The 72,089-nt window shown below is 33.8% G+C and overlaps 1 protein-coding gene and 1 pseudogene across 2 annotated transcripts in view; one reads left to right on the forward strand and one right to left on the reverse strand.

Annotated features, from left to right (window-relative positions):
* Positions 1 to 465: 465 nt before the first annotated feature.
* LOC141706734 (cell differentiation protein rcd1-like) lies at positions 466 to 34,781 on the reverse strand (annotated as a pseudogene).
* Positions 34,782 to 65,329: 30,548 nt separating this feature from the next.
* Positions 65,330 to 72,089, forward strand: part of LOC141659773 (ABC transporter F family member 3) — a 9,373-nt gene continuing 2,613 nt past the window's right edge. The window contains exons 1-14 of one of the 2 annotated variants that reach the window (XM_074466700.1): positions 65,330 to 65,636; positions 66,602 to 66,817; positions 67,020 to 67,212; positions 67,983 to 68,191; positions 68,285 to 68,443; positions 68,738 to 68,866; positions 69,002 to 69,103; positions 69,205 to 69,351; positions 69,977 to 70,039; positions 70,313 to 70,359; positions 70,460 to 70,519; positions 70,718 to 70,800; positions 71,604 to 71,698; positions 71,938 to 72,024. In XM_074466700.1, the coding sequence (XP_074322801.1) occupies positions 65,433 to 65,636; positions 66,602 to 66,817; positions 67,020 to 67,212; positions 67,983 to 68,191; positions 68,285 to 68,443; positions 68,738 to 68,866; positions 69,002 to 69,103; positions 69,205 to 69,351; positions 69,977 to 70,039; positions 70,313 to 70,359; positions 70,460 to 70,519; positions 70,718 to 70,800; positions 71,604 to 71,698; positions 71,938 to 72,024 (1,794 nt within the window). In that variant the 5' untranslated portion in view covers positions 65,330 to 65,432. The remainder of the gene's footprint in view (positions 65,637 to 66,601; positions 66,818 to 67,019; positions 67,213 to 67,982; positions 68,192 to 68,284; positions 68,444 to 68,737; positions 68,867 to 69,001; positions 69,104 to 69,204; positions 69,352 to 69,976; positions 70,040 to 70,312; positions 70,360 to 70,459; positions 70,520 to 70,717; positions 70,801 to 71,603; positions 71,699 to 71,937; positions 72,025 to 72,089) is intronic. The other variant, XM_074466701.1, reaches the window with a different exon arrangement.

Here is a 72,089-nt window from a genome sequence, read left to right on the forward strand (position 1 = left end):
CAAATTGTCAACACATTGATCCGTAAAACTATACGACTAAAACTAACACATTTAAACCTAACTAAATATCAGCCCATACTTATTACTTTTAGAAATGGGACGAATAAATTCTTCCATCAACTTGCCCCGCACTGTTTCCAGACCAAAGTCATCTACAACTGCACCATATGCATTCATTGTGTTTTGTCGCATAATCTGAATTTTTTATCCGGACCCAACGCTCAAAATGCTCTACCTATGCAATCAGAACCTGATGAGAAAACATAAAACTAAACTACAAAGCAACTGAGGAGCATATCAGTGTTTGAACAACTATGAAATATACTAGCACTCACCCACTTTATATACTAGCAATCACCAACTTCATTAACTATCAACTCTATTGCCATCTTTTCAACTCCACAAGCCAATAATCGGTGACCAAGCTGCTCTCAAAAACTTTAGATGTCAACCCCCACAAAATTATCAGCTGTAAAGAAAACTATCCAATGACCAGAAGACGTAAACAATAAACATCTCGTCAGCTAAATTAAATTTCGACTGTAGTCAACTCAAACAAATGCAAACAGCAAAAATACAAATTCAAAATCTTGCAGAACATAGATCACATGATTGAATCCCTTTTAAAATATGCGTAATTCATATCAAAAACCAGTCAAGAATGTATAATACGTAAGCCATTATTGGCCGAGAAACTAACAAAGGAAAAACTTGTTCCGACCAAAGATAATGCCAGAGCCGTATAAAAACAGTAGCAAGGCGAAAGAACAAAATTTATACGTCAAAAGCAAAATCACTAAGCAAACAACTACTGATTCGTTGATAGACCTAGAAATGGAGTTTAAAAGCTGCTGGCACTTCTCAAAATGGTTGTTTAATTCGTTGACCTTTCCCATTTAACCAAATAATTCACAATTCAAATACAATTACGTAACCAAAAAAACAGCATTTCGATATCCGCAAAACACAAACCAGAGCAACGGAATGCTGATCGCGAGTCCCGTTCTCAATCGCATCACCTAAACTCTCCACCAACTACACATACACATCAAACACTCAATAATAACCAACATGCAAATTCCTAAGTTCTCAAAATCTTGCATTTGGTGGGCCAGGTAAAGTTTTCTCTAATATATTTGGACACCATCACTGATTACACATGAACCATTACAAGAATTTCTTTGACAATAACAGCTTCTGAAAAGTACTTACCCTCAGGTAGCTGCTAAATGAGGAATCTCTCAGCATATTTGGCAGGCAACTTCTCAAAGCATCACAAGCCCGCACGACAGATAATAAGATATAGACATCTGTAAATTGTGAATGTTGCAACACGAGAAGCCCAATGGAGGTTAAGAAAGTGGATAACATACGATTTACCTTAGTGTTATTTCTAGAGAACTAACAATGAGATTTACAGAAGGGGGGTTGAATGTAAATCTCAAAACTTTTTCAAGTTTTGAGCAGTTTATAAAGACTGTGTGTTCAAGATGAACAAGTGTGTGAATTGCTTTAAGCTGATACAGACAGATATATATTCAAACACAAATGTAAAGAACACAATAAACCTTTAAAAACTTTTCTGGTGGATTTGTTGTTCCACCAGAGATGGTATTTCAGAAATTCTGTGATCTAAGAATTTGATCACAGCTGCATCCTAGTACAAACTAGATAATTTTTCTCTCAAAATTTTTCTAAACAGCTCTGGAAAAATTCTCTTCTAATTACTAGCTACTACTTGGTTTATATATTACCAAGTTTACAAGTGAAGACTAGGATATATAAAATAATAAAGTAAGATCTCCACTTGTTTCTTCTCCAGTTCACTCCAGTACTTTGTTGACTTAATGTCTCTTTATACTAGAGTAGAACGGCTGCTTTTTCTGATGTTCCTGAAATTAGGCTGCCACATTTCAGTTATCTCTGTTCACCCACGTGCCTCTGTTTGTAGGTACAACTACCACTTATCAACGGTTAATCAACAGAACATCCGTTGAAGCTTTCATCCGTTAATGCACTCATCCGTTGAAGGATGTTATCCGTTGAAGCTTTAGAGACATCCGTTGAAGCTTAGCTTCTCATCCGTTGAAGGTCTTTAAGTCATCCGTTGATACCACTTCATTTATACAAAATTACAAGGCATGAAATATTTACAATTGGCCTTCCTATCTGCATATCTTCTAGTAGTCAACATGACTCATAGTTTCTCTCAACTTCTAAGAATTACATCTTAAATACAGAGACTGAAATATGCTACAACACTAGACTTATTTCTAAGTAAAGCTACACCATCAACGGATAGCCAAAGTGGTCTTATCCGTTGAGGCTACAGACACTGAATTTCTACTTAAGTGTTTTGTTAAACATATCATCAAACTAATGCACATATATTCCTAACAATCTCCCCCTATTTATGTCTATAAGAATTGTAGGCATAAATTCAGGGTTAACTTGATGATAACAAAACACTTAACAGATATATGAATTAAAACTAAGTAGAAATTTGAAAATGCTGCAAAAATGTATGTACTAGGAGGAAATTGAAGATTTACAGTATTTCCAAGGATACTCCTTTAGCCTGAGCAAATCATCTTTTTCTTCTTTGTTCCCTGGTTTTCTTTCCTAGCCCTTTGTCATTTTCCTCAATTTGGAGTTGGAGTTGTCTGAAGAATTCAGCTTCATCTTCAACACTGATATCCAACTTAGATTGCATTTCCTTGAGAGTTTCATTGCTGGCAATCTTGAGTTGGTCTTCAAGTCTGAAAAATCTTCTGACTCCTTTATCATCTCTAAATTCCATCAACCAATGAGGTGATTTGTGAATTGTAATTCCCCTTTCTTGAATGAGTAAAGTCCTGGGTAAAGCATTGGGCTCCCTCCAAGTTTTCCTTATATTGGCAATCTTGTTGAGAATTTCAGTCTTGGCAGTTCTGGTAAAGCCAGAATCCTTTTGTATAGCTGAAAAGACTCTAATCAAGGTAGAGTAGCCTTCATTCAGAATCCTGTGGAGAGGCCATGTTCTTTCCCCAGCTCCTTTGTATCTGAACACTAATCTCTCTGGTAGCTGTCTGTAAGCAGCTATTCCTCTTACATCCTCCAGCTCATCCAGATAGAGTTCAATGTCTGAAATTTCTTTTATGTCACAGATGTGAACATAATCATCTTTAGAAATGGATGGCTTAGGCTTAGGCTTTTGTTTTTGAGTGAATTTCTTAGAGGTTATGGGAGGTGTAGATTTGGGTTTTCTTTTCTGTTTCTTTGGTAGTGGAAGAGTGGTTAGAAAGGTAGGCAATTTGATGGTGTCCCAATCAATAGGTTCCTCTTTTGGAATGATTGGTTCACCATGGATGTTTATAGTGGGATTAGCAACAAGAGGTTCAGGTATGGAAGGTAGTGGTTTAGATATAGATTTGGTTACTTCAGTATTATCTTCACTCCTTCTATGTGCCTTGGCCTTTCTTCTGTTTCCCTTCTGCCATTCCTCTCTTTCTTCCATACTCTCACCAAATATACTCCCAAAAACCTCATCTAGGTTTGCAATCTTGTCTTCACCCCTGACTTCAATTCCTTTCTCTTCTTCAACTTGACTTGACTTTAGCTGTTGTTCAAGCTTTGCTTGTGCTCTTTTGTCAGCCTTTAGTTGCTTGACTTCTTCCTTCTTGGCTATTGAGAATTTGGGATGTCCTTGCATCACACATATGCTCTTTTCCTCTCTAGAGATAATAGCCCTATTTCTCCTTACAGCCTCATCCATGGTCTCTTTGAGATAAGCAATACTCCTACCTAAAAGCTTGTTCTCATCAGCTTTTGGAGGAGGAAAGTCCACTTCTTTTAAAGGATTCTTTGTAGAGTCCTTATTGGATCTTTTATTGGGCTTGAGAATTATAGCTTGTAGTTCTTTGGAAGAAGCTTCTCCATCCTTATGTCTCCCTACTGGCTTGAGCTCCATGTTGATTGGTTCAATCTTTGTGCTATATTTCACAGATGTTGATTTATCTTGTGTAGAACCAAACAACAGTTGCAACCTTTCATCAATTCTCCTCCTTTGCTCTTTCACTTGAATTTCAGCTGCTGCTAGCTGAATCAAATCAATTCCATCAGGCTTTCCTTTGATTTGAATGATTGGAGAAGTAGTGATGGCAGGAACTAGCACTTTAGATATTTTGATTTTTGTAGATGGCTCTCCTTCCCCTTCCCTTTTACTCTCCCCCTTTTTGTTATCATCAAGGAGAGGGGTCAAGCCTTGTGCTTTTGCCAGCTGCATTAGGAGACTGGTTTGAGATTGTTGGTTGTGAAGAATGGTGGCCACAGAATCTTCAATAACTTGAACTCTGTCTTCCAACTTGGCCAGCCTTTTCTCAGTAACTGATTCCTTTTTCAATCTCAAAACCAAGTCCTGCAATGTACCATAGGGCATGACTGAATCCAATTTTTCAGAACTGTAGGATTTCAAGTCAGCAATATCCTTCCTGAGATCATCCATACTCAGATTCTGCTTTACTTGCTGCAACTTCATGAGATGCAGTGAGTCCAGGTGAGCTTGAAGGATAGCCTTGATACTTGCATGTGAAGTGTTCTGAATGGCCTGTTGAATAGTGTTGATTTGTTTGACTAAGGAGACATTGAATTCCCCTGATCTATACTCCTTTGTCAAAGCCCATTCAGGTAGATTTGGAATTGAACTAGGGCCTTCATCTCCCCCTAAGTTCATGCTTCCATCAAAAGAAACAGAGTCATCATCATCAGAATTTACTCCAAATTCCTCAGATGGCTCACCAGCTGTAGAAGGCATCTTGTTAATAGCAGCTTTATCCCTCTGAAGAGATTCTGTTGTGTGTACTAGATGTAGTGTCTTTTCTGCCTCCTCATTGCCCTGAGCAGCCAACATTTGATAGGCTGACACAGGATGAGTAAAAGTGTCAGCATCCAAGGAAATGTTATCAATTACAGCTTTGTAATGTTGCTGAAATTGTCTTTCCTTTTCAGCATCATCCACAATCATTGACTCACTAGCAATGGCTGGTTCCACCCTTATATCTACTGTACCTGCCTTTCTCTCTTTTTCTCTATTTTCTTGCATCAGGGGCTCCCCCTGGCTCACACAACTCACTCCCTCACCTTCACCTACTAAGGTGGTACTCCTCTCACTTACTTTTGCCATGCTGGAAGAAATAGCATGCATTTTTGAGCTCTCAATCTCTCCTTTTGCCTGGGAGCAACCCAGCCTCTCACTCAAATTTTCACTCCCTTCCCTCAATCCTAAGAGTGATTGCACAGTATTCATGTCTTCTACACTTGGAATTGATTCAGTTATGTGTGGAGAGACTATCAACGGATGTGGAATATCCGTTGAAGGTGAAACTGATGTTATCAACGGATAACTGCTGTTAAGCTTATCCGTTGAAGAGCAACCACTTGTCAACGGATGAGTGATATCCGTTGAAGAAGGAAAAGAAGTTGAAATTGAAAGTGATATAACTGTTGAATCTGTGTAGATTGATTTGAGATGTGGTGACACAGATCCTTCAATTATATCTGAAAGAATTTGCGGGTGATCCAACAAATCATCTAAGAGATGATGATCACCTGTATTTGAGTGGGGCTCCTCCCTGAGTTGTAAAGAGGGAGAATCAGGAATTGATGGGAATAACATATCCACATCCAGAGATGGTGATGAAGTGTTTGGTGATTGATGTGTGATTATTGTGAGAGAATGGGGCTGTGACTCCACATTTATTGGAGCCACATCAAACTGAGTTTGAGAAGGCATAGATACAGATAGATGTATCTGTGCAGTGTGTGCACCCTGTGTAGAAGATTGGGTTCTAGCCTTCTTTCTTCTAATAAAAGCTTTTGTTGGTGAGTGTTTGGCTTCAGTGTCCCTCCCTCGTTTGTTCTGTGTTCCTGGTTGGGAACTATTTTCAATAGTAACATCCTTTTGGGAGGATGCAACTAGGGATGTGCTAGATACCTTTTCAACCACCACAGCTTTTTGAGAAACTGTGGCTTGGCTAGCTTGGGAAGCACTTAACTCTCCTTCCTTATCCTGGGGGTTTCTTTGATGTTCACCCCTCCCCTCACCACTCACACCCTGTTCACTCCCCTCAGGGTTAATGGTTGGTGTTACAACTGTTGTCTTTTGAGAAACAACAGAGGTGGTTTTCTTTGTCTTTGATTTTGAAAGTTTAGTTTTGGTGACCTTGGTAGAAATCTGTTGGGGCATTGTCACAGATTTCATGGCCACACTAGAAGATAAAGAAATAGAGGGATTGGAAGAAGTAGGAGTTGTAGAAGCAATTACCTCACCTACCTGAGGTGCATTCATGATTGGTAAATATACCAATGGCACACTGCTGTTGAGATCCATTCTCAATAAATCTGCAAGAACTCTTTTCTCTTGTGCCCAGCACTTGAGTTTATTATTCTCATTGATTATGACCAAACCTTCAGCAACATGGTTAGCCAATAACATAAAGAATCTAGCATAATAGATGTTATTAGGTCTATTAGCTTTGTTACCTAATCTAGTACCCAATTCTAGCATCACATAGTTGCTAAGGTTAAAATACCTATCAGAAACAAGCATATAGAGCATATTAACAAGAGATGAAGTTATGGCATCAAAATTACTAATTTTCCCAGAGAAAACCTTTATAAAGGCATCCCCAAGAAAACTCCATTCTTTCCTAAGGCCTTTTCTTCTAATACTCCCTAAACTAGCAGAGTTAAGAGAATAACCTATGGAATCTAACATGCTGGATACATCATTATCAGTGTGTGGTGTCATGGCATTGTTCTCAGGTAATTTAAAATATGCTTGTAAATCATCACAGTTAATACAGTGATTTTTACCTTTGAGAGTGAAGGAGATAGTCATATCTATGGAGTTGAACTCAGCAGTTGTCCAAATCTCCTCAACTACTTCACAGTAAATCGTTGGGGCTTCCAGCATTGCATAGCTAAGTTTACAGTTTTTGATGAAGTCCATCATTTTGTGATAGTCTGAATGGGCTTCATTCTTCTCTACCAAAGCTATGAAATTGTTCTTCTCATAGATGAACCCAGATTGAGACATAATTTTCACGACTGGTGCCATTGTTGTGAGTAGAAATTGTAGAGAATAACTTGAAGGTTTTGCAGAGAGAAAATGGTAAATGCTTGAAATTTTAAGAAAGCGTAAAGTAAAAATGAAAAATCAGAAGGGCTTATATGCTTTCAAAAAAAAAATTAGTAAAAGATTAATCAATAAGTATATGTTAGTGAATTTCAGCCGTTTAAGAATAAACTGTAAGTATTCTAACAACTACCTTTAAAACCAATACATACAGATGTATGTATGAGTATCAACGGTTAAGAAATTAGAATCAACGGCTGTGAAACACCTGAATCGACTGATGTGACATTTCAACGGATAAGGCAAATTGTCATCCGTTGAAAGGTACATCAGTTTTATCCGTTGACGGATAAAAATTCCAGAAATGTATTTGTCTTTCAACGGATAATGAATATCCGTTGATAGAGCAATTTTGACTTTCAACGGATAGGAAACATCCGTTGATGGAATAAACTTTGTTAAAAGTCAAATTTGTTCTAGCAACTAATATATTTCAGGCTTCAATTCAAATTGCAATAAGGACATGAATTCTAAGAGTAATTAAGCATACCTAGCTCACTTACTAATCTTGTGAATGTTGATTCATCAAGTGGCTTGGTAAATATGTCTGCAATTTGTTGTTCACTTGGAACAAAATGTAGTTCCACTGTACCATTCATGACATGCTCCCTAATGAAGTGGTACTTGATATCAATGTGCTTGGTTCTTGAGTGCTGTACAGGATTCTCTGTTATGGCTATGGCACTTGTGTTGTCACAAAAGATAGGAATTCTATCAACATGAAGTCCATAGTCAAGGAGTTGATTTCTCATCCATAACACTTGAGAGCAGCAACTTCCAGCAGCAATGTATTCAGCCTCAGCTGTAGAAGTAGAGACTGAATTTTGCTTTTTGCTAAACCATGATACAAGCTTGTTTCCCAGGAATTGGCAGGAGCCTGTTGTACTTTTCCTGTCTATTTTGCAACCTGCATAGTCTGCATCTGAATAACCAATTAGATCAAAACCAGATTCTCTAGGATACCAAATACCTAAATTCGGTGTACCCTTGAGATATCTGAAAATCCTTTTGATAGCTATTAAGTGAGACTCCCTAGGATCAGCTTGAAATCTAGCACACAGACATGTAGCAAACATTATATCTGGTCTGCTAGCAGTTAAATATAAAAGTGAACCAACCATGCCTCTATAACTTGTAATGTCCACAGACCTTTCAGTCTTATTTAATTCAAGTTTGGTGGCAGTGGCCATGGGAGTTTTGCAGATGAACATTCCATTAAGTCAAACTTCTTTAAAAGATCATGAATATATTTAGTTTGACTAATGAAAATTCCATTACTAACTTGTTTAATTTGTAAACCAAGAAAATAGGTTAGTTCTCCCATAAGGCTCATTTCATAATTACTTTGCATTAGCTTAGCAAACTTTTTACAAAGTTTATCATCTTTAGAACCAAATATTATGTCGTCTACATAAATTTGAACAAGTATACTAGAGCCATTAACATTCCTAAAGAAGAGAGTTTTATCAACAGTACCTCTAGTGAAGTGATTCTCCAAAAGAAATTTTGATAAGGTTTCATACCAGGCTCTAGGTGCTTGCTTCAGTCCATAGAGTGCTTTCAACAGATAATATACATAGTCTGGAAAATTTGGATCTTCAAATCCTGGAGGTTGACTTACATAGACTTCTTCCTCTAATTTCCCATTTAGAAATGCACTCTTGACATCCATTTGATAGACTTTGAAATTGGCATGAGCTGCATAGGCTAGAAAAATTCTGATGGCTTCAAGTCTTGCAACAGGAGCATATGTCTCATCAAAATCTATTCCCTCTTGCTGAGAATAGCCTTTAGCAACCAATCTGGCTTTATTCCTTATGATAATGCCATTTTCATCCATCTTGTCTCTGAATACCCATTTTGTGTCAATAGGACTCTTGTTCTTTGGTTTGGGTACCAGCTTCCAAACTTGGTTTCTCTCAAATTGGTTTAGCTCTTCCTGCATAGCTAATATCCAATCTGGATCCAATAAGGCTTCTTCCACTTTCTTAGGTTCCTCCTGAGATAGAAAACTACTATACAGACATTCATCTTGAGTAGCTCTTCTTGTTTGCACTTTAGATGATGCATCACCAATGATTAGTTCAAAGGGATGATTCTTGGTCCATTTCCTTTGAAGTGGAAGATGTGCTCTAGATGAGGTGGCCTCAGTATTGTCATGATGTGAGACAGAGTGTTGACTAGTTGAAACTCCCCCTGAGTTGTTGGTCCTTTGCAGGGAACTTGGAGTTCTATCAACTGATGATGTAAATCGATTATCCGTTGATAAACTATGATCACCGGATGCTTCATTTAGTACTTCAACGGATGATACACCATGTCTTTCAACGGATACTGCATTGCCTCTATCAACGGATGCAGAATTTTGTGCATTATCCAAGGGCATGTTTTGAATCCCTTTTGAAGTGTTATCTCCATCAGTCTCCTCTTCACTATCATCACAATATATCTCAATGTTGTCAAATTTGAGTCTCTCATATTGTCCCTCATCTGTTAGTCCATCAATCTTTTTATCATCAAACACAACATGCACAGATTCCATAACAATGTTGGTTCTTAGATTGTAGACTCTATAAGATTTTCCAGCTGAATAACCAACAAATATCCCTTCATCAGCCTTTGCATCAAACTTCCCTTTATGGTAAGATTGATTCCTTAGTATAAAGCATTTACATCCAAAGACATGAAGAAAGTTTAGAGTTGGTTTTCTTCTCTTGAACAACTGATAAGGAGTCATGCCTTTAGCTTGATTGATCAAAGAGATATTTTGAGTGAAACAGGCACAATTAACAGCTTCAGCCCAGAAATATGTTGGTAACTTTGATTCTTCAAGCATTGTTCTGGCAGCCTCAATTAAAGATATGTTCTTTCTTTCAACTACCCCATTTTGCTGAGGTGTTCTTGGAGCTGAGAACTCATGCATGATTCCATTTTCTTCACAGAACAGCCTCATTGATAAATTCTTGAACTCAGTTCCATTGTCACTCCTGATATTCCTAACCTTCAGGTCAGGATGATTATTGACTTGCCTGATGTGATTGATAATGATTTCACTTGCTTCATTCTTTGATCCAAGAAAATAGACCCATGAAAACTTTGAGAAATCATCTACAATCACTAAGCAATATCTTTTTCTTGCAATTGACAATACATTGACTGGTCCAAACAAATCCATATGTAGCAGCTGTAATGGTTCATCAATTGTTGTTTCAAGCTTCTTTTTGAATGATGTTTTCCTTTGTTTGCCTTTCTGACAAGCATCACACAAACCATCCCTTGAGAATTCAACAAGAGGAATTCCTCTTACTAGGTCCTTTTTGACTAGATCATTCATTGTCTTGAAATTCAAATGGGATAGCTTCTTGTGCCATAGCCAACTCTCAACTGAACTTGCTTTGCTGAAGAGACAAGTAATAGATTCTGCATTTGCAGAGTTGAAGTCAGCTAAGTACACATTTCCTTTTCTAACTCCAGTTAGAACCACTTTGTTGTCTTTCTTACTAGTGACAACACAGGCTTCAGAATTGAAGGAAACTGTATTCCCTTTATCACATAGTTGACTGATGCTCAGTAAGTTATGTTTGAGACCATCAACTAATGCAACTTCATCAATGATGACATTCCTTATTGAAATCAAGCCATATCCCATAGTAAACCCTTTGCTGTCATCTCCAAAGGTTATGCTAGGGCCAGCTCTTTCCTTAAACTCTGTGAGCAGGGAGAAATCTCCTGTCATGTGTCTTGAACAGCCACTGTCCAAGTACCATAGATTTCTTCTATTTCCCTGCACACCATAAAATCAATCAATTTGATTTTGGTACCCAAGTTTCCTTGGGTCCATTCTTGTTAGCCTTTCTCCTAGACTTCATTCCTCCTGCATCTCTAGACTTAGGTAACTTTGAGTCAACCTTGGTCTTGGATGTAGTTGGTTGAGGTGTAGGGTTAGTCACAGAATCATTTAGCACATTTGGAATATGATAAGGCATGGATTGTGCATACATGTTATTCCACATAGGCATATTGTATGGCATTTGAGGCATACTAAATGCAGCAAGATAAGGATTGTTAAAATATGGCATGTTTGCAAAATATGCATAAGGATTCTGTTGAGACATAGTAGGCATAGCATGTAGAGATGATGCAGACATGTTAGGCATGGAAGAGGGTACAGTTATGGGGGTTTTCTTAATAGATTTGCAATTAGCAGATAGATGATTAACACTACTACAATGCACACAGCTTTTTCTAGGAGCATACCTATCAGGTGTGTAATTGTTATGTTTGTTAACACCTACCTTCCCATTTCTGTTAGATTTTCTTTTAGTTTCCTTTTTATCCTCAACCATCTTGAGCCTATTATTTAACTGTTCTAAGGTCATGTGCCCTATATTCACCTTACTGACATCTTTGGATGTGCTTGCTTCTTCTTTAACAAAGTTCTTGGAAGTTGAACCAAACTTTTTGTTGAGTTTCTTTAGATTTTCACTATTAGAAACATCTGCCTGTTTTAATTGAGGAACCTTCAACGGATGCTCATTTTCTTCCTTCAACGGATAACCTTCATCATCCGTTGATTCCACATCCGTTGACAGCCCATCAATTAATTCCAGTTTCTTTTTGTTTTTATCCCAGGCAGTTTCACAGAATGATTCAATTCCTTGGACCTTGGCAATTTGAGCACTAACATCCCTAGATGTTTTCCAGGCTTTAATCACCTCTTGCTCTCTCTTTAATTGATTAGAAAGTATTTCTACTTTCTTAATAGATTCAGCTAGTTCATTCTCAACAGATATACAATGCAGCTTGGTTTTCTCTAGGTCAATCAACTTATCTTCTAACATAGCATTTCTATTACTTAAAAACAGATTATTCTCTTTAATCCTACTATTTTCTTTAGCAAGAGATTTAAGAGACACACGTAAATGATACAATTCAGTAGACATGTCATTAAAAGCATCATTGCACTCTTCTTTAGTAAGTTGTGTTACATCAGTAGTGATTACCTGAGTTGTTACCTGATTGCTTGATGAACTAACTTCATTTTCCTCAGAATCAGCCATGAGAGCTAAGTTGACATACTCCACATCTTCATTCTCTTCCTCTCCATCAGCTGCCCAATCTTTTTCTTGAGTAATGAAAGCCCTTTCCTTTTGCTTGAGCAGATCAAAATATTTCTTCTTGTAATCTACTTGGTCAAATTTCTTCTTTTCAGAAGTTGGCTTTCTGCACTCACTTGCAAAGTGTCCACTTATACCACAATTGAAACACTTGAACTTTGATTTGTCCACCATGTTCTTATGAGGTTTAGTGGCTCTAGTGTTTTTCTTAAACTTCATCTTTGCAAATCTCCTGGACAGAAATGCAAGATGCTCATCAACACTATCAGAGTCATCTTGACTGGAGTTGTCTTCATTCTCAGCAACTTGCTCTTTTCCTTTGCTTGATTCCTGATATCTTGTACCATCTTTGGAGTTTGATGTAGATCTCACAGTTTCTTGTCTGCATTCCCTCTCATTTTCAGCTACCAATGCAACTGAACTTCCTTTCTTTCTCCCCTTCTCCAATACCTCATCCTGTTCCAACTCTAGTTCATAAGTCTTCAAGATTCCATATAATCTTTCAAGAGTGAAGTCCTTATAATCCTGAGAGTTTCTTAAGGAGACAGTCATGGGTTTCCATTCCTTTGGCAAGGATCTTAAGAATTTAAGATTTGAATCCTTCACCTGGTACACTCTACCATACAGCTTCAATCCATTCAACAGCTTTTGGAATCTGTTAAATGTGTCATTTAAAGATTCATTTTCTTCAAAATGAAAATACTCATACTGTTGAATGAGAAGCTGCATCTTGTTCTCTTTTACTTGTTCTGTACCTTCACACAGCAGCTGAACTGTGTCCCAAACCTCTTTGGCAGTTGAGCAATTTATCACATTATCAAACATATCCTTGTCAAGACCATTAAACAAAATGTTCATAGCCTTCTTATCCTTGTGGACTTCTTCTGTGTCTTCCATTGTCCATTCTGCTCTAGGTTTTGGAATGGATTGACCAACAGCAATTGTGGCCGTAGCAACTGTGGCTACTTTGTGGGGAATGTGAGGACCATTCTCAATACAGTTTACATAACCTTCATCTTGGGAGAGTAGATGAAGGTGCATTTTCACCTTCCAGTGGTGATAACTGTCTCTGTCAAGAACTGGGATTTTTACTCCAATATCTTTCTTACTCATCTTTGTTAGATTCCAAGATCTTTAAACTCTTTGTTTGTCAAGAGCCTGCTCTGATACCAATTGTTATTTCTAGAGAACTAACAATGAGATTTACAGAAGGGGGGTTGAATGTAAATCTCAAAACTTTTTCAAGTTTTGAGCAGTTTATAAAGACTGTGTGTTCAAGATGAACAAGTGTGTGAATTGCTTTAAGCTGATACAGACAGATATATATTCAAACACAAATGTAAAGAACACAAATTCTGGTGGATTTGTTGTTCCACCAGAGATGGTATTTCAGAAATTCTGTGATCTAAGAATTTGATCACAGCTGCATCCTAGTACAAACTAGATAATTTTTCTCTCAAGATTTTTCTAAACAGCTCTGGAAAAATTCTCTTCTAATTACTAGCTACTACTTGGTTTATATATTACCAAGTTTACAAGTGAAGACTAGGATATATAAAATAATAAAGTAAGATCTCCACTTGTTTCTTCTCCAGTTCACTCCAGTACTTTGTTGACTTAATGTCTCTTTATACTAGAGTAGAACGGCTGCTTTTTCTGATGTTCCTGAAATTAGGCTGCCACATTTCAGTTATCTCTGTTCACCCACGTGCCTCTGTTTGTAGGTACAACTACCACTTATCAACGGTTAATCAACAGAACATCCGTTGAAGCTTTCATCCGTTGATGCACTCATCCGTTGAAGGATGTTATCCGTTGAAGCTTTAGAGACATCCGTTGAAGCTTAGCTTCTCATCCGTTGAAGGTCTTTAAGTCATCCGTTGATACCACTTCATTTATACAAAATTACAAGGCATGAAATATTTACAATTGGCCTTCCTATCTGTATATCTTCTAGTAGTCAACATGACTCATAGTTTCTCTCAACTTCTAAGAATTACATCTTAAATACAGAGACTGAAATATGCTACAACACTAGACTTATTTCTAAGTAAAGCTACACCATCAACGGATAGCCAAAGTGGTCTTATCCGTTGAGGCTACAGACACTGAATTTCTACTTAAGTGTTTTGTTAAACATATCATCAAACTAATGCACATATATTCCTAACACTTAGATTATCTGATAAGCGCAAGTAGCAGCGAATAATATGCTTCAACAGCCGTGATGATGGTTGTGCAGCAAGAGCACCAACCATGTTTGCCAGAACGTGACCCACAGCAAAAAATCATTCTGCAGTTGTAATGTACAGATGTAATCCAAGCCAATATCATCTAATAAGATTCTTTGCACTATGAATATGGCCACCTGACATTGACATATATCTGTCAAATATATATATAGCATTCAGGATAGACTCAACTGTTTTAGATAATTCACTCCCCATTTTCATCGTACGCAAGCACATCGGAATAATTTCAGTGGATAGCAGGAAACTTATAACTTCAGTATCATCCACCTGAATAAAATGTTTATGATTCAAGTTGAACATAGTGGACGTGTGTGTTGTGCAAATGTAAAGAAAAATATATTACCTTCACCAGGGTACCGATCACCCCCACACTAGTAAGCATTAGGTATTTAAATGGCCTTGATTTGCTAGTAGCATTGAGAAAATGATACAGATATAGAGGAATATGAGCTGCAAACGAGTAAATGTTTGTTAGTCATGCACAGAACATGCAGATGTTATTAAGCTAATTATGTCATCATTTGAACATAGCCTGATAGAAACATAAAGACTCTACATATCTTCTGGTTGTTGTGGACCAATTATTCACTTTTGCATAAGAAGCAAGCAGCACTCTGCCAAAATTTAGGCTTAACCACAAACAATTTTGCAAGAATCAATTTTTGCAGAAGCAGATAAAAAATAATAAATTAGAAATTATTATGATTACTGCTTTTATTTTTTTCTATTCCATAATTGATATTTCATTTTCTTTTGTCTCTTGGTTTTCTAAAATGATCTTTTGACTTTGAGCTATGGAAATATTCACACTGATCTAGTCACTACTGTAATAAGATCCAGAATCCAGCTCCTAAACCTACTAAGATACACACAAACACACATATATGTGTGATGTGTGTGTGTAAAGCTAATATGAGCAGGCATATAACTATAGATAGTTTGACCATTGTTGAAGGAAACATTGAGAGACCGTAGCTTATATATAGCAATAACATATACAAGTTGTCTCTCTTATTTTCGAAACATTCATAAGATGTCAACATCTGCTACACATTAGAAATGAATTAAAAAAATATATTTATAGAGTATAATCGAATTAGAAAATCATAAGACACTACGGAGTCTGCAACTACAGGAAGTGACTTATGTCACTGAACAATAGTTTGTAATTGTATCAAAATGGAAACAGCTAGAACAAAATAAATATATCTCTTCTATATATAATAGCACAACAAGGGGATAATATTTTGAGATTAAAAAGTCTCATTGAAAAGACTAAACTACCCCTATTTTTAATATTTATATAAAAGTTGTGTTTTGTGGGAATCAAACTCGGGTTGCTTCATTCTTTTATACAACCTCGTACCACCACACCATATTGCCATATGTGCTTTTTATCATATATTTTATTTAACTTTAAAGATATCTACTTGAATTCCGCAAAAAAAATGATAGTTACTTGAATATGTGTACAATTAATTTTAAAGAACTAAATTCTAAATATAAAGTTAGGAAAAATACATAAATGGATTATTATTTTATTTATTATTATTATTTAGTTTGAAAATAAATCTCATATATTTTTAGCAATTTTTTATTATAAAAAGCAAATAAAATGTATATATATAATTTTTAAAGAAAATATTGAAAATAGAATCGCCTATATATAAATAATCTAGATTGGTATTAAATATTTAGATAAGTTCGAATTATAATGAGTCAATGAATTTTTGTTTATTTTGAATTTGAAATCAGAATTTGGCCCATTATTAAAAAAATACTCGAAATTTGACTACATGACTAGCCGAAAAACATTATCACATTCTACGTTTAGTAAATTTAAATTACAAGTTTGACGAAAATATCTGTTAGTCCCTTAACAATATAGCAAGAATTACAGAAGGGGGGTTGAATGGAATTCTTGAACCTTTTTCTCGAAATAAAAATGTTCAACTCGAATATAGATATAAGTGTTTTGATTAGCACAATGCGGAATTGAAACTTAATTGAATCAAAACATAAGTAATTAAAAACAAGAGTCTTTAAAAACTTTCTGGTGGATTTGAACAATTTCACCAGAGATATATATTATATATCGAGAGGACTCTGTGTGCAAGAATGCTCACAGCTGCTTACAAATTGAACTGCTGAGAATACAGGGAAATGCTAGTGATTCTGCTTACAGAGATTTCTCTGTTTTTCTTTCTCAACTTCTTATTTTTCTATTTTCTACGTTCTTGGTTTATATATTACCAAGATTACAAAGTCAAAAAGACTGAATACATATAAAAACTATCAGTCTTAAGCTTTGCTGCTTTTCATTCTCTATTACCCAGTTAATGGGCTTCCACGGTAGATTTGTATACATCTCGACGGTTGTGCTCAGCTTTCACTGTTCAACTGCTGTTTAAATTCTTTATATGATCATCCGTTGGATTCTATGAACATCCGTTGGATATATGATCATCCGTCGACTTTCTGAACATTCGTTGATGGCTTCATTGATCATCCGTCGACTGCTATTTTAAATATCCGTTGATAGTCATTTGATCATCCGTCGATGGCTTTGTTAATCATCCGTTGGTAGCTATTTTGGCACTTGACTTCATTTCACTTATGCAGAATTACAAGACATCATATATATACAATTAATCAACCTACTATGCATATCTAGTTAAAGTCAACATGACTTATAGGCTACTACAGAATCTATACAAAGATGTATACAGAACTGTGCTACAGACTTATTATTACATAAGCTACTCACTCGATGGATAATTAGTTAACATCCGTTGGGACTTTAATGAGTTATCCGTCGGGACTATCATTCTTACCCGTCGAGTGCTACATTATTTCACTAAGTAAAATCTACTTAGATGTTTTGTTTATGAAATCATCAAGTACACAACATATGCACAACAATCTCCCCCAATTTATGTCTACTGGAATTGTAGCCATAAATTAAGAGATACCTGATGATAACAAAACATCTTAAATATACAGCTTTAAAGATAAGCAGATAATACTGAAAGTGGTTCAAATAATCAAAATGTATAAGGTTTGGCTCACAGTCATTTTCAAAATGCTCCTCTAGCCTGAGCAGATTTTTCTAGTTTCTTGAAGGTCTGGATCTTCTTCCAAGCTTTCTGTTGTTTTCATCAATCTGATTTTGGAGTTGCCTGTGGAATTCCAGTTCATCAGATTCTGATAGATCTAGCTTTTCTTGCATTTCCAAGAGAGTCTCATTGCTAGAGATACTCAGTTGGTCTTCTAACCTGAAGAATCTTCTCACACCTTTGTCATCTATGAACTCCATCAGCCAGTAGGGCCTTAGATGCACTCTTCTCCCTGTGTATGGGATGATTAGAGTCTTTGGGAGTGCATCTTTAGCTCTAATACTCCTTAGTTCTTCAATCTTCTTCAATACTAGTCTTCTTGCAGTTACATTGAACCCAAAGTTCTTCTTGAAGGATGAATAAACTTTAATCAGTACAACTTGGCTTTCTTGAAGAATCCTGTGAAGTGGCCACTGAATCTCCCTTCCTCCTTTGTACTTAAACACTAACCTTTCAGGTAGGTTCCTGTATGCATCAATTCCCCTCACTTCATCCAGTTCATCTAGATAAAGATTTAGATCTGAAAATTCTTTGATGTCACACAAGTACAAGTAGTCTCCCCTGTTGACTTTGGGTTGAGCTTTAATAACTGATTTGGATTTGAGAGGTGATAACTTCACTTTCTTGACTGCCCTTGACTTTGTCCTTTTTGGCTTGCTAAGGATTGGTAAGCTGAAGTTAGGAATTGGTATGTTATCCCACTCTATTGGCTCATCCTTTGGCACAATAGGTTCACCATGAATATTCCTGTAGGGATCCACCACCCTTATGTCTTCAAATACCACAGAGGGCTTTGATGCTTGAGTTGTAGCTGGTGTGGGTTCCTTAGGAAATTGATCTTCCAATTCCTTGTCAACAATATTCAGTTTCCTTTTTGTTCTTCTAGCCAATTTTTTCTTCCTTGGGGATTTCTTATGTTCTTCAATTTGCTTCTTTGATTCAGCAGCTTCAGATGGTTGAGAGGGAATTTGTTGAGATGAATTCACAGCCTGCAGCTTGGCCAAGATAACAATCTGCTCTTTCTTTTGTTTAGTCTTCTTTGCATCTAGAGCAGCTTGCTTCTTTGCATGCTTCAATCTGGCTTTTTCTTCTCTCTTTTCTTGAGCAAATTGTGGATGTCCAGCTACCACACAAATTTTCTTTCCATTTCTAAATATCTTAGCAATTCTCCTTTTTGAAGCTGAATCAACTGGATCTTTATAGAAGATAATTGATCTTGACAGAAGCTTCTTCTCATCAGGCTTGGGTGTCTCATACACAGTGTCCAAGGGGTTCTTCAAAGATGATTTTGGATAATTTTCCCTTGGTTTAAGAATTGTTTCAGCCTTTGGAGACTTGATGTAGGAAGATTGTCCTCTTTCCAGATAATTCATGTTCATCTCATTCACACTTATTTGCTTGACTTGAGAGTGATGGATGGCTGACTTAACTGGCTCCTTGACAAGTTCAAACTTTTTCTGTATCTCCTCATCAATCTTCTCCCAGTTGATCAAACTCAACTTTCCTTTTTCAGCAACCTTTAAGTTTGTTGCTGCTGCTTCAATTAGATCTATACCATCTGCAATTGGTGGCTTGGAGACAGTAATTGAAGGTACAATTACTTTGTTGATTTGTACTTGAAGTTTCTCCCCCTCACTTGGTCCTTTCTCCCCCTTACTTGATTCTCTCTCCCCCTTTTTGTTATCATCAAGTTAGGCCTTGTGCTTTAGCTAGTTGCATTAGAAGGTTTGTCTGAGACTGTTAATTTTGAAGAATGGTGGCCACAGACTTTTCAATAACTTGAACTCTATCTTCCAACTTGGCCAGCTTCTTTTCAGAATCTGATTTTCTTCTCAGTCTCGGTAATAGATCCTGCATGGTACCATATGGCATAACTGAATCCAGCTTCTCAGAGTTGTAAGTCTTCAAGTCAGCTATATCCATTTTTAGTTCATCCACACTCAGATTCTGTCTTAATTGCTGGATCTTCATGAGATGTAGAGAGTCTAGGTGAGCTTGAAGAATAGCCTTAATACCAGCATCTGAAGTTTCCTGAAGGGCCTTTTGAATAGCCATAACTTGCTTAACCAAAGATACACCAAATTGTCCTGGTGTAGATTCCTTTGTCCATGCCCATTCAGGTAAATTTGAAATAGAACTTTGGCCTTCATCTCCCCTAAGTTCATGATTCCATCCAAAAAAACAGAGTCATCATCATTAGAATTTACTTCAAATTCTTCAGATGGCTCACCAGCTTGAGAAGGCATCATATTGATAACAGCTTTATCTCTTTGAAGAGATTCTGAGGTGTGTACTAAGTTCAAAGTCTGTTCTGCCTCCACATTGCCCTGAGCAGCCAAGAGTAGATAGGCTGACACAGGGTGAGTAAAAGTGTCAGCATCCAAGGAAATGTTATCAATTACAGCTTTGTAATGTTGCTGAAATTGTCTTTCCTTTTGCCTGGGAGCAACCCAGCATCTCACTCAATACACTTTCCTCTCTCAGTCCTAAGAGTGACTGTATAACCACTAAATCTTCTGCACTTGAAATAATTGAAGTTTGAAGTTGTGCAGAGATACTCGACGGATAAGTGATATCCGTCGAGTGAGTGGTAATGGTATCCGACGGATAACTGATGTTAGGCTTATCCGTCGGGATACAATCACTACTCGACGGATGAGCAATATTCATCGAGAGAGTAGAAATGAATGAGGTGGGAAGAGAAACTATTGTTGACTCTGTGTTGATTGAAGATATTTGGGGCACAGATGTCACAATAGAATCTGAAAGAATTGGCAAGTGAGCCAACAAATCATCTAAAAGATGATGCTCACTTGCACTAGATTTTGGCTTCCCCAACAGAGTTAAAGAAGGGGAATCAGGAATTGAAGTGTTTATCATATCCACTTCCAGAGAGTTTGTTGATGAGTATGGTGTTTCAGATGCTTCTATTATTAGAGATTTTGGCTGTGACTTCACATTTATTGGAGCCACATCAAACTGAATTTGAGAGAGTGCAGGGATTGTGTCTTTAGCACCAGTTTGCATTGTGTGTGTGCCCTGTGCATCCCCAAAGGTTTTAGATTTCTTCTTTCTTGTGTAGGTTTGGGGGTCATCTTGTGTCCCTAACCCTTTTGGCCTGTGCTCTTGGCTGAGAGCTTTGTTCAATAACTGCATCCTTTTGGGAGGATGCAGCTAGAAGTGAGTTTTTATCCTTTTTAAACACTGCAGTTTGTTAGGAAACTGCAGTGTGGCTAGGTTGGGATTCACTCAACTCTCCAACCTTATTCTTGGGGTTTCTTTGATGTTCACCCCTTCCCTCACCTAACTTACCCTCCTTCACACTTCCCTCTTTGGCTTTGGTGGATTTTTCAATTGGTACCTTTTGAGAGATACTAGAGGGGGTTTTCTTTGATTTGGATTTAGAAATAGTAGTAGTTTTGGCAGCTTTGGTAGGCAACTGTTTGGTCATTGTCACAGTTGCCATAGCTACTCCTGAACTCAAAGAAATTGAGGAGGTTGGAACAGTTGTAGGGATGGATGGACTTACCTCACTTACCTGAGGTGCCTACATTACAGGAAAATAGAACATTGGCACATCCCTGTGATGGTTGGCTTTGTTCAAATCTACAATGAGTCTTCTCTCTTGAACCTAACAAGCCAGTTTGTTGTTTGGGTTCTCAAGTACAATCTCTTGACATAGATGGTTAGCTAATAACATGAAAAATCTAGCATAATACACATTCTTTCCTCTTTTAGCTAACTCACCTAGTTTAAAACCTAACTCAATCAAGACAAGGTCACTGAAATTATAAAATTTATATGTAACTAGCATGTATAGCATGTTAAGCATGGAAATGTTCACAGAATCAAAATTACTGACTTTTCCAGAAAAAACCTTAGTAACTACATCACACATGAAACTCCACTCCTTCCTAAGACCCATTCTTCTAATATCACTCAGTTTAGAAGTAGGAAGTGCATAATGCATGGAATTTAGCATATTGATAATATCAGTGTCAGTGTGTGGTGAGGTCACATTATTATCAGGAATTTTGAAACATGCTTTTAACACATCACTATTGATACAGAATTCATTACCTTTGATGGTTAGAGTGATGGTCTTGTCCGTAGAGTTGTAGATTGCAGTGGTCCACATCTCTTCAACAACTTCACAGAAGATTGTGGGTGATTCCAGCATGGCGTAATTGAACTTGCAGTTCTTCACAAAGTCCATCATCTTGTGATAGTCCTCTGATTGCTGAATACCCTTATTGACCAAAGCAGTGAAGTTGTTCTTCTCATAAATGAACCCAGTTTGAGACATAATCTTTACTACAGGTGCCATTGTTAGAGAGTGAAAGCTTGGAGAGAAAGAGAATATTTGCTTGAGAGAGAATGAAATAAAAGCAGTTGAATTTGAGAATGATAAAAGAAAACAATTGGAATGAAATAAGCTTTTATACTATCTCAAAAATAACTGATAAAAATAATAAAGAAAAGTAAATTAACCAATAGAAATTGCCTAAAATAGTCGTTTAAAAGTAAACTGTAAAAATTCCACCCATTATCCGTCGTGTAATGCTTACAAACTATAAGTATACTCGATGGATAATGTTCAGGGAATTAACGGCTGAGATTTAGACAATTCGACGGATGAGGATAAACTGATATCCGTCGAGTCATAAAGTATTCCAGAAAAATAATTGACTTTTATTAGCAAGTAGTATATCGACGGATGACTAAACTCGATGGATAAGGATCATCCGTCGAGATGCAAATTTTGACTTGTCCAAAATTTCATCCAAGACTTAAAAATCAACTAAATTTCTGGCTACATTACAACTTGCAAAATAACTCAGATAAATTTAAGAGTAATTAAGCATACATAACTCACTTACCAACCTTGAAAAGGTGGATTCATCCAGTGGCTTGGTAAAGATATCTGCAAGTTGCTTCTCACTTGGAACAAAATGTAATTCCACAGTACCATTCATCACATGTTCCCATATGAAATGGTACTTGATGTCTATGTGCTTTGTCCTTGAATGTTGCACTGGATTTTCAGTGATGGCAATTGCACTTGTGTTATCACAGAAAATAGGAATCCTCTCAACTTGCAAACCATAGTCTAGCAATTGATTTTTCATCCATAAAATCTGTGCACAGCAACTGCCAGCAGCAATATATTCAGCTTCAACTGTAGAAGTAGAAACTGAATTTTGCTTTTTACTGAACCAGGACACAAGCTTCTTTCCTAGAAATTGACAGGTTCCTGTTGTGCTCCTTCTGTCAATTCTACAACCTGCATAATCTGCATCTGAATAATCAGTTAGATCAAAACCAGAATCTCTAGGGTACCAAATGCCAAGTTTTGGTGTTCTCTTGAGATATCTGAAAATCCTCTTAATAGCTATCAAGTAAGATTCTCTAGGATCAGCCTGAAATCTAGCACACAAACATGTAGCAAACATTATATCTGGCCTACTAGCTGTTAAGTACAGAAGTGAGCCAACCATGCCTCTATAACTTGAAATATCCACAGACTTTTCAGTAGTGTTTAATTCAAGCTCAGTTGCAGTGGTCATGGGAGTTTTTGCAGATGTGCAATCCATTAGATCAAACTTCTTTAAAAGATCAAAAATATATTTAGTTTGACTAATGAATATTCCATCACTAACTTGCTTAACTTGTAAACCAAGAAAGTAAGTTAGTTCTCCCATCATACTCATTTCATACTTACTTTGCATCAATTTGGCAAACTTTTTACAAAGTTTCTCATCTGTAGAGCCAAAAATAATATCATCTACATAAATTTGAACAAGTATGCTAGAGCCATTAACATTTTTGAAAAATAAAGTTTTATCTACAGTACCTCTTGTGAAGTGATTTTCCAAAAGGAACTTTGATAAAGTGTCATACTAGGCTCTAGGTGCTTGCTTCAGTCCATAAAGTGCTTTCAGAAGATAATAGACATATTCTGGAAAATTTGGATCCTCAAAACCAGGAGGTTGACTGGCATATACTTCTTCCTCCAAATCTCCATTCAGAAAGGCACTTTTGACATCCATTTGATAGACCTTGAAATTGGCATGGACTGCATAGGCTAAGAAGATTCTGATGGCTTCAAGTCTTGCAACAGGAGCAAAAGTTTCATCAAAAGCTATTTCTTCTTGCTGACAATAACCCTTAGCAACCAATATAGCTTTATTCCTGATTATTATGCCATTTTCATCCATCTTGATTCTGAATACCCACTTGATGTCTATTGGATTCTTTCCTTTAGGCTTGGGTACCAACTTCCATACTTTATTCCTTTCAAATTGGTTTAGCTCCTCCTGCATAGCTAAAATCCAATCAGGATCTAACAAAGCTTCTTCTACCTTCTTTGGTTCTTCCTTTGATAGAAAGCTGATGTATAGACATTTTTCCTGAGTTGCTCTTCTTGTTTGAACTCTAGAAGAAACATCACCAATGATAAGCTCAAAGGGGTGATCTTTTGTCCATTTCCTTTGCTGAGGTAGATTAGCTCTAGATGAAGAGGCCTCATTATTGTCTTGATGTGTGATTGAGTTTTGATTGCTAGAAACTCCCCCTGAGTTTGTGGATCTTTGATTTGAGAAAGGAGAATTTTCTGTAGGTGATCTGTCTTGACCTCCCGCTCCTTTTGATTACCCGACGGATGGTGAATTTTGAGTACCGACGGATGAGGCGGGTTGTCTTCCGACGGATAACACAGATTGCCTTCCGACGGATGAAGCATTATGCAACTCGACGGATGTTGAGTTTTGTGCTTCATTGGTGGTAGATTTGTCTGCATTATCCTTAGAAATTGTTTCTTGATCACTCTCATCATCACTTTCATCACTAACCATCTCAACATTGTCGAATTTGAGGCTCTCATGGTAATCTCCATCTTCCAGTCCTTCAATCTTTTTATCATCAAACACAACATGTATAGATTCCACAACAATGTTGGTTCTTAGATTGTAGACTCTATATGCTTTACCAACAACATATCCAACAAAAATTCCTTCATCTGCTTTAGCATCAAACTTCCCGTTTTGATCAGTTTGATTTCTCAGGATATAGCATTTGCAGCCAAAGACATGAATAAAGTTTAGAGTTGGCTTCTTGTTCTTGAACAATTGATAGGGAGTCATGCATCTTGCTTGATTAATCAGAGAAATATTCTGAGTGTAGCATACAGTATTTACAGCTTCAGCCCAGAAATATGTTGGTAGTTTAGATTCTTCAAGCATTGTCCTTGCAGCTTCAATAAGTGATCTGTTCTTCCTTTCCACTACTCCATTCTGTTGTGGAGTCCTTGCTGCTGAAAACTCATGCAAGATCCCATTTTCCTCACAAAATTCTCTCATGATGTAGTTCTTGAACTCAGTTCCATTGTCACTCCTGATTCTTCTAACTTTGAAATTAGGATGATTGTTAACTTGCCTTATGTGATTGATGATGATTTCACTAGCCTCATCTTTAGACTTTAGGAAATATGTCCAAGAGAAGTTTGAGAAATCATCCACAATTACTAGGCAAAATCTCTTCCTTGAAATTGACAATACATTGACTGGTCCAAACAAATCCATGTGAAGCAGTTGCAAAGGCTCTTCAATTGCTGAATCAAGTTTCTTCCTGAATGATGCTTTAATCTGCTTCCCTTTTTGGCAGGTATCACACAGTCCATCCTTTGTAAACTCCACTAGAGGAATGCCTCTGACTAGTTCTTTCTTTACCAGCTCATTCATGGTCTTGAAGTTTAAATGAGATAGCTTCTTGTGCCATAGCCAACTTTCATCTTGACTTGCTTTAATGAGAAGACAAGTTACAGATTCTGCTTTAGTTGAGTTGAAATCAGCTAGGTACACATTTCCTCTTCTCACACCAGTGAGAACTACTTTGTTGCTTTGATTATTAGTCACAACACATGCTTCTTTGTTGAAGGTTACTGAATTTCCTTTGTCACAAAGCTGGCTGATACTCAACAAATTATGTTTGAGACCATCCACTAAGGCAACCTCCTCAATGATGACATTGTCCTTTGAAATGAAGCCATATCCCACAGTATAACCCTTGCTGTCATCTCCAAAAGTAAAACTTGGGCCATCTCTCTCCTTAAACTCTGTGAGCAGGGTAGAATCACCAGTCATGTGTCTTGAACAACCACTATCCAAGTACCAAAGATTCCTTCTATTTCCCTGCACACATCAAAATCAAATCAAGTTGATTTTGGTACCCAAGTTTCCTTGGGTCCTGCCTTGTTAGCTTTCTTCTTCTGTTTCTTAAGTCTTAACTCATTTGACTTAGGAATTTCAGATTCTTCCTTAGTCATTTGGGTTGGGCCTTTGAAACCATTTAATGCAACAAAATTATCATGCATATTATGGCTACCGGGAAATGGCATGCTTGATGTAAACATGTTATTCCAGTAAGGCATGCTAAATGGCATTTGAGGCATACTATATGCAGCATAATATGGATTAGGTGCAAATGGCATATTAGCAAACTGTGCATTCATATTCTGTGTAGGCATAGCATTAACAGGCATGGGAGGTATGGCATTCATGTTAGGAAATTGAGACTGAACAGACATGGGAGTAGGCATGGCAGATTTGTAATTAACAGACAAATGATTCACACTACCACACTTGACACAGATTTTTCTAGGAGCATATTTATCAGGTGTGTAGTTATTGTGTTTGTTAATCCCTACTTTACCATTCCTATTGTTTTTCCTTTTAGTCTCTGTTTTTACCTCAATTTTCTCAAGTCTGTCACTTAACTGTTTGACAGTCATGTGACCAACATTAGCCTTTTTCCCTTTCTTAACTTGACTTGACTCTCCTGAAACAAAGTTCTTGGAAACAGACCCATACTTCTCATTTAGCTTCATTAGTTTGGCTTTGCTAATGGGCTTGCTTACAGCCGACGGATGAGGATTTTCATCTTTCGACGGATAAAACTTTTTGTTATCCGACGGATAGTCCTCATCATCCGTCGAGTCTACATCTGTCAGCAAACCATCTACCAAATTAGGTTCTAGTTTCTCTTTATTCTTTTTCCAGGCTTCATCAGAAAAAGACTCAATTCCTTGAACTTTGGTGATTTGAGTATGGACATACCTGGATGTTTTCCATGCTTTAATCACCTCCTGTTCACGCTCGAGCTGCTTCTTTAAAATCTCTTCCTTTTTCAAGGACTCAGTTAATTCCTCCTTGGCAATCTTACACTCAATCCTTAGTTTCTCAAAATCAATAAACTGAGACTCAAGCACATTATTCCTCTCACTTAAAAACAAGTTGTTTTCTTTGATTTTAGCATTTTCTTTAGTAAGAGACTTAAGTGTAACACGCAAATGATATAATTCTGTAGACATGTCATTTATGTCATCATTACACTCAACTTTAGATAAATGTGCAAGGTTTGTAGTGATTACCTGATTGCTTGAGGAACTTGTCTCTGTTTCATCAGACTTGGCCATTAGGGCTAGATTGACATAGCTGACATCTTCATCTTCATCCAAACCATATGCTGCCCAGTCATTCTCTTGTGTAATAAAAGCCCTTTCCTTTTGTTTGAGTAGATCAAAGTATTTTTGCTTATAATCCACAGGCTCAAACCTTTTCTTACTGGAATCTGACTTTCAACACTCATTTGCAAAATGCCCTGCCAAGCCACATTTGAAACATTTGAATTTTGACTTATCCACCATGTTTCTATTTGGCTTGGCTGCTCCAAAGTTCTTCTTGAACTTAAGCTTGGCAAATCTCCTGGAAAGAAATGCTAGGTGCTCATCAATGTCCTCTATGTCATCTTGGCTCAATGAATCTTCACTTTCTACTGCAAGCCCCTTGCCCTTATTTTCACAGACCTTAGAAGTTGACTCAACAGCTTCCATCTCCACTTCCTTCTCCTTTTCCAAATCAGCAACTAGTGCAACGGATCCTCCTTTCTTCTCTCCTCTCCCCATCCTTTCATCCTGCTCTATCTCAAGCTCATAGGTCTTCAGGATGCCATACAGTCTCTCCAAAGTAAACTCTTTATAATCTTGTGAGTTTCTTAAGGAGACTATCATTGGTTTCCATTCCTTTGGAAGAGATCTAAGGAATTTCAGATTAGAGTCTTTAGTCTGATAGACTCTTCCATGCAACTTAAGAGCATTTAGTAGTTTTTGGAACCTACTAAAAATGTCAGTAAGTGACTCACTTTCCTCATTGTGAAAATGCTCATATTGCTGAATCAAGAGCTGCATTTTATTTTCTCTAACTTGCTCAGTGCCATCACAGATTATCTGTATAGTATCCCAGACTTCCTTGGTAGTTTTGCAGTTTATAATGTTGTCAAACATGTCTGCATCAACTCCATTGAACAGAATATTCATGGCCTTTTTATCCTTCCTAACTTGTTCAATGTCAGGATCAGACCATTCATGCCTTGGTTTGGGAACAGATGGCTCGTTTCCTGTTGCAGCTCTCATTGGAACATGAGGACCTCTTTCTATGCAATCCACATAGGCCTCATCTTGAGAAAACATATGAAGATGCATCTTTACCTTCCAATGATGGTAATTATCTTTATCAAGTAAAGGAATCTTGACTCCAACGTCTTTCTTGTTCATCTTGCTGAATTGTTTTGATCTTTAAACTCTTTATAGATTAAGAGCTTGCTCTGATACCAATTGTTAGTCCCTTAACAATATAGCAAGAATTATAGAAGGGGGGTTGAATGGAATTCTTGAACCTTTTTCTCGAAATAAAAATGTTCAACTCGAATATAGATATAAGTGTTTTGATTAGCACAATGCGGAATTGAAACTTAATTGAATCAAAACATAAGTAATTAAAAACAAGAGTCTTTAAAAACTTTCTGGTGGATTTGAACAATTCCACCAGAGATATATATTATATATCGAGAGGACTCTGTGTGCAAGAATGCTCACAGCTGCTTACAAATTGAACTGCTGAGAATACATGGAAATGTTAATGATTCTGCTTACAAAGATTTCTTTGTTTTTGTTTCTCAACTTCTTGTTTTTTTATTTTCTACGTTCTTGGTTTATATATTACCAAGATTACAAAGTCAAAAAGACTGAATAAATATACAAACTATCAGTCTTAAACTTTGTTGCTTTTCGTCTTCTATTACCCAGTTAATGGGCTTCCACAGTAGATTTGTATACATCTCGACGGCTGTGCTCAGCTTTCACTGTTCAACTGCTGTTTTAATTCTTTAAATGATCATCCGTTGGATTCTATGAACATCTGTTGGATATATGATCATCCGTCGACTTTCTGAACATCCGTTGATGGCTTCATTGATCATCCGTCGACTGCTATTTTAAACATCCGTTGATATTCATTTGATCATCCGTCGATGGCTTTGTTAATCATCCGTTGGTAGCTATTTTGGCACTTGACTTGATTTCACTTATGCAGAATTACAAGACATCATCTATATACAATTAATCAACCTACTCTGCATATCTAGTTAAAGTCAACATGACTTATAGGCTACTACAGAATCTATACAAAGATGTATACAGAACTGTGCTACAGACTTATTATTACATAAGCTACTCACTCGATGGATAATTAGTTAACATCCGTCGGGACTATAATGAGTTATCCGTTGGGACTATCATTCTTATCTGTCGAGTGCTACATTATTTCACTAAGTAAAATCTACTTAGATGTTTTGTTTATGAAATCATCAACTACACAACATATGCACAACAATATCTTACCAATAATGTGAAATTTTTGATATCTTATATTAATATAAATTAATGTGTTTGAGGTATTTATAGGATCAAGTCAATTGATTATTTGTATTAAAATTACTAACTTCACTTATAGCGCAATAGTGTTTTGGGATTTGTCCTGATTTTAAAAATATTTGAAATTTGATATGAGATCTCACGAGATTTGTTAAAACTACGATGATATATTAAATCTATTTATTTTTCATTTTTCACTTTAAAAAAACTAGCATTTTAAAAAGAATTTTTTTAGATAAACAATATTTATTGATCAAGATAATATTATACAAATATTTTGAATTATTTTAATATTTTAAATTATTTTAATATTTTAAATTATTCAAATAAAAGTTATATCTATACTATATTGTAGTATTTGATTCAATACATTTTATACTATTTAAAAAATATATATTGTTCAATAATTTGAAAGAATTAACCAGTTCAACTAATATTTATAAAACTTTATCGAATTGAAAAATATTTAATTTTAGGAAAATAGCATACAATATTATCAAATTATTATATGAAGAAATATTAGAGTTGTAATGAAAGAAACTTAAAAATAATTTAAATAACATTATAATTTCAATTTTTCCTTCAAATTCTTGAAAAAAATCATGAACATCAATAATAAGTCTTACAATATATAATTTATATTTATGTTACATGATTGATACTCGATCGCGTAAAAAATATATATGGATTATTTGTCAGTGATAATGTGAATAACATATATAAATTATTGCAATTTATTTATTACGTAATTTTAATTTTTGAATAATTATAAATACATGTTATTTAAGTAATCAATTGCCTCACTGGATATTAATAATGATTATACATGAACATAAATCAGATATTTAGCATATAAATAATTGAAACCATCGTAATTTTCTAAGAAATGTAACATACGATAATTCACATGCTAACATAGACACGTATAACTTAATCTTATTTTGTTAAGAGTAGTGTAAAAACTAACATTTTTCCAAACATACATACGTTAAATTTCAAAAACTAACATTTTTCATTAAAATCGATTTGTATATTAACAGTAGTGTAAATTTTATATTTTTTATATTATGATTGCAAGTAATTCTGAATTCAGTTATTTTTTTTTTTTTAAATTGAGTAAGTTAACTGTAAGTTAGTAGAGAACTCAGTAATAATATAGACCAATTATATAGTTTATTTAAATGAAATTCAAAATTTTTGGTCAACTCTCTATTCAACATATATGTTAATTTTTAACTTTTTCTTTGTAAACATATCAACGACATTCTACATATTAAGTTTATTTGTTTCATTTTAAACGTACCTTGACTACCCTGTTTATATTCATTCATAAAATACAATTATACAACACAAACAAGAATACATATATTTTTCTTAATAAACTATATTGGAAACGTTGTGTAATTTAGTAATGTCTTGTATGAAAATGATATACAGATAAATACGTTAGACATTATACAACATTTACAAATAAGAATATAACTAAAAATATTATGGTTTCAAAAAAACTAAAAACATTATAATTGCATACATAAAAAAACTCTAGAAAATGACCCGTGCCTCGCACGAGTTATTATGCTAGTCTATATATAATAGGAGAACAAGGGTATAATTTCATGAGATTAAAAAGTCTCATTGAAAAGACTAAATTACCCCTGTTTTTAATATTAATATAAAAGATGTGATTTGTGGGAATCGAACTCAAGTTATTTCATTCATATACAACCTCTTACCACTACACCATATTATCACATGTGCTTTTTATCATACACATAATATATAAGTGTGCTAAATGAATATTTTATTTGACTTTAAAGATACTTACTTGAATTCCGCAAAAAAAAGGATAATTAATTGAATATTTGTACAGTTAATTTTAAAAATTGAATTACAAATATAAAATTAGGCATAGTACATAAATGGATTATTATCTTATTTATTAATTATTTTTTAGTTTGAAAATATATCTCATATATTTTTAACATATTTTTTATTATAAAAAGTAATTAAAATGTACATATATAATTTTTTTTTAAATATTGAAAATAGAATCTCTTATATGTAAATAATCTATATTGGTATTACATATTTAGATAATTTCGAATTATAATGAGTCAATGCATTTTAAAACTTGGCTCATTGTTAAAAAAATACTCGAAATTTGACTACATGACCTGACCGAAAAACATCGTCACATTCTACGTTTAGTAAATTTAAATTAAAAGCTCGGCGAGAATATCTTACTAATAATGTGAAATTTTTTAATATCTTATATTAATATAAATTAATGTGTTTGAGATCTTTATATGATCAAGTCAATTGATTATTTATATTAAAATTACTAACTTCACTCGTAATGCATTATTATTTTTGGGATTTATCCCAATTTCAAGAATATTTGAAATTTGAAATGAGATCTCACTAGATTTGTTAAAACTACGATGATATATTAAATCGATTTATTTTTCATTTTTCACTTTTAAAAAACTAACTTTTTAAAAAGAATTCTTTTAGATCAACAATATTCATTGATCAAGATAATATTGCACAAATATTTTAAATTATTTTGATATTTTGAATTATTCAAATAAAAGTTATATCTATACTATATTGTAGCATTTGATTCAATGCATTTTATAATATTTAAGGAAAAAAACATATTTGGTTCAATAATTTGAAGGAATTAGCCAGTTCAAGTCATATTTATAAAACTTTATCGAACTAAAAATTTTTAAGTTTAGAAGAATAGTATAAAATGTTATCAAATTATTATATGAAGAAATATTAGAGTCGTAATGAAAGAAACTTAAAAAGGGTTTAAATAACGATATAAATATAATTTTTCTTTCGAATTCTTGAAAAAATCATGAATATCAATAATAAGTCTTAAAAATATATAATTCATTTTTATGTTACAACCATGATTGATACCCGGTTGCGTAAAAAATAGATATGGATTATTTTCAGTGATAATATGAATACCTTATATAAATTATAGCAATTTATTTATTACATAATTTTAATTTTTGAAGAATTATAAATGCATGTTATTTAAGTAATCAATTATCTCACTAGATGTTAATAATGATTATACATGTACATAAATAAGATATTAGCATATAAATAATTAAAACCATCATAATTTACTAAAAGATGTAACATATAATAATTTACATGCTAACACACACACACATACATATAACTTAATCTTACTTTGTTAACAGTAGTGTAAATAAAAAACTAACATTTTTCCATACATACATACGTTGAATTTCAAAAATTAATATTTTCATTAAAATCAACTTCAATATTAACAATAATGTAAATTTTACATTATTGTATATTATCATTGCAAGTCGTTCTGACTTCAGTTTGCATTTTTTATCTTTCTAAATTGAGTAAGTTAATTGTAAGTTAGTAGTGAACTCAGTAATAATATAGAGCAGTACATATAGTTTATTTAAATAAAATTCAAGATTTTGGTCAACTATGTATTCAACATATATGTTAATTTGTAGCTTTTTATTTGTAAACATACTAACGGCATACTACAGATTAAGTTTAATCTTTTCGTTTTAAACGTACACTTACTACCCTGTTTATATTCATTCATTAAATATAAAATAACGGGTAAGAAAAATATAATATAATAATAGTTGAGGGGATATTCACTCCTAAAAGTGAGAAAGCATTCGAAGCTCCTAATGTTATAGAGGGGGACAGGGAGCTTGTTAGAGAGAAATTTTATCTCCATTTATTTTGAGTTAAGAGCCTATATAAGGATATTGTTGGAGTTGCTATACAAATATTATAACTGCATGATGAATAAAAAATTCTAGAAAATGACCCGTGCCTTGCACGGGTTATTATGCTAGTTTACCATTAAGGAACAACATTCTCGTATCTGGGTGGGAAGCCACACACCGCAAAAACAATAACACGAGTAATCAACTGGTGTAGAACTGTAGATAAATCTATGAATAATTATAATATAACTGAAATGCATAGTATCAAGGCATCTCTTAACACTACTGCAAATTAGTGTTGCACTTGCTAAATGTTTTGCTATAAATTTGTCACAAAAAGAAAAAGAAAATTACTTGGAGAAGCGCTAGTGCATTCCAGACTCTGTTTGATTGTACTGGCGTCAAATTTGGTGGTGACAAGACAGGGTAAATTGAAACAAATTCCTGCAAATACAAAAAAAAAATGCACACAATTCCTAATTATAAATCTTTGTTTATGAAACTAATTTAACTCAGGTTCCCACTAATTTCAATTATTACAATATGACAAAAATATGGAACAAATAGTGGATATCATGTTTAGTGACTTGCACATACACAGGTAGACCGCCTATATCATAATAAAGAATTTTTATAAATGAATTCTACTGTAGGTATAAAATAAAGATAAATCAATTCTAAAAACTTACATGAAACATAAACCACCGCCTCCAGGAATCCAACAGACAGGCTCTAGCTTTAATAGATCACAAAAATATCAAAATTCAATACTAAGATACTGATTGTCCCCCTTATAAGCAGAAACGCTTCCTTAAAAATTAAATCTCGATTAAAAACCCGAAAATAATCATAGATTCCTCTGCAAATAAAAGTAATCTTTAATCTTTGCCAACACAAACGTTCATAAAGGAAAGTAACAAACAATTCGGACTCATGTATGCATCTTCAGGAGAATCTTCATAAAACTAAAATCAAATAATTGAAAAAGTAAGAAAATAATAAAACAGAAATATTAATTCAATTAACAACAAATTGATATCGCATAAAACACAAAAGACATCAATTGAATTAAAAACAAATAATAAAAACGATGTGAGATCCAGCACGAGCTGCTCAACTGATTGCATTATCTGATCTTTATTTACCGGAGCTCCGACTACCGACGACGAAGAACCTGGCCCACCGAATGTACCTAAGTTCTCAAAATCTTGCAAATTCTTCTGCAAATCGCAATACATATATTAAACGGAGCATCATAAGGCATTAATTATAACAACATAACCATTAAATTTTCATAATAGAATCAAATAATGATAAGAAGCAAAGAACCCTCAACAATAATTACTAAAAAGAAATCGAAATTCCACTTAATTGCGAGGCTCTTTGTCATTGCAACTTAAATGTAAATAACTCAAAAATTTCCTCAAAAAACATCAGCAATATTACTACAACTATCAAAATCCAGCAGTACAATTCTTCAAACTATAACAAAAATAAGAAGAACCATTCAAAAGCACAACAATTACTGAGTCAATACCTGAAACAACTGAGCTGACTCGGTGTGTTGTTCTTGGGGTTTAGCCGAGTTGGAATCAAAAGCCCGTGCCATTCCCCTTATACAATACGCCAGAAACACAACAACAATTATCCTATACAAAAATTAAATCAAAATAGTTAGTAACTTAAAAATCATACTGTGCTCATTATATTAAATAAGGGTTTCAATTTTAGAAAAATCCCTAATTTTAAAAATTAGGGTTTTAATTGAAAAAAAAACCCCAATCTAAAAAACTATGGTTTGCAAGCTTGGCTTTGAGGATGAGAATACGATAGCAAAGATAGCTGAAGACCAATAAATGGAAGTTCGGGAGAGATAGAGAGATTAGAGAGGGATGAGAGGGAGAGTCTGAGAGGGGGAATTTTTCGGAGTGAAAGATGAAAGACGGGGAATATAAAAAAATTTGGTAAAGAGGGAATATTTTGGCTAGGGGGGGAAGAATTGGTGTAATAACCCCAATTTTTGGGAATTTTTAAAACCCTTATGAATAGTGTTTTTGCTGAATGAGAAAACTTTTCATGCCACACTATGTAGGGGTTCTGTTATGGATATTCTGAGATTTTATTAGTACTCTATATGGTATATAAGTGTATGTAAAGATCGTCAGAATCCAATTCCGAACACTTTGATTTTTCCCGAAAATCTACCAAATACAGAAAGAATTGAGTATAAGGTAACAGAATAAAAAAGTATTTAAATTCAAGGATTATAAGAGAGGATCATGAAAGGAATATAATGTATTGAGAAAGGTTAAAGAAACCTAAGTAATAAGATCCCGGGTATGATCCCTCAAACGATAAACGAAAACGAAAGTTAAGCGAACCGTATAACAGATCAGCGGTCATTAGGCAAACAATTAGGAGTTAATCAAGGAGGTTAGGGATGATGATGTCATCAAACCAACAAGGTGTGGACAAGTGGAAGCATTATGACATGTGCAAGATGACATAAGCATGACAAGGGGTTTTGTTTTGTTGGTTGATTTTGGGCCATGTAAAATTTACCATGGTAAAAAGCTAAAACATTTTTCAAGGCTAAAAAGGAGAAGCAACCAAGCAAATATCATAAAACACAAAAATTAGAAGTTGACTTTCCCATTTCAAGAAGAAAGCTCTCGGCTAAAACAAACCCAACAACTTCAAACTGCCATATCTCCTTCAATACTCACTCAAATATTGTGTTCTATAGCTCGTTGGAAAGGTATTGAGATGTCCTACAACTCTTGTTCACAAGTCTCTTCCAAATAAGCATGGTAAGACCCTCATTTTTACAGTTCTTTAAATAGGACTTTTAGAAACTTCAAAGCCTAACTTTGTGTTCTTGATTTCTTTGGAAAGATCAAGCTTGTAGGAGGCTCCCTAAGGCTTCTTAGCAATTTAACACCTCCCAAGGAAGGTATAAATCTTCACACCCTTTAGTAATAAGTTTGAATGTTGAAGTTTGGAGATGGTTTGGATGGATGAGTAGTAATTTGAATGATGAGTAGTAATTTGAATGATAAGCATGATTCGAGCTTAATTGTTAAGTAGTTTATTTGAATTTGGAGATGTTATAATATATGATTGGATTGAGATCCTTGAGCTTATTATGACTGAAATCAGTAGCATTGATGTGTATCTTGAGTTGTTGTTGATTGGTAGTTGGATTGATATGATTTGGAATGGTAAAAATTTGGGAAATCGCGTAAACATAGCCGTCATAATGTCCAATTTACTTTAGACTGCTTTTATTCATAACATTAGGAACCGAGAACTCCCTGCTAGATTTTGACCATTGCCATTTTTAGATAGTTCATATTACGAGCTTCGTTTTGATATGTAGTTCGTTTGATTCCGATGTACGGTTTAGGAGAAACGACCGTTTTAAGTAACGGCGTTTCGCGACCGAACCATTACCCCTCGCCTTACTTTGAAACCTTGGTTAAGGATCTTAAAGGGTTAATTAGTGTATGAAACAATTATTTTAAGTGTGTTAGGCAGTTGGTAAGACACTCGCGAAGGAATCGCCTTAAAACTCGTAATGGTTAAATTATTAAAAATGGTGGAGCCGAGGGTACTCGAGTGACTTAAGAGAATCAGTAAGCGCAAAGCAAGCGTTAGAGTCTAAGTTGGTTAAAGTATAGATTTACAAGTGACTTTGGTTTAATTCCAACTTACTTGTTGTTTATAGGTTACCAGACTCGTCCCGATCCATTTGTAACCCCCAGTCGCTCAGGCAAGTTTTCTACCCGTTATACTGTTGTTGTGATGTATATGTGTATATGCATGATCTTATGATAAATGCATATTTGTTATTAGCAAATTCTTGCGATATATTGTAGCATGTGATATGGTATATATGCATGCCTGTTTCGTATTCTTGATTTATATATTTGTTGGTTCAAATGCTTATTCGTTGCATAATACCTATGCTAGAGATAATTGGTATTTGCGTATACCCTTAGTATAGGGGATCAAAATGTGAACTTTTTCTAAAACCGGGAGGCGAGACTCCCGAGTATAATATATATTTATATATATATATATATTGATATAGTTTTTAAAACTATTAATCGAATAAGGTTTATTCGATAACTTTATTTTATTTAATGAATATTATTACGAATATTCATTCGAGGGCTTATGACTCCTTTATTTTATTTAATGAATATTATTTTGAATATTCATTCGAGGGCTTATGACTTCTTTATTTTATTAAATGAATATTATTTTGAATATTCATTCGAGGACTTATGACTCCTTTTATTTTATTATTTGAATATTATTTGAATATTCATTCGAGTGCTTATGACTCCTTTATATTATTTATTGAATATTATTTGAATATTCATTCGAGGGCTTATGACTCCGTTTATATTATTTAATGAATATTATTTGAATATTCATTTGAGGATCTATGACTCCGATTATTTGCTGAGATATATTCTTTATTTTATTAAAGAATAAGGTGTCGATAATCAAACTTATCTTTGATTATTCAAATAAAGATAGTACTTTCGTATAAGTATATCTTTGGTTATTTAATACTCATTTCAAGTATAAGTTTTAAAACTTCTACTTCAATTATTTTTATAAAGATTATTCTTTATGGGAATTTTATTTAAATAATAATATTTTCTAATATATTGTGACTGATTTATTTCATTAAATCAGCATTACTCCAAACACTCTTTAAAGTGTTTTCGAGTCTTCAAAATGATTTTTAAAAGTTAGAGCGGATCCCAAAACTCATTTTTATATTTAAGATCTTCCTTTTAAAGGGGATTTAAATACTCGTTCAAAACTTGAGGGATCCGGCTCAGTGGTGTATTTTACATTCGCAACGAGGTTGCTGTTTTGAGAAAAAATCTTGATTACTTGCCCATCGTTCGGGAAGTAAGTTCATCTATTTGAGTTGGCATAAGCAACATGGGCTCAGTGGGCGTCCATGAAAGTGTAAGTGGCTCAGTGGGAGTCCATCAAATGCGTAAGTGGCTGAGTGGCAGTCCAGCATAAGGTCCTATTGCGGCCAGGGTGATGACCAGTGGGGAATTCGTCCATCTACTAGTAGAAAAGGTTACTTATTGGTATCTTTGCCTGATCAGCAAGATATCAGGTTTATGCCAAGGTTTTCTCCTTTCCAAATTTATTGGATATTGCAACTCTGTTTATAATTTTCATAACAGAGGTTTTCAAGGAGTGTATGAAATGTATATATATAGGTGTATATATATATCGGGATTTAATGAAGTATCTCGTAACTTCATTATTTATAATGATATTCAAAGATTGAATCTATTTAAATCTTGTCTTGTAGTCTCATCTATGTGATGAACTTTTGAACTGATTATAACTTGAACGGTGGTAGTTCAAGTAATATTTGGAAAAGATATAAGTATATTGGGGTATCTTGTAACTTCATATTTTCAACTTATATCTAGTTAATGATTATCTTATGCATATCAAAGATTTTCAGAAAAACGTTGAGATAAGGGTAGATATATGAGATCACCTTGCGACGATATTTTTATACAGTTATAAACTGGAACTCTGTGTATATTATGCATGGAAGAGGACTTCCAAGATTTTGAAAAGTATATATGTATATATACTGAATATTTTGCGACTTCATCGCATTAAGATATCAAACTTGGTTCATTTCTTTTGACCAAGACTTTCATGAGTACTATGAGAAGGCTCATATATTGTTAATCATTATACATATTATTTTGGTGGGCTTGCTGCTCACCCTTGCTTTCTTCTTTCATCACACAACAACAGATAGAAAAGATGAACAGGACCAAGCTCCCGATTCGCAAGCGGTTAGAAAACGTTTTGCGGTCTTCTGAAAGCGTTGATGTCGCCGTAGCTGAGGTAGGAGCTACCAATAGGCTAGGTTTTCAACTATTGATGAACCAGACTTATATATAATATGAATTGTAATAATGGCAAGGAATATGTGAATTTATTCAGAACCTTTTTAAGGTGTAACGGTTTATAATTGTGGAATATAAGGACTTGTGTTATTTTTGAGTGTTCATCTCTGAGACTATAACTTGTGGTGTGTGTGTTTATTGTGGGGTCATAGTACAGAGTAGTTGATTATTTATTAAGATTGGGTGTTATTAAGGGAAATGGAACTCGTGACAACCCGGATCCCCGACCCCGGATTTGGGGGTGTTACAGAAGTGGTATCAGAGCTAAGCGTTATAAACCTCAGAGATGATGTGACATTAAAATAATAACTAAGATAATAAGAACTCTTGTCAAGTTCATAGTCGGGCTACCTAACGTAGTACTGACAGTTAAAACCCTTATGGGAACCCTTATAAATATCGTGATAGAAGCGTAGTTCGTTATCGTATATGGTAGCGGGACTCCGAACCCTGAGGTTGAGGAGTAACAGCGCGATGATGTTTTATTACTAATTGGAGATCGGATTGTGGATCCGATAGAGCGTCCTAATGCAGGACCGGATGATGTTGATATTGAGGATGTAGCGGTTGAGGATGTTGTCCTAGAAGGGATTGTTGCTGAGAAGGATCCCGTGAAGGATCCTGACAAGAATGAATAAAGGACCACTGAGGAATTCATGACCATGGTTAAGGCAACTCCCAGAGGTAGGATTGGTCGGTCACTACCAGAGGTTCGTTCAAGTTTGTAAAGATAGTAGCCCCCTTTAACGCGGCTTACTCGTAAGACTGAGAAGTTTGAATGGACAGAGAAATACGAGAACAACTTTCAAGAATTAAAGCAAAGATTGGTGACGACCCCTATGATGGCGTTGCCGGATGGAAAAGGAGATTTTGTGATGTGTAGTGACGCTTCGCATAAGGAATTAGGGTGCTTCTTATACAGCACAAGAAGGTAATCGTGTACGCATCAAGACAATTAAGGGAATATAAAATTCGATATCCCCATCCATGAGCTTGGGCTCGTGGCAATAGTTTTGCCCTAAATATTGGATGCACTACTTGTATGGAGAGAAGTACGAGATTTACACAAGCCATAAGTGCTCTAGTGCATTTTCACACAGAAAGAGCTCAACATGCGCCAAATGAGGTGGTTAGAGATAATCAAGGATTACGATTATGAGATTCTTTATCATTCGGGGAAAGCCAATGTGGTGGCTGATGCCCTTAGTAAAAAGGAGAGACTCAAGATGATAATGTCTTTGAGAGAGTTTATAAGAGATTTTGAGAAAATGGAAATAAAAGTGAAGGTAACCGGAGCCGGTACCGAAAAGCTGTTTGAGATTGCAAGACAGACCGAATTATTGGAAAAGAACATATTGTGCCAGAAAAAGTGATGAATGAAGGCAGAGAGCCAACAAATAGATATGAGATTAATACCGAGAAAGATGATAAGGGAATAATGAGGTATTCCTATAGAATTTGGGTTCCAAATGTTTAAGAGCTTAAAGATGCGATCCTAGATGAAAGTCATGGTTCAAGGAATAAGATTTAGGGCAAACCCTGAATGTGATAGTCAGGGAGGACGCCATCAAGATAGAAGGAACCCATAACATAATGAAGTGGAAAATGAGGATTTTAACGTATAAGATAACCCCAAGTATGGGAGAAGGATGAAACATTTCATACTGAGAAAATAGAAGTCGAGCAAGATAAGGAGACCCGAGACGGTACTCCTATATGGAAATTCATGGACCTGTCTAAACAGAACTTATACTTTTATTCCCAACCACCACCTTAAGGAAGCAATGCGGTAGGAAATCCTTTCATGACCTTTAAGTCGCTAAGATCTCAGAGTTCCAAGGAACAGTTTGACCCAGTCGAGGCAAGAGCCTGGCTAAAGGAAATATAGGAATTATTTGAGATTCTAAATGATTGACGAAGCACAAAAGACTGTTTTTGTCACTTACCCCCGTAAGAGAGAGGCCACCCGTTGGTGAAAGGCCAAGAAAGGCACGGAGCCAGAGGTTATAATAAACTGATTAAAGTTCAGACAATTGTTTTCGGGAAAGTACTTCCCAAGGTTATGGAGGTAGTGTAAAAGCTTTAGAGCCAGAACAAAAGCGGACGAGTATGATGAATTATGAATCTAAGTTGTAAAAGTTGTCAAGATTCGTTCTGAGGACACGAATCCAGAATGACGGGATGTTTGAAATCAATGCTTATGTTGTGTTGGTTCATGTAATGGTTGTAATGGAAACGAAAATAAAAGACTGAAAAGGGAAGGAGTATAAATGGATATAAAGGAAATAGAGTTGAGAAGTGATAAGGGAGTTAGGTATGGGAAACTCTAAGAAACCCTTGCAATAAATATAGAGAAGTGTGTCATCATCAGCGCGATGGTGACTGATCATGAGATAAATTCAAGGTTTGAAGGCGTAAGCGATATGTAAAGTTAATTCCCTTGAAGTTGACAGTATTCGATGAAAATTTGAGATAGATCGATTGATTAATAAGGAAACACGGATGGACTGAGGAGACAAGAAAGTAAGAAATTAGGAAAATTGGATGAAGGAAGTGACCTTCAAGAATGTGAAGTGTAAGACCGGGGGCACGATACCCAGAAAGGGAGACGCCAGGTATGAAAGATATCCCAACATTGAGATGACTGTTGAGATAAATAAAAGAGGTAAATGAGTAGTTAGAACTAAAAGGTTCACGTTGAACACGACAAACATCTTCTAGAACATCCCTGTTATCATTACTGAATCAGGTTAGAAAAGCGGATAACCGTTCTTATCTTTTGGAGGCCATATTGATTGACCTCATTTTGAATACAGATGTTATTGTGAAATTAGGCATATACTATCGAGGTGGGAATGATTGAATAAGATACCCTTATCAGGGATATATGACTTGATTTATCCATGGAAGGATGCATGTACCTTTTAAAGGTGGAATTAAGGATAGAACATCGGTAACTTAAAATGAATCCTCGGGGAATGCATAAAGGTTGGAATTTCACCCTTAATAGGGATAGTGTGAGTTTTGACAGTATGAATTGGAAAGGATTAAGGTAATAACAACCTTTAAGAATCAGTGGAGAAATTTTTCAGAAGTATATAGACAATGATTCTGGTATTAATAAATGGTATCTTGATATGCCCTGTATCTAGGGAATACAGGAGGAACGATTCGAGGATAACCTTAGAGGTTTTACAAGGAGAAAGGTAATATTTAAAATTCTCAAGAATAAAAATGTTGATAAAGGAAATATGACGTAATTATAATGATGCCAAGTGGGGCCCGTGTTAAACCACGAGAAAGTATGGATCGAACCAGTAAAGGTCGAAATTGTTCAGGGCAATTAGGGCCTAGGATAAAAGATGTTCTAAGTATGATTGAGAGTCAGTCGTGACAGTGATTAACCTCTAAAGACTGAGGCAATAACTTATGGAAAAATGGTGATATTTTTTTTACTTATCAGATTTTAAGGAAAACATCTTCACATAAGCTGTGATTGAAATGAGGTAGAAAACTATTTGGAGGTGGTTAAAATGACATTGACTGTAAGGAAATTTTACTATCAGGAAAGGCCAAAAAGGTGGCCGGCACTTTAAAGGTAAGAGGATAATTATAGGTGCTTGTGCCAAAAGAATACAGTGATGATGGTTAAAGCTGTGAAGGTTGTATTATGGTTTGGAAGATTGACATTCCTTCTGATGACTGTGCAATACCCAACCGTAATAGTAGTTGGTAAAGGTTTAATTCGTGTAATCGCCATGAACGGGCTATCTATCTTAGAAGGTCCTATCTTGAGATAAGCCAGGACCATGTTTCAAAAAGGACTAGACGAACCTTTGAGTAAGTCTTCTATTTAAGGCATATGATTTAGAATGGTATTAACCTGCTATCGTTGCTTTAATTTAAACTCTACTGCAATTTTATCTGCTTCATGTCATGTATGTATGTTAGGATAAGGAGTGTTCTTCATGAATCAGGAATGGTGATTATGTTACCTCCTTAGAAGGATTTGATACGACATGTATGGACTCCGTATGGTTAGATATTAAGATTTCGTGGAACGTGAATGACGACAGTAGGTCATTAGTGGACCATAGTAATGCAGCAATGATTCTGCGAGTAATGAGCTGGTTACAACCGTGAGAGTTGTATTGGAATGGATGTTGAGATTGAGTACCACTAAACGGGTCGTGGTAGTGTATAAGTTATCATTGATAGACTAATTAAGTCGATTATCTACCTATTGAATACTTATTCCTTCTTATCAATAGAGAGTCGTATTAATATACGAGGAAGGTTGCAGTGCAAGCATAGAATTTTAGTAACGGTGATGTCTAGAATGAAAACCCAGATTCGATTTTCGATGTCGAGGGAGTTTCAAAGGTGATTGTGTATAAGCTCGAGCAAGAGCATGGGTCCATAGAATGATGGATGGAATAGTAAATATTTAAGCATGTAAAATGCGATGCTATAATACTTGATGTTGATATAAATACACATATGTTTTATTCTCCTATATCAAACCTCTATAGTTCAGAGGTAGGTTCCAAGCCAGATATTTGGTGGCAGTATATTTTTTTTTTCACATATACAATTCTCTTCAATTCGTTCTTTTCTCTTCTTTTCATTTCATATAAGCTGAGAAGAACAACCCTTCCAGAAAGGGAGGTATTGCCGAATGACTATCTATCTGTGTGATAGAAGCCGAGTAGGATACCATATATTGTTTAATTGCTTGTCAAGTACTAAAGGCTGGCCACCTTCTGTACTAACTATGTAATGTAACAAGTGTTCATGATCATAGTGATCTCTCAATAATTTTTTTTACTTCTATATGAAGGACTAAGCTTTCGATGATAGAATCAGCTGAAAAAGGAGTAGTAAAGTTGTGGTGGTATGCGGAATGGAAACACATTCGGGATACTAAGGTTGACGAGGTTATTAAAAGGTTATAGAACGCTAACGAGCAAAAGTATAACCAGTATAATATTAGGAACGGAAGGTAGTAGCGATTACGAACTGGAAAAGAATGGGTATTGAGAAGCAAAAGCTCTAATGCTAAAAGCTATAATGAGAGTCTGTGCAATAGACTTGAAAGAAATTGGAATGATCACTTAACACGGATTGAGTTTTCTTACGACAATAGATCTTATGTCATTATCGAGTTGTCGCCTTATGAGATCCTTGAGGGAAGACAATGTCGATCTCCCTTATGTTAGGATGAAGTTGTAGAGCGCAAGATGCTCGGACCCGCAGTAGTCCAAAGGACCAAGGATATAATAGATCTAATCAGAGGACGGCTGGTAGTAACCCAAGATGGACATAAGAAGTATGTTGATTTGACACGAAAGGACAAAGAATAGGAAGTAGGGGACCTAGTGTTGTTAAAGGTATCCCCTTGGAAACCCTTGGAAAGGATTGATGAGATTCGGAAAGAAAGGAAAGCTAAGTCCACAATTTGTCGGACCCTTGGATATATTAAGAAGTATTGGGAAGTTAGCATATGAGCTAGCCTTACCCCAGAACATGTAGCAAGTCATAACGTGTTTCACGTATCAATGTTAAGGAAGTGTAATTCGGATGCCAGATAAATAGGGGCATATGAGCGCATAGACATGCAACCAGACGTAACCTATATGGAGCAACCAGGAAGGGTTATAAAGTGAAAAGGAACAATTGCTTAGGAAAAGGGTTATCAAACTAGTCAGAGTTTGATGGTAGAACCACAATGTGGGAAAATTTACTCGAGAGTTAGAAAGTGCAATGCTAAGAGAGTATCCCTATTCATTTTCTATTTGATTCCGGGACGGAATCCTTTTAAGGAGGGGAGACTGTAATAACCCCAATTTTTGGAAATTTTTGAAACCCTTATGAATAGTGTTTTTGCTGAATGAGAAAACTTTTCATGCCACACTATGTAGGGGTTCTGTTATGGATATTCTGAGATTTTATTAGTACTCTATATGGTATATAAATGTATGTAAAGATCGTCAGAATCCAATTCCGAACACTTTGATTTTTCCCGAAAATCTACCAAATACAGAAAGAATTGAGTATAAGGTAACAGAATAAAAAAGTATTTAAATTCAAGGATTATAAGAGAGGATCATGAAAGGAATATAATGTATTGAGAAAGGTTAAAGAAACCTAAGTAATAAGATCCCGGGTATGATCCCTCAAACGATAAACGAAAACGAAAGTTAAGCGAACCGTATAACAGATCAGCGGTCATTAGGCAAGCAATTAGGAGTTAATCAAGGAGGTTAAGGATGATGATGTCATCAAACCAACAAGGTGTGGACAAGTGGAAGCATTATGACTTGTGCAAGATGACATAAGCATGACAAGGGGTTTTGTTTTGTTGGTTGATTTTGGGCCATGTAAAATTTACCATGGTAAAAAGCTAAAACATTTTCCAAGGCCAAAAAGGAGAAGCAACCAAGCAAATATCATAAAACACAAAAATTAGAAGTTGACTTTCCCATTTCAAGCAGAAAGCTCTCGGCTAAAACAAATCCAGCAACTTCAAACTGCCATATCTCCTTCAATACTCACTCAAATATTGTGTTCTATAGCTCGTTGGAAAGGTATTGAGATGTCCTACAACTCTTGTTCACAAGTCTCTTCCAAATAAGCATGGTAAGACCCTCATTTTTACAGTTCTTTAAATCGGACTTTTAGAAACTTCAAAGCCTAACTTTGTGTTCTTGATTTCTTTGGAAAGATCAAGCTTGTAGGAGGCTCCCTAAGGCTTCCTAGCAACTTAACACCTCCCAAGGAAGGTATAAATCTTCACACCCTTTAGTAATAAGTTTGAATGTTGAAGTTTGGAGATGGTTTGGATGGATGAGTAGTAATTTGAATGATAAGCATGATTCGAGCTTAATTGTTAAGTAGTTTAGTTGAATTTGGAGATGTTATAATATATGATTGGATTGAGATCCTTGAGCTTATTATGACTGAAATCAGTAGCATTGATGTGTATCTTGAGTTGTTGTTGATTGGTAGTTGGATTGATATGATTTGGAATGGTAAAAATTTGGGAAATCGCGTAAACATAGCCGTCGTAATGTCCAATTTACTTTAGACTGCTTTTGTTCATAACATTAGGAACCGAGAACTCCCTGATAGATTTTGACCATTGCCATTTTTAGATAGTTCATATTACGAGCTTCGTTTTGATATGTAGTTCGTTTGATTCCGATGTACGGTTTAGGAGAAACGACCGTTTTAAGTAACGGCGTTTCGCGACCGAACCATTACCCCTCGCCTTACTTTGAAACCTTGGTTAAGGATCTTAAAAGGTTAATTAGTGTATGAAACAATTATGTTAAGTGTGTTAGGCAGTTGGTAAGACACTCGCGAAGGAATCGCCTTAAAACTCGTAATGGTTAAATTATTAAAAATGGTGGAGCCGAGGGTACTCGAGTGACTTAAGAGAATCAGTAAGCGCAAAGCAAGCGTTAGAGTCTAAGTTGGTTAAAGTATAGATTTACAAGTGACTTTGGTTTAATTCCAACTTACTTGTTGTTTATAGGTTACCAGACTCGTCCCGAGCCATTTGTAACCCCCAATCGCTCAGGCAAGTTTTCTACCCGTTATACTGTTGTTGTGATGTATATGTGTATATGCATGATCTTATGATAAATGCATATTTGTTATTAGCAAATTCTTACGATATATTGTAGCATGTGATATGGTATATATGCATGCCTGTTTCGTATTCTTGATTTATATATTTGTTGGTTCAAATGCTTATTCGTTGCATAATACCTATGCTAGAGATAATTGGTATTTGCGTATACCCTTAGTATAGGGGATCAAAATGTGAACTTTTTCTAAAACCGGGAGGCGAGACTCCCGAGTATAATATATATTTATATATATATATTGATATAGTTTTTAAAACTATTAATCGAATAAGATTTATTCGATAACTTTATTTTATTTAATGAATATTATTACGAATATTCATTCGAGGGCTTATGACTCCTTTATTTTTTTTAATGAATATTATTTTGAATATTCATTCGAGGGCTTATGACTTCTTTATTTTATTAAATGAATATTATTTTGAATATTCATTCGAGGACTTATGACTCCTTTTATTTTATTATTTGAATATTATTTGAATATTCATTCGAGTGCTTATAACTCCTTTATATTATTTATTGAATATTATTTGAATATTCATTCGAGGGCTTATGACTCAGTTTATATTATTTAATGAATATTATTTGAATATTCATTTGAAGATCTATGACTCCGATTATTTGCTGAGATATATTCTTTATTTTATTAAAGAATAAGGTGTCGATAATCAAACTTATCTTTGATTATTCAAATAAAGATAGTACTTTCGTATAAGTATATCTTTGGTTATTTAATACTCATTTCAAGTATAAGTTTTAAAACTTCTACTTCAATTATTTTTATAAAGATTATTCTTTATGGGAATATTATTTAAATAATAATATTTTCTAATATATTGGGACTGATTTATTTCATTAAATCAGCATTACTCCAAACACTCTTTAAAGTGTTTTCGAGTCTTCAAAATGATTTTTAAAAGTTAGAGCGAATCCCAAAACTCATTTTTATATTTAAGATCTTCCTTTTAAAGGGGATTTAAATACTCTTTCAAAACTTGAGGGATCCGGCTCAGTGGTGTATTTTACATTCGCAACGAGGTTGCTGTTTTGAGAAAAAATCTTGATTACTTGCCCATCGTTCGGGAAGTAAGTTCATCTATTTGAGTTGGCATAAGCAACATGGGCTCAGTGGGCGTCCATGAAAGTGTAAGTGGCTCAGTGGGAGTCCATCAAATGCGTAAGTGGCTGAGTGGCAGTCCAGCATAAGGTCCTATTGCGGCCAGGGTGATGACCAGTGGGGAATTCGTCCATCTACTAGTAGAAAAGGTTACCTATTGGTATCTTTGCCTGATCAGCAAGATATCAGGTTTATGCCAAGGTTTTCTCCTTTCCAAATTCATTGGATATTGCAACTCTGTTTATAATTTTCATAACAGAGGTTTTCAAGGAGTGTATGAAATGTATATATATGTGTATATATATATCGGGATTTAATGAAGTATCTCGTAACTTCATTATTTATAATGATATTCAAAGATTGAATATATTTAAATCTTGTCTTGTAGTCTCATCTATGTGATGAACTTTTGAACTGATTATAACTTGAACGGTGGTAGTTCAAGTAATATTTGGAAAAGATATAAGTATATTGGGGTATCTTGTAACTTCATATTTTCAACTTATATCTAGTTAATGATTATCTTATGCATATCAAAGATTTTCAGAAAAACGTTGAGACAAGGGTAGATATATGAGATCACCTTGCGACGATATTTTTATACAGTTATAAACTGGAACTCTGTGTATATTATGCATGGAAGAGGACTTCCAAGATTTTGAAAAGTATATATGTATATATACTGAATATTTTGCGACTTCATCGCATTAAGATATCAAACTTGGTTCATTTCTTTTGACCAAGACTTTCATGAGTACTATGAGAAGGCTCATATATTGTTAATCATTATACATATTATTTTGGTGGGCTTGCTGTTCACCCTTGCTTTCTTCTTTCATCACACAACAACAGATAGAAAAGATGAACAGGACCAAGCTCCCGATTCGCAAGCGGTTAGAAAATGTTTCGCAGTCTTCTGAAAGCGTTGATGTCGCCGTAGCTGAGGTAGGAGCTACCAATAGGCTAGGTTTTCAACTATTGATGAACCAGACTTATGTATAATATGAATTGTAATAATGGCAAGGAATATGTAAATTTATTCAGAACCTTTTTAAGGTGTAACGGTTTATAATTGTGGAATATAAGGACTTGTGTTATTTTTGAGTGTTCATCTCTGAGACTATAACTTGTGGTGTGTGTGTTTATTGTGGGGTCACAGTACAGAGTAGTTGATTATTTATTAAGATTGGGTGTTATTAAGGGAAATGGAACTCGTGACAACCCGGATCCCCGACCCCGGATTTGGGGGTGTTACAATTGGGGTTGCCGCGGATTGATTTTCTTTTTTATGAAATTTAAGACATCGGTTTGAATATGAGACGATGTCCTAAATAGAGAAAGACATCACATTTACGCGGGATGATGTCTATTAAATATTAGAAATCGGTTGCAGGACTGGACGATATCTAATGGGTGATGTCTATTAACCTTTTTCTTGTAGTGATAATTGGGAGAAACGGAGGGTGAATATTATATATAATTTTTAATTAATTTCAGTTAATTTTAGCCACGTAGCTCCATTACGTGTCTCCTAGAGTTTGAAGTTCTCGTTTTTCTTGAAAAAGTATGAAATGCAGGCCCGACATCAAGAGGTGCTTGCGAGAGTTGAGACTTGAGATGTTAAAGTTCAAAAATGAAACTCAGTGGAATATTTTGGGCTCGTACGAGAAATTTAAGAAGCGATAAAATCTAAAATCTAAAATATAATTATAGGCCTCTGAATTATTAGAATTTTATTGTCTAGGTTACTGAATTAAAATTTTCGTATTTTAGGTTATTTAATTTTTGAAATTTCTGATATAAATCCTTCCGTTAAAAAAATTCTCACGGCGTTAAAAAAAAATAGGGTTATTGATGTTCATACAGATCAAAGCAATTTTGAAGATATTCAAATTTAAAATTGAAGTAGTCAAAATAAAGTTTGAATCATCATTAACATATGACACAAATTTCCTTAAATTAGGTCCAATTCAAAAAAAAGACCCTAAATTTTTTGTTCTTTATTAAATTTAGGTACCTAAATTTATGAAATTTTGAATCGGTCATAGTTCGTGAAAATTGGCATCATATGCGTGTTGCTGATAATTTAAACTTCAATTTGATCACTTGAACTTTAAATTTAAATATCATTAACATCTTCAAAATTGCTTTGATCCATCTGAATATCAAGAATCCTAGTTTTCTGATTTTAACCATGCTAGTTGATTTTAAGGAGTGAGATAAAAAAAGAACTCACTTCAATAATGCCTTACTAATTCCTTATATCACAACTAGCCGCGCTTCATTACTTATCATTACTTATTCTTAAGAAACATCTTCTCTTTTTAAGGAACTCTGAACTTATATTTTATAATAAAATATGGAACATATCATCATTCTCTCTCCTATTTTAATTGAAGTAATATATTTTTTATTATAAAATATTAAATAACAAGGAGATATAAGCAATGTTATTGAAGATCAACCTATCTATTCATATTTTAAAGTGTTAAAGAGTCAATTTTTTATATTACATATAAGAATTGGCTTTAAAATTCAGTTGGATTTTGTATAAGAAAGTTCTTTCATATAACGTTCATTCTTATTATAATTTTAATTTATTTATTTCATTTTTTAATAAATTAAAAGAAAATTGAAGTTTGTTCATTCATAATTGTGGGTCAGAGAACATGGGCTTGTAATTAAAATAGGAGAGAACATGACCGTCATAACTTGCTGGACCAGCTTTATCAACCCACTAGAAATCAACTTATGCCCGTAACCCAGCCACGGAAACAAAAAATTTTAACAATATAAATATGACTAGGATTTTTTGCACGTTTCATAAGATTTTTTCTAAAATAATTCATTTTTGTTAATAATAAAAAATGTACTTTAGTTATTCATAAAAATATAAAATAATTAATATGATCGGTTGTGAATTAATGGCCATTATATTGCAACAATATGTTTTTTTGTCTTGTGTTGAAAAAGACGGTAGTGCTCTATTATATATTAACTTTTTTGTTTAAAAAGAAAATTTTGATTTTATCATAATTTTAAAATTGTAAATTTTAGTTTCATATTACTGTACTATTAGACTATATTTGTAAAACACTTGTGTAAGTAAACAAATACGAATTTTTAAATAAAAAGTATTCTTAAAATTAAATCAGATTTTTTATGAAATATTAAAAAACTACTTATAACAAATATCCAATATTATAACAAATGACGGAAATAAATTGGGGATCAATAAAGAAAAACACTTAGAAACTATTTACGATGTCACAAATTTGGTCCGTCCATTCATTTTATTTTGAAATATTTGTTATATAATTTAATATAGGTAAAAGTTACAATTTTTAGAAATATTATCCAAAATATACCACTTTTGAATTTTAACCTCCCAAAATACTCAGATATACATGATAACCTCCCAAAATATCAACGAAGTACGCATTTAAGAGATGCGTATTCAAGTTTTTAAAAGTTAATAAAGAATACACATGTTGAACATGCATATTCACTTTTGTTTTTTAAGTAGAATACGCATGTTTAACATCCGTATTCACAAAAAAATAAATGTGAATGTGCATGTTCAACATGCGTATTCTTATTAACTTTTAAAAGTTTGAATACGCTAATTGAATGGATAATTTGGGTGAAACATCCCGCCATTTATTATTTTGGGCATTTATTTTCAAATGATGGGTATTTTGGTTTTTCACATCTATTTTATCCGACATTTTTTTACTATTTTTATTATAAAGTCTTTTTGACGGCCATTCCGGCGAAGCTCGCCCTTAATTTAACATTATAATTTGTAGCAACAAATTTTGATAATAGTAGAAGATGTATCAACAAGAAAAGCTAAATTATCTCCGATAAGAAGTGTGTGCTTTGTGTATCAAGGACTGCACAAGAACCTAAGACAACATATTCTTGTGTATTGGGCTTCCGCAAGTAATCGGTAAAGGGTAGAACACAGTTTCAGATTATATTAGGCCAATGTTTCATCATTTTTAAGATGACGTACCATTTATAGTTAATATGTAATATTGAGAAATATATTAACTTTTTAGTGGAAGTTACAGTATTCACCGACGACATGAAATGGATTATATAAAGTACCGCACATAAAAGATAAATAATTACTTCACCAAGCACTTGTCAAGTTGCTAAAAAGTACAACACAGTAAAACTGGAGGAAATGATTTGGTAAAAGTCCAAGGAGGGTAAAAAGTACGCTTAATGACCTTTTCAGCCTCAATATTTACACCAGTGTACCCATAAAGGCTTGAAGTTTGAAAGCGTACATTTCCAGCTCTCCGGTATCCAAAATGTGCTCTTTTACCCTTGGGCCGAAACGGGTCAGAAACGGTACGTAACGGCGGGGATATTTTAGTAATTATTCAGCCGATATTCACATACTTTCGAAACGTACCTTTTGGACCTTAAAGTTTGAAATTGTACACATAAACCCCTAATGATTCATGCCCCATAACATGAATTGTTGTTGCGGATTTGTATTAAAAAGGGGAATATTTCAGTAAAAGTTGATGTTCGTGGCTCCAATAATTAATATGATCAGGAGGAGGTGTCACAGCAACATATTTCTACCACGAAATATTCCCCTTCTTAATACAAATCTGCAACAACAATTCATGTTATGGGGCATGAATCATTAGAGGTTTATGTGTAATGGACAAATCTGCAACAACAATCCAGTTGAATGTCTTCAATGGTTAAATTCTTCTCTGTTGATGGCTTCTTCTCCTCCTTCCTTGTGTGACTACTTGTCTCTCCTTTTCTCGTGCTAGTCCTCTTTCTATTGTGTACGATCTATTTAGTAATAATAATATATCTGCTATAAGTCTTTTTAATAATTTAATGCAAATACAATGAGACTTTCAAATTAGATATAAATTACGAGAAAGTGATAATTCGTAGTTGACTTTTTGACTCAGATTATGGGATGATTCAGTTGGACTTTGAATCCAAGACCACTTCCGAATTCAAGATTGCGCAAGTGGCCCATTAAATCCGATTTTAAATCAAATTCATATCTAACTCTGATTTTGCAAACTCCAAACTTTACTTTATTATATCTCATTGATACCTACAATAAAAATACTAATATTTATTAAATAAAAAACCAAATCTATACAAAATAACCAAAGTATGCTGACAATATTAAGATAAAGTACACATTCATCATGCCCAAACACAGTCCTTTATACATTTTCAAATTCAAATTCTGGGGGGAACTCTTAATTCGGGTCCATGAATTGTATCACATTGTAATGAAGTACAAAAAATACAAAATCTTACCTGGTTTTGTCATGAGGAAGCTACACATAAGCATTGTTTCCCTCAAATATGCTGAAAAAGGCACCTTGATTTCGAATTTCAATCAATTCTATTTTCAAACAACCTGGATTATTTAATGTTGTATTATTGTAGTATATCAGGAAAAATAATATATGTATTTGTACTGCATGTTATATTTGGGAGAGGAAGCAGTAGCAATTTATTTTAATCTCTTCTATATATAATAGCACAACAAGGAGATAATTTTTTGAGATTAAAAAGTCTCATTGAAAAGACTAAACTACCCCTATTTTTAATATTTATATAAAAGTTGTGTTTTGTGAGAATCGAACTCGGGTTGCTTCATTCTTCTATACAACCTCATATCATCACACCATATTGTCACATGTGTTTTTTATCATACACATAATATGTAAATGTGCTGAAAGAATATTTTATTTAACCTTAAAGATAGCTACTTGAATTCCGCAAAAAAAATGATAGTTACTTAAATATTTGTACAATTAATTTTAAATAACTGAATTCCAGATATAAAGTTAGGCATAATACATAAATGAGTTATTATTTTATTTATTATTATTATTTAGTTTGAAAATATATCTCATATATTTTTAACAATTTTTTATTATAAAAAGTAATTAAAATGTATATATATAATTTTTAAAGAAAATATTGAAAATAAAATCGCCTATATATAAATAATCTAGATTGGTATTAAATATTTAGATAAGTTCGAATTATAATGAGTCAATGAATTTTAGTTTATTTTGAATTGAAATCAGAATTTGGCTCATTGTTCAAAAATACTCGAAATTTGACTATATGACTAGCCGAAAAACATTGTCACATTCTACGTTTAGTAAATTTAAATTACAAGTTCGACGAGAATATCTTACCAATAATGTGATTTTTTTTGATATCTTATATTAATATAAATTAATGTGTTTGAGGTATTTATAGGATCAAGTCAATTGATTATTTGTATTAAAATTACTAACTTTACTGATAGCGCAATAGTGTTTTGGGACTTGTCCCGATTTTAAAAATATTAGAATTTGTTATGAGATCTCACGAGATTTGTTAAAACTACGATGATATATTAAATCTATTTATTTTTCATTTTTCACTTTAAAAAAACTAGCATTTTAAAAAGAATTCTTTTAGATAAACAATATTTATTGATCAAGATAATATTGTACAAATATTTTGAATTATTTTAATATTTTGAATTATTCAAATAAAAGTTATATCTATACAATATTGTAGCATTTGATTCAATACATTTTATACTATTTCAAATATATATATATTGTTCAATAATTTGAAGAAATTAACCAGTTCAACTAATATTCATAAAATTTTATCGAATTGAAAAATATTTAATTTTAGGAAAACAGTATACAATATTATCAAATTATTATATGAAGAAATATTAGAGTTGTAATGAAAGAAACTTAAAAATAGTTTAAATAACAATATAATTACAATTTTTCCTTCAAATTCTTGAAAAAAAATCATGAACATCAATAATAAGTCTTACATTATATAATTTCTTTTTATGTTACATGATTGATACTCGGTCGCGTAAAAAACAGATATGGATTGTTTGTCAGTGATAATGTGAATACCATATATAAATTATTGCAATTTATTTATTACATAATTTTAAATTTTGAATAATTATAAATACATGTTATTTAAGTAATCAATTGACTCACTAAATATTAATAATGATTATACATGTACATAAATCAGATATTTAGTATATAAATAATTAAAATCATCGTAATTTTCTAAGAAATGTAACATACGATAATTCACATGCTAATATAGACACATATAACTTAATCTTATTTTGTTAAGAGTAGTGTAAAAAACTAACATTTTTTCAAACATACATACGTTAAATTTCAAAAACAAACATTTTTCATTAAAATCGACTTTCATATTAACAGTAGTGTTGTAAATTTTATATTAGTTTATATTATGACTGCAAGTAGTTCTGAATTCAGTTATTCATTTTTTATCTTTTTAAATTGAGTAAGTTAACTGTAAGTTTGTATAGAACTCAGTAATAATATAGACCAATTATATAGTTTATTTAAATGAAATTCAAAATTTTTGGTCAACTCTGAATTCAACATATATGTTAGTTTTTAACTTTTTCTTTGTAAACATACCAACGACATTCTACATATTAAGTTTATTTGTTTCATTTTAAACGTACACTGACTACCTTGTTTATATTAATTCATTAAATACAATTATACAACACAAACAAGAATACATATATATTTTTCTTAATAAACTATATTGGAAACGTTGTGTAATTTAATAATGTCTTGTATAAAAATGATACACAGATGAATACGTACATTATACAATATTTACAAATAAGAATATAACTAAAAGCATTATAATTGCATACATAAAAAAACTCTAGAAAATGACCCGTGCCTCGCACGGGTTATTATGCTAGTTACCTATAAATGCGGGGGACCTTTTCGACTTAGTTAGCTTGAAAACTCCTTCAGGAATTATATTCTTAAGTAAATATGTAGATACTCTCCTTAAAAAAACTCTTATCCCTGAGTATAAAAAAATAAGATAAATAAGTAGATGAATGCTCCAATTCAAAGTACATAAAATATAAAAGTAGATTACCGCCGCTAAAACTTCTGGACTTCTCACTAAATATTTGAACTTTTTAATATAAATTTTCAACTATCTTTATAACTTATAAGTAACTATATATAGAGAGAGTTATTTAACTTTGCATTTACCGATACACATAATCACTTTACAAAACATTGCGACTCCAAAATAAGGTCTCTTTGATTTTTGGCTTCAATATGTGTTAACCTCTTTAATATAAGTTCTCTTTCGACACAGCTTAGTACAAAAGAGGCTGACGAATACTAAAAAATAACAATTAGGAAATTTACAGTCCTTAAATTTCAACAACAAATTAAAGCGCGGATTGATAAAAAAAGCTTGAATCATACTTCAATATAAGCAGGATCACATTGTTCAAAAGTTGAATGTTATTTTAAAGGCTATAAAAGAAAAAGTATTACCGTATGCAGAGAGAAAGTACAAATAAAAAATGAATATATTTGAAACTGACTTGAAATAGGTAACGTTGGTACCTTTACACCTTATAACTAATATTAGAACTTCTTCCTTTCAGTTGGGTGCCTCAAAATCAGTTGTTCACAAACTTGTACAAAAAGGCAAAATAATATCTCACTCAATAACTTGAAGCCATTTTTGAAAGCCATAAATATGGAAGCGAGCATAATGCTCCTAAAAATCTTCAAAGTTCGACACTATACACAAACTCGACTTATGATGGTATGTATTGTAATGTAAACATAAATAAGAAATGATTTTACATGACAACAACTTCACAAGAAAACTACCTACTTTCATCGGAACCATTACCACATAGGACATGTAAATCTAAAAAATCAATCACAAAATTTATGTTTATAAGTTCAGTCCCTAGGCCTAGATATTATGAGAATGATGTGTGCATTTTTAATGTAAAGATTGGTATATTTTCATTCGCTCTTACAGAACCAACTAAGAGAGTAAGCAAAAATAGGACAGGAGGAGTCATGAAATTTATGCCTATTGAGAGCATCATGAAACTTGTCATTAAATGATGTCTGATTTAAAATATTATTTCAACCATCAAAGCCAAATGGTCATCAAATTTAGACATACATATAGTATTTTAACAAGATAACGTAACATCATACTAAGTGATGATCAAGATTTCATCAATGCAACCAGTGGCAGATCCAGAGTTTCACTTCTGTAGGGACACTATGTGCTTAAGTAAGTATGTCATGGGTCGATGGTCCAAATTCAATTTCTTTTATTTTCACTATTTTTTTAAAATAATGATATTTAAGTGCTAAAAAATTAGAATTTAATCAATTCAATCTCGAACTTTTGTTCACATAACTATAGATACGACTCAAATTATGAAAGATTTTTTACCAATATAGGGAAGTTAACTACTTTTAGTGGGGGCACTCACAACACACACGCAAACACACATATATATATCATAAAATATTAATAAAAACACTAATTTTTGTTGTTGTGGGGACACGTGTCCCCTAGGTCGTACGCTCATATATAGTACCATTGAACGCATCTAAGATGAATTCAGTATCAGTTTGGTCAGTCAACCGACAAATAGCCCGGATCTTAATATGAGCGACTTGGGTTTTTTTATGAATCATTCAAGGACTACAACATGGAAAGGCTCTAAAGACGGTGTGTTAACTAGTGGATGGGGACAAAGGCATATAAAGAAGTGTTTGATAAAACATTAATTTATGTGTGAAGAATATTTATGACATGTATGAATGGAATTTTAAAACCTAAGGGAAACAACAATTATCAACTTCCTCACATCAGAAAAAAAAGACTTGAAAGAATGGGAATTCTTCCGACCATTATCACAGTTCAATTGGACTTAGTTTAAGATGCATTATATGGGCGGAATTTTACTCAATCATGACTTTGTTTTGTCTTAGACTCTATTTTGTGTTAAACTCTATTTTGTGCCATACTTTATTTTGGATTTTTGCTTTTTATATGTAACTAAATGATGATTTAAATGTATTTAGACTTTTACCAGGGGTACATTTTTTTGCGACAAATTAGAAAAATATAATCAAGAAATCAATATAAAACCATGGTAAAAATAGATTAGACAAATATGTTCCAAAAGATAGTTGTCAAATCTTATCGTGATAATACCCCATATTTATTTAATGAAAAATAATACTCGAAGTTAAATTAATTAGCCCAATTTATTCAAAATAAATCACAAAAACTAAGCTAATCGAAGTAAATCTACAAGCATACTAAAAAATAAATTTTATCATATTAAATCTACCAGCACAATCCTGAAATCAATCAATCCAAATCACAAAACTTTTATCATGGTTTAACTAAAAAATCAGGGTAAAAAGATCTTCAAAAGCACGGCTGAGTCTTCAGACTTTAATTTTCGTGGCTTTAAATTTGTAATCTTGCGTTTTTTCATTCTTGTTAAACCATCATCGTCTTGCATTTACTTCCACCAGGAACCAATTCTTTCAGGAGTGCATTTCACGATTAAATTGGCGGGAAAGACTTATTTTAAAGAAAAAAGAAGTGACTTCTGTAAAGTACTGTTCATAATTAACTCAGATGGAGGTACTAATTTGAAAGGAGAAAAAGTCAATTCTTGTGAAGTAGTGTCTGATTGTAGGGTTGAATCCAGAAGAGAGCAAGTTTCATGTATCTCCATTAGAGATGCTTGGATATGGAGGGAAAATACTTTACTTATATTTTTAGTTTTACAAGGTGAAATTAAAAGGCTTGGTTACCTGTTAAATAGGTGGACCTACTTTGACTATAATTTTAAATTTTGCAATGAGTGTAAGTTGTAGATACTTAATAATATAATATTGGATACTATTTGTGCCCAATGGTTATTGCGGGAGTTAGATAACTAGGTCTATTCTTGTAAAGTAGATGTTGGGGCGACACCCTCTTATATATAAAAAAAATTATATAATGATAATATTGTACTAGTTAATCGTGTCTTAGGAGATTCGTGCGTCCGCTTAATGCGCTTTTTACAAAACTGACTAAAATGCCTCTAATAGATATGTTGATATGCACAGCAGATTGACTTTTGCACCTCCTTTCGACTATACAATATGGACCACAAGTATCTTTTTATTACACAGTATTTCCAGTCCATGTGATCCCTTAATCTCTTTGAGTATTCTCCAAAATTGTTATTGTATGCTTGTCAAATGTTATTCAGAAAAACACGTTTCTGAATTATTCGGCAGTTTAATTTGTTTTTCTCCATCAAGTCTGAGAGAATTTAGTATTATTTATTGAGTCCTTTTTGTCATTGTCCCATTTATAATTGTCCTTGGAGAATTTATGTAAATGTATCTTATCCGGGATTAGACCCGATAATTTTGGACACGACACGACTTGCACGACACGAAACGACACGAAAATTTAGTGTTTGTGTTTGCATTTTTAGTACACGACACGAAAGTCCACGAACACGAAAGTACACGGTCAAGATTTAGTGTCGGTTTTGTGTTTAACCTTCGAGTACACGACATGACACGAAGTATACGACATAAATAAATATATAATTAAATTTTAATATTTTTTTATAAATATATGTAGAATTATAATAAATGTATACATATTTATTTTAAAAATATTATTTGATTTCATTATATTGTATAGAATTGAGATCTAAATATATATTTTTCATATATTTCATAATTTTTTTACCTAAAAAACTTATATTTTAATTTATATTAATATTCAATTAACACGACTTACACGACACGAAATGACACGAAACGAAAATACATGAACGCTGAACATATCGATTTTGTATTTGGCATTCAAGTACACGAAATACGAAAATACACGACACGAAAATATACGAAACGAACGAATTGCCAGGTCTACCCGGGACTCCGGTTAAAAGAACTTTTCCGTATTCTCCCTTCTCGAATTGTCACAATGAATTAAGAATTGTGATCAATAGTCTTTCACTCATTATTTGGACACTTTCACCAGAAAACTAAGTGTGATATCTCGATGGCATGTTCAATATTTTGATCAGTGAGATTTTACCATTGACTTGGTCATTGTGACAAGTAGGCTGAATGAGAGATCTTGATAAAACTTGTGACATCTCGATCAATAAATCTTCTCGACTGATTTTGAACATCTCGACAAGCAAAAGCATTTATGAGATGGTTGTATATATTGGCAACTAGGGATATTACGATAGTGCTTTGACATCTTGGTATTGTATTAACAATTGTTTTCTCGATAAGACTTTTATAATAGACATATCTACAACATCATCACTTGTCTTCGATGTGACATTTATATTAGTACTTGTTGCAATCTACTCCCTCCGTCCCTCCCAAATATTTACATTTGTGTGGGGCGCGGAGTTTAAGAAAAATTGATGAAGTAGTGGAGAAAAGTTGAAAAAATGAGTAAAGTAGTGGGACCGATTAATATTATATGTATAAAGTGGTTATAGTGGAGGAAAGTAGTGGATGTAGTTAATTTAAAAATTATAAAAACTTTACTATTTTTGGAAAATTTTGAAATGTAAACAATTGGATGTGACATCCCAAAAAGAAAAGTGTAAACAAATGAGAGAGACAGAGGGAGTAATATATTTGTGACTTATTGGCTTGACACTTAGAATGTTTTCAATCCACACTCGCTTTATTAGTTGCAAGCTTTATTCTCAATCTTGAGACATGACCATTTTTAGACCTTCCTCCAAAATATTTTATTTCAGCTTACATGGCTTTGTAGGGCCCAATAATTTAGTGTAGTCTTACTCCTGTTTTTGACATATTACCACTCCAAAATGTAGTAAGTTCTAGATATATAAAGACAACCATACAACATAGGATGTTGGTAAGACTTATGTTTGTTATCTCATTAGGTATATATTATTCAACATGTTTCGACTGAGCTGATTATTTAAATAAACAAATAATATAAAATTACATTAAATTTTAAAATTTATATAGACTTCTCTTTGTCATTTTTGTTATTTTTACAGACTCAAATTTGAAAGTTTATTAGCTACGTGCCAACTATGGTAATTGTAAGTGATAGTTACATACATGTACCATTACGTTGGTGTCATTTTTCATCTTTAAAAGTGTATTACGAACATGGTTCATGGAACTATACATAGACCGCAATGAACTAGAAATTTATTTCCTTCTATTTCAATTGTAATATGTAGTTTTAATATTTAAATTGCTTGTAATTTTATAATTTTCAATTGCATTGATTATCAAAATTTCAGCTTGCTTGGGTTTGCTTGGAGCACGATGAAGTTGACTTTGAAACTAATTATATATTCTAATATAATTTTTCTTCTTTTTTAAGATTATCCGGTATTATAACCACAACTAAACCAATATAAATTAAATTAAAATTTTTAAAACCGAATCAATGGTTTTATTCCGGTTCCGGTTTAAATTTAAAAACTGAAGACCCCCGATTCTAGTTGTAATTTTATCTGAAAATTGAACTCCGTACCCTCTCCTAATCACGGTCATCAACAATAGGTTAAACTCGAGCTTCATTAAGTATTTTAGCATGCAGGTCACCTTCATTGTTAACAACAAATTTGGGACCATATTAAATATTTTAGCATGCAGATCACTTTCATTGTTAACAACAAATTTGGGACCATAAGAACCCGACCTCATATCCAATATCCAAATTTCTGGAATTCTACCAAATGATTGTTCAATCACTACCATCTGATCATAATTTTCTACATCATGTTGTACAAGGAAAATATGCAGCTATTTACAATTCATATATGCCACTTTCATGTTCATATGTAAGTTCTTGTCATCCCTCGTGTGATGAAAGCATGCTCTTGGATTTCACCATCAACCGAAGAATGTCTCCTATCCCAAAAGACGTCTACATGATCGATCTGACTCAAGAATAATATTCTCTCAGTCTTCTACAAACTCATACTACATACTATCGATGAATTGTTGCGTCTATCACCTACGCCTAACAATCATGAAAACATTCTTAATTTATTTCTTTTACTGTTACAAATAAGGTTGTAATTTGGGTCAAGCGAGTAGAGTTTGAAGCCGGACGTAATCCGAGCCAAGTTTAATTAAGTCGAGTCGAACCGACTTGTTTAATTGATCGAGCCTAAACCTCTGCCCGAAATTGACTCATTTTATTGCACGAGTCGAGTCGAGCCGGCTTATTTAGCTTCACAAGTCGATTTTAACGAGTCGGACGAGCCGACTCGTTTAATTTTACACTTAATCGAGTCTAAATCTCTACCCGAACTCGATTCATTAACTAAACTAGCCGAAACTTCTTTCCGAACCAGATTAATTAACTAATTGAGCCAAGTCGATCCCACTTATATGAGTTCGAACCAGGCGAGCTTGCGAGTCGCTTGACTCGAATTACAACTCTAGTTACGAAACATCGCTCGAACCCATATCTTCCTACCATTTGGTAATGGATCATCATAAAACACCATGAACAGACTCTGCCCAAAGGTGGCATTCGCTATCTCATATTAACATTCTCCATGACAATCTAAGAGAGTAAAAAGTTACCAGGATAGAAAAAGTGAGGATAAGTGTTAGCTAATGGCTAGATTTATAATACAATAATTATTATCGTTGTTTAGAGAATTTGCCTTTCTTAGTGGTACTTTCACACTCTTTAAGGTCACTTCTAACTCTGCATAAAATTCTCAAATATCTCTTTAAGATCCCCTAGCTTATATTTTACTCGTGAAAATAACGATTATTTTAGGACTAATTAAACAGATATACAGATTAGAGAGAGGCACTCAGGTTTGCTAATAAACGATAATAATCAAATAAATACACGGCAAACAGAGCACTTCTATTAAAAAAATTAAAATTTTTAATGAAATAATATATACTAGTATTTTAGTTGTTTAAATGAGTCGCCGTGGAGATTGAATAGTTACTTGATACATTTTAACGAGTTCGAGTTCGGTGGGCAATTTGATATAAAACCCTTAATATGCTTGGAAGAGATTTACTAAACAATTTCAAAGGTTATCGTTTGAGCGTATAAATGTGAACAAACATAGGAGGAGATTTCTATTATGCTAGTCTTTTAAATATGATGATCCTCTGATGGTAGAAATTGAACTATATTTTGTGTTTTCGTTTTTTTATTTAATTGTTAAAATCTCTAACTCCTGTATTATGTGTTTTTAACCTAATTTTATTTATGTATGTTTTGTTTTATAATCTTTTAGATATAGGTATATAATCTTATATTCTTATGTAAATATGATGTAATATCTTCATTTTAAAAATTTATAATATATTGTTAACTCTATTTATTAACTTATAAGTTGTAAAAAAGAAAGTTCCCGTTTGGAAAATCTTAAAATAAGTAACTTATATCTTAAATCGAATAAGTGACTGATAAATGATAAGTTAATAAATGCTTATAATTTATAAAAGTGCTTGGATAATTTAACTTATAAATCATAATTTTTTTTATTTAAATGAACTAAAATAAATAATTTTTAAATATAATTATCTTAATTTATATAATTTAAGTTTGATTAACATTTTAAAAGTATATTTTAAAACTAAAATTGATAAAAAAATGAAAAATAAAAAATAAGTTGAGAAAAAGTACGTTGTTACTAACATTCAACTTATCAGCTTATAAGTTATAAATTCAACTTTTAACTTGCGTCGACAAACAGTCAAACACTGAGCTACAGGCCCCACCCCGTCTCCACTAGATGTGTTCCCGGGATTACCCTCATCAATAAGCTGTTAATGACTTATAATCAGAATTGCCAAACATGCCCAAAATATAGATTTAGCAAAAAAAAAAAAGAAAAAAGAAAATATAGACGTTTGTACAAGTTAAATCTTAGCCCACTGTGCCACCACTCATTTGCATTCTTTTTCGTTCATCCTAACATTTCAATTATTTAATTTTCTTCAAATTAATCTTTGATGACTTTGAAAAATGTTTACTGTTTTACTAGATCAAAATCATATATGTATTTTTTTTGAATTAAGAAATTTCGTTAAAAGGTTGGTAACACTTAAGCCGAGAAACCCAATCGATTCATATAAGCCCGAAAAAATAGGTCAGGATAGAACAATCAGGGGAACAAGACAAAAGAACTAAGGTTTGTAACCTTAAAAAAATTAGTACCTTGTAGTTAGATTACCGCTGTACCACCACCACCATTATCTGAGATCAAGTATGACACTTTTGTTGCCTCAAGTGGAGGAATTTTGTTGGGAGTTTCGTGTTTCTTATTGTGTTCATTTTATAAAATATCATGTATCGAACCTTGTTAATACATTTTCCAATGTTATACTTACGGCCTGTTTGGCAATATACTTATAAGCCACTTATGGCTTATAAAGCCGTAACAGCTTATCGACGAGTGTTTGTCGACCCAACTTATAAATTGAATTTACAACTTATAAGTTGATAAGTTGAAAGTTGGCAGTGACGTACTTTTTTCCAACTTATTTTCATTTTTTCACTTTTTTTCTAAAGTTTTGATTTTAAAATATAAATTTTTAAATATTTTATAATTTAAGATTCATGAACTAAGATAATTGTATTTAATAATTATTTGTTTTAATTCATTTAAAGAAAAAAAAAACTTCTGATTTATAAGTAAATTTATCCAAACACTTATAGAACTTATAAGTATTTATCAACTTATCACTTATTTCGCACTTAATCATTTTAAGTCATAAGTTACTTATTTTAAGATTTCCCAAACGGGCGCTTAATATGCTTGGAAGAGATTTACTAAACAGTTTCAAAGGTTACCGTTTGAGCGCATAAATGCGAACAAACATATGAGGAGATTTATATTATGCTAGTCTTTTAAATATGATGATCTTCTAATGCTAGAAATTAAACCATATTTTATGCTTTCGTTTATTATTATTATTATTGTTGAAATCGCTAACTCGTGTATTATGTGTTCTTAACCCAATTTTTTTTATTTATGTATGTTTTGTTTTATGATCTTTTAGATATAGGTATATAGTCTTATATTCTTACGCAAATATGATACAATATCTTCATTTTAAAGATGTATGATATATTAACTTTACTTATTCACTTATAAGTTGTCGAGAAAAAACCCGCAAGGGTTGGCTCAGTTGGTTAAAAAGGGGATAATTATTCTCTTGGTCACAGGTTCGAATCCCACAGGAGGAGAATTTATGATTATGTCTCCTGAACTAGAGTTTGTCACTTAAGTGCGGTTTATCTTAGTTCACGACTTCACGTGATTTGCAGGCTATTGCGTGAGCTCGTGAGATTTATTCGGTGTAGCGGCTCGGGTTTTCTACGATAAAAAAAAAAGTTGTCGAGAAAATAAATAAAGGTGTTTGTATATGTTAAATCTTAGATGATTTAGATGTGTAATAAAGAAAATAACAAGTGGTTAATGTGCAAAACATATAGAAGACAGAGGGTATTTGTGCAAAAACACAAAACCGAAAGGAAAGGGGGCAAAGTTAGCCCTAGGAAGAGAAGAAGCTTTGCAGAGGCAGTCATTTCTATCCGTTAAACACAAATTTATCTAAACGATGACGGAAGTAGCGAGCTCGGTGATTCACGAAGTTATAGGTCAACGTATTGTTGACGTTGACCAACCGATAGTTGATTACATTGTTAATGTTCTCGCTGACGAAGATTTCGATTTCGGCGATGATGGTGAAGGTGCTTTTGATGCTCTTGGTGAACTTCTTGTTGATTCTGGTTGCGTTTCTGATGATTTTGAGTGCCGTTCTGTATGATTCTCTCTCTCTCTCCATCTTTCTCACTCACTCCCTCCCTCCCTCTCTACCTCTCTCTCTCTATACCGTCTCTCTCTCTGCCTCTCTCTTTCTCTCTCTCCCCCTCTCTCCTTGTCTCTTTATATGATTTCATTCTCTGCTTAGGCTTTACTGCTTACCAGTTGAGCTGGTACCAGTGGTCTCTCTCTCTCTCCGTCTCTATCTCTCTCGTCTCAATCTCCCTCCCTCCCTCTCTCTCTTGTCTCCATCTCCCTCTCTCTCTACCTGTCTCTCTCCTCTCTCTACTTGTTTTCATATCCCAGCTTAGGCTTTACTGCTTACAAATTGAGCTGGTACCAGTAGTTTTTAGCTCTGTATGTATGTGTTTATTTAATATCATGTTTTAGTTTAATTTACTTAGTACAACTGTACGAGCTCATTCCATCCATTTGTTGTATATAATTAAGCCGTCTAAATGATATAGAGTGTCAATTTGGTGATTGTGTATCCGTAAGTTATGACTGATATTTAGAGTTTAAAGGCATGGGATGCTAGTAGGCATTTGTTGAGCATTGGTAATATCATATCTAAACGAGCGTCTTTTAATTATACACATTTTAAATAAGTACAAATGCATCATATATATGTATAATTTATATTCGGTTGGTGTAGATTATATTCAAATGATTTGCTCAAGCAGAAGTTATAGTTTGAGTTTGTATGTCTGTGTCTATATCGAAATTGGTGTGTTTAACTAGAATATCTTTCTAATGTACGAACTTGTCCAGTAGTCTTGAGTAATATACACTGTGAAGGTGGTTGTGTAATTGCAATTGGTGATATGTACCAGTATGATTAGTGATCGCTTATTTGTAGTTGGTTTGTAGAGTGTATAGTTGAATACTACTATATATATAGCAATGGAACTTGGACAAATGACCTCTCTTGGCGAATTGATGGTTATTAGAAATTTATTATAGGTATGCACCAAACTTTGTGACAAATTCCAAAGGCATGGATTGGTTAAACCTGCACCTGCAGTAAGAAGCCTCGCTACGCCAATGAGAATGTTTGATGGGATGGATGATGAGGCACCGAAGAAGAAGCTGCCTGAGGTGTTAGACGGTCCTTTACTATCTGAGCGTGACAAATTAAAGCTCGAAAGGAGGAAGCGTAAAGAGGAACGTCAAAGAGAGGTACACAAACGGAAAATTTAACATATGGAAATTAGTCTTGATCACTAAATTTGTAAGTAATTGAGCCATTATAGTGTAATTCCCGGCATCAACTGGGATGTACCTACCTATTACTCTTTCTATAATGGGTTTGAGCAAGGGCAGTTCAAAATTTATCACTTCATATCTAGAATAATAATTAATAGTAAATAACATTTTACAGATGGAATACCAAATTCATTTAGCTGAAATGGAAGCTGCCAAAGCTGGAATGCCTGTTGTATCCGTCAATCACGACAATTCTGTTGAGGGATCAGTTATCAGGGATATCCGTATGGAAAACTTCAATGTCTCTGTTGGTGGTCGTGATCTCATTGTTGACGGCACTGTCACTCTTTCCTTTGGTCGACATTATGGTGAGACAAATTACCACTTATTTTGCCCTCAAAAATGTCTTTTTAGCTATTTCGAATGAATTACATATACATCTTATATTTTATATTGTGTTGCCTGTTTAGAATAGTTGTTAACTGATTCTATTAATTTTTTATAAACTTGATGAGCTTTTGTAACCATCTTTTTATGTTTTATCATGGGTGTCTAACTTACAGTCCCCAATAACACTTACTCTTCTAAAATATTTACAATAAATGGATGCTTTCATGATCCAAGTGCCTTGTCAGATATTTTTGAACATAGGAGATCTGATTCTGCCAGAGTTTATCCTTGTATTTTAATAATGTTTCTTTTGCTATATACCTGTTTTGTAAGTTTCCATATAGCAGGCTGCCTGATTAGTTTCTTTTTGATGGAAGACATTTTGACCTGGCATCCTTAAACACATATGTGCTAGAGCATGTTTATCCAGAAGATCTATGTTCTATAATCAATATGCATTGATTATAATTGATTTGCAATTCCTGAGAATGAACTATTATAGTTCTCAGTAATTTAGTGTTGAAGGCAGCCCTCTCCCATGACAAAGGTCACAGGCCCCGTCCCCTACCCTATGCAAATATGTATAACTTATCAAAGGAAGAAACACTCACGAACTGCTACATATGTACCTATATTTGCTTAAGCCTACATCAGAGGCATGCATTTATATCCTCTAAGATATCTGTTTTCTTACGTTTAGAATGCTGCAGGAGTATAAGTGAATAAAATTGTGTTCTCTTTTATGCAGGCCTTGTTGGAAGAAATGGTACAGGAAAAACAACATTCCTCAGGTACATGGCTATGCATGCCATAGATGGTATTCCAAAAAACTGCCAAATATTACATGTAGAGCAAGAAGTTGTTGGTGATGATACATCAGCTTTGCAGTGTGTCCTTAATGCTGATGTTGAAAGGACTCAACTTCTAGAAGAAGAAGCTAATCTGCTCGAATTACAGGTTGCCAACAATATATTATTGTTTACAATTTTTAACCTATGTAATTATTCATTGTATGGAATCTCATGACACCATTTTCTAATTTCTCTGAAGAGAGAACTAGAGCTAAATGGACCTGCGGGAATAAACAAAGGAGATTCGACTGCAGAAATAGAGAACAATAACATTGCACAAAAGCTTGAACGGATATACAAGAGGCTTGAGTTTATTGATGCGTATTCTGCCGAGTCACGCGCAGCTTCCATTCTTGCGGTTAGTTATATGTCAGTGTTCACTTTAGATATTCGGGGTCACTTAATCTTGGATGTGAATTAGTGTTTTTTATTGTTTATATTGCATTAATGAACATAGATTTAGTGCTAAGAAGATATTAGTAGCAAAATTTTGGAAATATTGGATCTAGATATTATTAAAACTATATTAGATGATAAATGGTGTGTTATTTGTCTTAATCAGTAATAGATCATGATAGGTTATGTTAGCTCTCCATCCTTTTTCTGATTTTAATCAGTACATTATTACATTTACTGACTAAAAACGTTACAGGGTCTTAGTTTCACTTCAGATATGCAAAAGAGGGCTACCAGAACCTTCTCTGGAGGATGGAGAATGCGAATAGCTCTTGCTCGTGCACTGTTTATTGAGCCTGATCTCTTACTACTTGATGAGCCTACGGTATAGTATATTAATTGCTATGCTTAATTTAGTATTATGGAGCTCGAGTTTGATTTCGCAGAAATGCAAAAAATACAGTGAAGTGAAATAGAAATGTTGAATTTAAAATTTTGCATATGTTTATTTGCATGGCAGAATCATCTTGATCTCCATGCAGTGTTGTGGCTGGAGACATACCTAGTGAAATGGCCAAAAACTTTTATTGTGGTTTCTCATGCGAGAGAATTCTTGAATACGGTACCGATTTTATTTCTTCAATATTCTTGCAAGAGAATTCTGGTGATCTTTGTGTAAATGTACATCTAGTAATTTTACTCCTTTTTTAAATATCCCATCAGGTAGTCACAGATATCCTCTATCTGCAAGGGCAGAAAATGACTGCCTACAAAGGTGATTATGATACATTTGAAAGGACTAGAGCAGAGCATATGAAAAATCAACAGAAAGCATTTGAATCAAATGAACGCTCAAGGGAACATATGCAGGTTTTCTTCGAAAGCATCTATTATATAAAAGCAATTATATAGTTTTTAATTGGTTCTATACCCCGTGCCCCCCCCCCCAATTTAGCTTTTCATCTGTTAAATGTGCTAATGACGTTATTGTTCTTATTCCAATCTGTATCTGTATCCATATAATAAGTCAGTTTCGTAATTTGTCTGTGTGGTGAGGGAGGGAAAGTGCAATGGGAATTATGATACATCTTTCATTATGATATGTTATGAGCCTTCAGTTTTGTAATTTGTCTGTGTGGCGAGGAAGGGACAGTGCAATGGGAATTATGATACAACATGTTTCATTGTGATATGTTATGAACCTGTTGTAATTTGTGATTGAATATTTATGGTTAGGATATTTAACACCCTTTGTGTTATTAAATGATTCTTTAGCTGTGATTTGAGCAAGGAGATTGTGATGTGGACCATACGGTCCCTAGCCTACAAAGAACACTTTCCTTTTGTAGTGAAATTATTGTTGTATGGCATATATCTGTCCGTGTATCTCATTTGATGTTCTCTTGAAGGTGTATATTGGTTTCCTATGGTTAACTTATTTTAAATATTAATTTCTTTTTGTAAAACTCTAAATCTCTTTCCTGTAATGTTTCAGGCATTTATTGACAAGTTCCGCTATAATGCAAAGCGTGCATCTCTAGTTCAATCAAGAATTAAGGTGCATATTACCATTACCAGAATATGGTTTTGAAATTTTTTTGTGGTTAAATTCTCCTTTTTCTGTGCACTTGATGCCAAACATATGATTCATATTGTCACTCAGCAATTTTTTTTGGGCCTTGTAAAGTTCAAAGAATCTTAATCTATTATTTGTGTTCAGAATATTGTGGTATGTGAATACTTAAATAATTCAGTTTTATTCGTTTGTCTCTCCGATATGCTTTCTAGAGCTAATATTATCGAATATCTTCTTTTTTTGTGATTTTGTTAGGCTCTGGATCGCTTAGGTCATGTGGATGAAGTCGTTAATGACCCTGAGTATAGTTTCTTTCTTCGCTTCTGTGCCATATTTAAAGTTACAAGCATTAACATTGTACCTTATTTTGCACGCGCTTGTGCTTCGTCTTTTTGGTTGCAGCTACAAGTTTGAATTTCCTACTCCTGATGATAGACCGGGGGCACCTATAATAAGTTTCAGGTTTGGATTTATACTTAGTACCTATGGTGCTAATTATGTAGATTGCTGTGCTCACTTGTATTGCATTTCTGTCATTTTCATTTTCGTATAGTATCTTAGTTGACCTTAAAAAAACTGTGGTTTTAATTTGTTATTCTTACGAACTTATTTCATGTGTAGACCTTACATTGACTCATGTTTTCTTCCCTTCAATTGCAGTGATGCTTCCTTTGGTTATCCTGGGGGACCAATACTTTTTAGGAATTTGAATTTCGGAATAGATCTTGATAGTCGAGTCGCAAGTAAGGATTTATTTCTGCATTTCTTATTATATTTTTTGAGTAGCTTTTCATTGAGCTCGGTTATGCATACTAATAGAATGGTCAAATCATTTAGTTTGTACTCCCTCTGTTCCATTGAATTCTATACGTTACTTTTTGGCACGCTTTTCAATGCTCCTTTAAAGCATAACTCCATAATATTTTTTTGAATTTTTTTTTTCTGAATAAAAGTTTTATGTTTAAACTTTTATTCAAATTTTTTTTAAAAAAAACATTATTAAACTATACCTTATGGAAGCCTCGAAATGCGTGCAAATAGTGAACGTATTGAATCTGTTGGGACGGAGGGAGTAAGAAATATAGAAAAAGAAAGGCTTAATGACCTTTTAAGCCTTAAGGTTTGCACAAATATACCTATCTGCCCCTGTGGTTCAAAAACATTCCTTTTTTTCCCTGAAGTACCGAAAACGTATCTTTTTTCCCTTGGACTGCCCGATTTACACCGGTTTTTTTCCCCCGTAAATCGGTTTTTTCTCCGGTCCAAGGGTAAAAAGATATGTTTTCAGAACTTCAGGAGCAAAAAGGAACAATTTTGAACTACAGGGGCAGGTGAGTATATTTGTGCAAACCTTAAAGCTTAAAAGGTCATTAAACCAAAAAGAAATGTAAATCTGTTTTTGGCTTTTGCCTTTTCTCCATGTGCTTTCCATATCTTAAAAGTTGAACAAAGTTGCTTTTAGTAACTTTTTGTTTAGTTCCATATCTAGCATTATAGTTGGTGCCCGGATAACATTCTGAAGCTAGGTATACATTTTTCTTTGCAGTGGTAGGTCCAAATGGGATCGGAAAGTCGACCATACTCAAGCTTATTTCAGGGGATCTTCAACCGAGCTCTGGGACAGTTTTTCGATCAGCCAAGGTATCACTATATAGTAAAGTTTGGAAAGGTCTTATTATCCTCTCACCTTACAGGAATTTTTTGGTGCCAAAATTCTGCTCTTAGAAACTAGGAATAGTGTTTTGACCGTCTTAGGTTACTTCTTTGTTCATAGATTATGATATAGTTGGCTCCCTTTTTTTTGGAGTAGTAACTGCTTCCAACTAGTTCTTTCATGTGGTAATGTGGTTTAATTTACTAAAGAATATATCTTTGTGCAGGTTCGCATTGCCGTATTCAGTCAGCATCATGTTGATGGGCTTGACTTGTCCTCAAATCCCCTTCTCTATCTGATGCGTAGCTTCCCAGTGAGCGCTTTTTCCTGAAAAACACTAATATTTTACCTTGTTACGGTTTTCGTTTGAATTTATTT

Source organism: Apium graveolens, chromosome 1 (assembly GCF_009905375.1).
Source record: "Apium graveolens cultivar Ventura chromosome 1, ASM990537v1, whole genome shotgun sequence".
Lineage (NCBI taxonomy): Eukaryota > Viridiplantae > Streptophyta > Magnoliopsida > Apiales > Apiaceae > Apium > Apium graveolens.